Source organism: Euprymna scolopes, unplaced genomic scaffold (assembly GCF_053919585.1).
Source record: "Euprymna scolopes isolate OS-2025 unplaced genomic scaffold, ASM5391958v1 sca93, whole genome shotgun sequence".
NCBI lineage: Eukaryota > Metazoa > Mollusca > Cephalopoda > Sepiida > Sepiolidae > Euprymna > Euprymna scolopes.
The window spans coordinates 1-72089 of NW_027633974.1; the positions used below are offsets into that span (position 1 = coordinate 1).

The 72089-nt window shown below is 30.2% G+C and overlaps 1 protein-coding gene and 1 long non-coding RNA gene across 2 annotated transcripts; both read right to left on the reverse strand.

The window, feature by feature from the left end:
* Window positions 1-6197: 6197 nt before the first annotated feature.
* LOC145276380 (uncharacterized) lies at window positions 6198-29162 on the reverse strand. Its single transcript, XR_013867952.1, has 3 exons — window positions 28920-29162; window positions 21123-21199; window positions 6198-6250 (listed from the first exon to the last, which is right to left on the reverse strand). It is a non-coding gene; the product is annotated as an uncharacterized LOC145276380 (long non-coding RNA).
* Window positions 29163-31465: 2303 nt separating this feature from the next.
* Window positions 31466-32071, reverse strand: LOC145276381 (uncharacterized). Its single transcript, XM_080127736.1, has one exon. It carries the CDS (start codon window positions 32069-32071, stop codon window positions 31466-31468), a length of 606 nt encoding a protein of 201 aa, XP_079983862.1.
* Between the last annotated feature and the right edge of the window lie 40018 nt (window positions 32072-72089).

The window sequence follows — 72089 nt, forward strand, 5'->3', positions numbered from 1 at the left end:
TCTCTTAAATACAGCTTTATATTTAATTTAAGCTACTACTGGGTAAGCCAATTTTCAAATATTTTTTTTTTCTTTTTTTAAATTTACATTCTATTAAAATATTCAGCTCATGAAGCAATTAGATATTTGATTTGGAACTTCTTTGCAGATCCCCCCCCCCTCCGCAAAAAAAAATAAAATATTGGTTTTAATTTAGATTAGATAACATTTTCGGTATTATTTTACTTTAGGGCTCGTCTCACGTTCGTATAGAAAAATATATTTTTTAAAGTAGATTTAGGTGTGCTGAAAACGCCACCCAATTCTCGAGTAACTCTTCATAAAATAACTATTTCGAATTTTCTTTTTATCCTGAAAAAATAAAAAAAAATTATTCTAAAAAAGACATGGGGGCCTATGTTTTTTGTACCCCCCCCTAAAAAAAACACCATGAACTTTATAAACAAACAAAAACACGTGTTAGGTGCTTCCTTCCATATTTTAAAAACTATTTGCCGGCTCCAATTTTGAATGTAATATTTGTTTACAACACACCCGAAATTATATGAAAATTAAGATTTTAAAGGCAAGTCCTGTGGTAGTGTATTATCGACATTTACAAAAAAAACAAAAAAACAATTGCCTTTCCAAAATTATCCGCAATTTTTAAAAATTAATTTCCATCTAATTTTAAATTGTCTGCGAAAGATTACTACGCTTATGTCACTTTAATACGAGTGTGGGTGCACATATGGCACATGAATAGCCTTAGTGTGCACTCGAGCGTACCTTAACGAAAGCTGTAAAATGGGCGAAAATAGTCTGAGGGTTCAGGGGCTCATACCCACTAGCTTAGCTAGGAGGGGCGGTCAGCCCCGGGTGACAGCCATAGAGGGGTGACAATCCCCCCCAAATTTTTCAGCCAAGCTTAGGTGCGAAAATAGTTGGAAATAGAATTTATTTATTATATATTATGGAATTTTTAAGTTTTAATTTAAAATCTTTTTTTAGAATATTATAAACACTTAAAAAAATTAGTCATTGGAAAATCTTAACTTTTGTACTTTTGAAATCATTTGATGACATTTCATTTTTTTAACTGTGGAAAAATGAGAAAGAAACGATTATATATATATATATATATATATATAATCCTTCAGATATATATATATATATATATATAACATGCTACATTTCTCTCTTGCGGGTTTTTATAACATGCTACATTTCTCTCTTGCGGTTAGAAATAGCGGGGATTTTTTTTCTTTTTTTTCAACATCAGACTAAAAGAATCGTAATGAAGGAATCTATATATATATATATATATATATATATATATATATATATATATATATATATATATATATATATATATATATATATATCCGGAGTCACCTAGCCAGCATTGGCAAGCCAATGGTAACAAAGTGTGAAAAAATCTAACAATTTCAAAGTGTTAGCAGTGGACATTAAAGGGATTAGTGAATTCAAAAGTTTTCACACCTTTATGCAAAAACACGTATTGGCGTCATGTGTCTGTAGGCGCAATAAATATAAAGCCATGAATCCCAAACTACAAATAGAAATTATTTCTGCTAATTGGTATCTTTCATATGTTGGACAATTTAGTTTTCACGTTTCTCAGCTACTGACAAGACACACAAAAGACAGTGTAAATTTTCCAAGATAAAAATGTAAGTGTATACTTTTAAACTATTTTAAAGACAGTCAAAATGTGTTTCATGAGTTGAAAATTAATTTAATTTTAACTAGCCTGTGCTTGTAATGAATATGCTAATTATGAAAAGTAAATAACTAAGAAATTGTTTTTGTGGTTTCAACTATATTCTAGTTCTAATAATTTTTTAATTTTCAAATATAAAAATATATTTATTGAATAAATAAGATAGTTTCTTATAATAATTGCACAATACCTTCACGTTTCTTTTGAATAATCTTTGAGAATAATAATGCCAAAAAAATGGGTGAAACAATAAATAAACAAAAAAGCAAATGTTATTAAAGACAAACTAAGTTACTTTTTTATCCAATTAGATATATTTTTTGGAGTATACCCAAACGAGCATCATCCCGTCTATATTTTTTCTGTTTGTTTTTTTTTTGCAACTTTGAAAAACTGTAAGAAACCGAACAGAACAGTGGATTATTATTGATTGGACACTTAGCAGATTATCTCACAAAAAACAAGCAAAAGTATTTTGACATTTGAAAGGGGTGCTAGTTTTTAGTTACGTTATAGCAAACCGATCCCATATTGGAACCACTCGACGAGAATTGGGATTTTACTTTGGTGCTTGTGCAGTGTACGTACCGTGTTATATTTTAGATGGGATTTCCAAGTTGAATTAAATTTTTATGGTATGTTTTTTCATTAAATTGTTTGGTGAAAGTGCAGAACAGTTAAAGAATAGCTTTTTCAATAATAACATTATTTCAGCATGGTTCGTATTTCTCGCAGTATCAAAAATGTGGTGCTCGGTAAAAATGGCACGAGTGAATAAGTAGGTAAAAATGGCACCAAAAGGTCCTACTGAAGCGATGGGGTCCCAAATTCTAATCTCATTTTGGGTTTTGTAAAATAAAATAAAGTTGGGTTTTTTTTTTTTTTAACTTTTTTAGGCGGACGTTGGCTTTCACCATTTTTATATTTAATTAGTATATATTTTCTTTCTCTTCCGCTATATTTTTTTTATTTAATTCATTAAATATGTTAATTATGAGGAGCAAAATAATGAATCGTGTTAATTTATTCTCTAATTTTCTTGTTTTTGTTCTGTTATATAAATTCTATTTTATTTGTTTTTGCTCTGAAGGATAAATTCTATTTTCTTTGGGTTTTTTTCTGTATTCCAATTAAGTAAAATAAATTTTCTTTAACATAAATTTTGCTAATTTTTCCGTTTAGTTTACTATATAATAATTTTATTTAAACCAAAACACGACCGTGTAGACATAAAATATCTCTTCCAAAGTTAGGGAACATATTTGGGAACTACCAGACCATAAGTATAAAACTACCTGGTATATTTCAAAACAATAATTCCCTAGGAATCGGAATCGTACTTGGTATCGGAATCGTTAATCAATATTTTCCTGGAATCGGAATCATATAAAAATTAGGAATCGTCCCAACACTACTTTAAACCAAACAAGATGGTTAACTTTGGCCATCAGGCTCATGTGTTTATGAACTTGTGGTGCATATTCACAAAACACAATTTAATAAATTTTATTGTAAATGTGTGTGTCATTTGTTAATTTGAAATTAAAAGAAATAATAAATTCCACAATCAGTAAGTGTAAATTTTTTAATATGATCCAGAGGATTAAGGAGCAGCCTCATGAAATCCAACAGAATACATTAAGAAATATACAAGGTAAAATCTTTTGTTTACTACCAAAAACCTATATTCCATAGTCAAATCTGGGGAAGTTGAAGTTAGGGAAAAGGTTTTAAAAATAATTTTAGCCATTAGGTAAGTAAATATATATCACTGACTCAATTATTTATTCCAATGTATAAAATCATTTTTAAAGATTTTTATCTAATTTCACTATAATTATTATAGCAGTACAGATTAAAAGTTTTTAATAATTCAATTACTTAATTTTTATATTCATTTAGCCAACCAGAAAAAAAAAAGTTTAAAAAATACAACCTATTAATTTTAATTCCACACATTGGACACAATAGATTTTACATTATGTGGCATTTTTAAACCTCCAATGATGGAAGATTTTTCTGAATCTGAACTTCAAGAATCATTGATAAATGGAACCAAGTGTGACTTTCCCATACATTCTCAGGGTGTGGAATAGGTAGTTAACAACAGAAACTTCACAAAACTTGGTTTTGAAGCAAGACATCAACATGTTTTGAGTTAGAAATTGAGACCAGCATGTTGGTCCAATTTGACTTTATATATTAAGCTCTATTAAAATAGTGTTTGATTTTTCCTTATTTGTTTGTTATATTTTTAATTATAACAGTAAAAAAACAACAATTTTTAACGTATTCAAAGACATTAAAAAATAGTTTGCTGAAGCAGATACTAAAAATGTGTGTGAGGGGGGACAAATACTAAAAATTTGAAAGTTTCTTTAACTAATATCATTTTTATAAAATAAAAGGACATCCCTGATTTTAAATAATAAAATTATTTGCTTTCCTCACTTTCAAGCAAATCTCGCAAAAATGAGGAATTTTCTCTATATTTTTGTCTATGATCTTTGATGCCAAACGCTAAAAAAAAAAAACAAAAAAAACTGAAGTATTTGATCTAATTTTTTGCGTGAGTACATAATAGGTCTATACACAACTTTCGGTAAGTGCGATTTTTAAAAATTCAAGGAAAAGTGAAAAGTCGATCTATCCTAATATATATATATATGAATGGAAATGTATAAAAACGAAATACGAAATGTATAAAAGCTTATAACTTTTCTTTATTCGTTTTCAATTGGTGAAGTGCCGGAATAAAAAAATAATATTATGAAAAAAAATTATAATACTATTTTTACAGGTACATATTTTCGACCGATCCTTCAGTCTTCATCGGTGTAGTGAAAGTCTATATAATATAAAGCTGAACGTCTGTGTGTGTATCTGGTCATGAATAGGCTCCTATATGGTTGACTATTATAGAAAACTGATCACATATAATGATAGATGTATCGAGACACAGGAATGGGTATGTTTGATCTGGCATAATGATGATTCATTAAAATTGTGGGGTCTGCGTACGCGCCTGGTCTACAAAGTATGGAAATAAAAAATTTAAAAATTAAAAAAAAAAAACGTTTACAAGTGTTTTTGATATAGATGTACATAATAATACTTTGATAAGTATGTTTTAACTTAAATAGGGATGGTATAATAAAATTGTGGGGTCTGCGTTCGCACCTGGCCTCCATAGAATGGAAATAGGCACAAACTTTAATAAAGACTTTTCATATCTATCTGCGTAAGTATACTTTGATAATTATGTTTCAGTTTGAAGAAATATGGTATAATAAAATTATGAGATGTTCGTTCGCACCTGACCTCCATAGAATGGAAATATGTCACAAAGTTTAACAAGGTTTTTTAATATAAATCCACAGAATATTGTGATTCAGTGTGAACAGGTATGGTATAATAAATTATGGGGTTTATCTATTTTATTTTTACTTTCATCATATTTTGGTTTGGTTTTGATACCCCCAAATTCGAAGCTATCTCTTTACAACACTTCCTTTTCATAACCTATCATACTTTCATAAATCAGAGTCCATTTTCTGTAGGCTGTTTTTGAACCCAGTAAACGACAGGTACTTTTGATGGTCGTAGGGTGGTCTGGGAAGTTCATCTCTGGTGTGGCTAAGGACATAGGGATACATGGAGGGAGGAGGGAGATATGTAGGGGTAAGAAGAGGGGAGGTTACTTTAAATTTTGAGTTCTAAGGTTTAGGTTGTTGGCATCTCATTAGTGAGATGATTTCTTGATAAGTATGTCTTGACCTGTTGGGTGTTCGCTTAGGTATGGAGGCGGGGGGGGGGGGGGGGGGGCTACGATTCGGTTTATCTATTTGTTTTTATTTGTTGTTAAGTGCTTTGAGAATATATATATACTAGCATGGGTGCCCGGCGTTGCCCGGGTGTTTGGAGGTGTATGCTGAGCAAAAAAAAAGGGGGTAATTTTTTAAACTTTGACCCCTATTATGACCCCTGAAAATTTATTGTTTTGGGCTCAAATCAAGTTATTAAGTTAGATCCATGTCCACGGAAGCTATATCTAAAATTTCAAGTGTGTAGGCCCAAAATTGTCGGAGAAGTTTGGTAGAGTTCTCAAAGCTCAAATCGTTGAACTTTGACCCCTTAATCGCCAAATTTCTGGCTAAAAACCGATCACATAGATTTTTCCAAATCTCAGTACCCTGTATATCAAATTTCGAGTCTGTAGACTAAAAATTGACAGAGTTATTTCGTAGGGAAATGTACACAGACACACACACACACATACATACACTTTCACTTTTATAGATATATAGATTTAAAATTTGAGTCTGACAGAATGACAAAATTATATTGCAAACCGATATATTAAACAAACGAACTTCAAAGAGACAAATGAACACATAAGTAAAAACAATTTGTATTAGAAAACATTTATTATTCCACGTCTTTTTTTACAGACCTGACGACTGAGGTTCGCTCTTAATAAAAATTGTTTTTTATAGTCTTGATTTTGACTTCCTTTTTCATAAAAAACTAAAAAAAAATCAAGAAAGAAAAGAAATTTAATTTTATTTTTTCATTAATTTCTTTCTGTGCAAAGCAATTCTTTCAAACTTACTCTGTTTCCAAAATGTTTTTATTTTATTCCCCTCCCCCTTCATTCATTTTCCTCCACATCCTGGCAAGTATTAAAATAAACCATTTATAATATTTATTTATGGATTTATTTACTTATCATTTCTTTTGTATCGGTAAATGAATTCCATTTAAAAAAAAAACTGTAAAAGTCACGTTAAAGGTGATTAAGTTGGAAAGTAAGTAAAAATTTACCCTTTTTACTTTTATACGATTTCTGATCACTTTGAAAAATATGTGTGTGTGTTTTAAAAATGTTTTTTAACTGCTATAATCTCATTTATATATATATATATATATATATATATATATATATATATAACAACGTGAGTATTCATATCGTGGGTTTGTATTACTGTACACATAGATTCGAAAAAATAGTCAAAAACAAATATATAAATAAATGTTATCAAAGGCAAGATAAGTTACTTTTCTACCTAACTGGATATATTTTTTGTGTTTTTATTCAATGTAATATATTTATTCAGCTCGAAAAACATACAGTGTTTACCGATGTGTTGGAAAATTCAAGATGGCGTCTCACACCCTCTTTAACACCGTAAGTTTGGGAAAAGGTGTTATAAATAAAAAACTATACAAAATACTATTAAAAACCCACCGAATATATGTCAACCTATGTCACGGTAACATATATTGAGCTAGTTTTTAACAGTATTTTAACAGGGCACATCGTAAAAACTGACCCGTTAATTTTCCTGAAGTAAAAACTATATAGTTTTTAAACTTTTAAAACTGTACATTATAAAAAGAAAACTGTTCGAGTGATTTTTTTTTTTTTTTTACATGGGTGTCACCACTTATCAAGGCCCAGAGGCCACTCAAGGATAAGGGTTAATAGGTATACATTAGTCATTGTGATTTTAGCATAGTAAACAGTGGGAATTTTGTAACTTGGATTACTTGAAAAAGAAAACTGTTCGAATGATTGAAAATGAAAACAAAATAACAATGTAAATATATTGATAAGAAAAAAAAAAAAACAAACAAAGTTTCCGTTTCAGGAACCCGAGTTTAATTTTATGTCGTAATCATTCAACTCGTTAGCGGTTTTATTCAGCGATTAGGGATAACCATACGACATATCTAATTACCAAAGCGATTTAAAAAAAATTTTTTTTTTTTTATTAAAACTAAACCTGTTTAGTTTTAATGAACCAATTTTTTTAAAGCCAACACTTTAGTTATTTTGAGAGCGTGCAACTGCACCCGAAAGGTTGATTAGGAAACTCCAAATCCTTTTATGACTCGAAAAAAAAAAAAAGGGCTTTTTATCGGCTTAAATGATAAACTAATGTTAAATATTAGTATTTAATATAATGAGATATCAATCTACACAATTTGCCATCGATTCTGAAATAAAATGAAATCCTGACATTGTGATCATTTTTGCAGGTGTTATGTGCCAAATATTGAAATAAGAATGTTTAAATTCAATTATTGTAATTTAAGTCTTTAATTTTAAAGTCGATTTTATTTATAAAATATCTTTTTAGAAATCAATCTCAAAAACAATCTGGACAATAAATCTCTTTTGTTATGGCTAAGTTTTTGTCAAGGGTAGAAATTATAATAGACAAATATTCATCCATGATGACATTTTACCGATTTCCTGGTTTACAGGTATTCTTGCTAAATTTCTTCGAAAGAATTGACATAAACAATACTTCAACTAAATACGTATATTTCATGCAATAATGACTTTTGTTTCTTCTGACTTTTCCTAAACTAAACATAAAACATCGGTTAGGGTTAGTTTAACATTCTGTAAAAGTACCTTCCGTTTTTTTGTTTTTTTTTGTACACCTGCAGAGAAGGTAAAAAACCGATAAAAACTGGATATATTTTTCGTGTTTTTATTCAATTTAACATGTTTATTCAGCTCGAAAAGAATACAGTGTTTACCGATGTGTTGGAAAATTCAAGATGGCGTCTCACACATTCTTTAACACCGTAAGTTTGGGAAAAGGTGTTATAAATAAAAAACTATACAAAATACTATTAGAAACCCGCCGAATATATGTCAACCTATGTCACGGTAACATATATTGAGCGAGTTTTTAACAGTATTTTAACCGGTTTTTTATTTATTACACCTTTTTCCAAACTTACCGTGTTAAAGAGAGAATCGGCCGCCATCTTGAATTTTCCAATACATCGGTAAACACTGTATGCTTTTCGAGCTGAATAAACATGTTAAATTGAATAAAAACACGAAAAATATATCCAGTTTGGTAGAAAAGTAATTTATCTTGCCTTTGATAACATTTATTTGTTATATATTTGTTTTTTTGGCAACTTATTCGAATCTATGTGTACAGTAATACAAACCCGAAATGAATTTAAGACCACGAGTGAAATGAGAAAATGAAGAAAATCACATTTACTGTGTGTGTTTACTGTTTATGTAAGTCAGCGGGTTTGGTTGCTATAACAACGTGACGGTAGTGAACGTGTGTGTGTGCGTTTCATGTAGTTTAGTTTCGTATAATAGTTTCGTATTTTTTTAATTTGTAAATAACAAGTTATTAAAAAATTAAACCCTTCCAAGATGGACAATAAATAAAGCCATAATATTTTATGGTAAAGGTAAGAGCGTAGAAATGATTGTTTTTTAGGAGATGTGATTATTGGATTAACCAATCAGAAATCGTCTGTGGCACACACATCTCTGTTTTTATAGATATATAGGTCGAGGTAATTAGTTAAAGAGATTTAATATAATGTGATATATAGATAGATAGATTAAATGTTAAATAGATTTTGTAAATAGTACAGTTGAAATGATTAGAATATTTCCAATATGTAATAAGGTCGAGGTAATTAGTTAAAGAGATCTAATATAATGTGATATGCAAATGAGCATAAGTCATTCGATATGGGGGTGGTTTGTAGAATAGTATATAAAGAAATTAGGCAAAGATTCTTATGTCTCCTATAACAGAAACATCCTAAAATGGGTTCTAATGTTTCTCTACCAGGAGAGATCTACCCTCTTACCTCCTTTATATTTCGTTGATGATGGAGAGCTGTACACACAGACAGAAACACACGAACCCTATTACTTTATAAAAATATAGATATACACACACACACAGCAACACATACAAACATATCTCAGTCTATTCATAGTTTGGAGTAAAGTTCTATTTCTTTAATTTTGTTGAGTCTTTTCAAACTATTTGCATGCTAATCTATTATAATAGTATTGAGACCGTCTATCTAGTTTATAAGTTCTGGTTTCAAAAATTCTGTGCATGCATAAATAAATGAAAACAAGCCATAAAAGCAATTTACAGATCATTTTCTTTCTTTCTACACTTCTAACATAAATAAATATGTGAAAATAATTTTTTTTAAACTGGTTTGCATTACAAATAAATAAAATCATTCCGTTTGTGTTTTACTTTTTATTTTAATTTAAAATAATAAAATACACAAATTATTTTTTTAATTTGTCAGTAGATGTTGAAACTAAAACACTAAATAAATTTTATATTTATGTATTACAAAAATAGAACATATAAAAAAATCATATTTACTTGCATCCTGACAAGGGCAAAGGTCAGATTGTGTGATTAAAGGTTCTTTTTTTTGCATTTAAAATATGCAAATAAAAATGCCGTTTATTTTTTTTTTTTTACATGGGCATTTTACGAATTGTTTTTTTTTTTCATATTTCATTTTTTTTGTTTTTTTCCATATTTAATTTATATTCCTTACATATCTTACTTTTTAAGAATTCTAATATAAACAAAACGATATAAAACCAAAGATAATAAAAACAATGTACATTTTTAGCATCCAAAATTGTTTAACACTTGGGCTACGATGGTATTTTTACACTCATTGCCTACGATGGGTGTGAATTCTTTTACATAACATAAAATCAAGTCTAGGGTCTTTGAAAAATAATTTTTTTTATCAAAAAAATGATTTTTTTTATGTAAAAGAAAAAAAACAAGAAAAAAATTACTTGATTAATTTACATGAAATCGAAAATCTAGGACTGTTTAAAAATGAATATATTGCAATATTTCTTTGGTATTGTTGTAGATTAATACCTTTCATTAACCCCCCCCCCCACCTCATCTGACCACCTCTCCAAAATATGCGATTTTACTTTTGTAGGCAATTACGTGTGAATACCTTAAAAAAAACTTTAATGAAACATAAACAAGTATTATTTTCAAATTTCATGTAAAATGATTCCCCATTTTGAGCCATTCTAGCGTTTTAGGGCAGTTAACAATTTTTTTTCTATTGGAGATAAATCCTGTGCGCCTTTTTTCTAAAGACGATTATGTGTGGTTTTAAGAGGGTCTTTGTGGAATTATAAGAGGGTGGGGAGGTTGCCACTCTGACTTTGGGTTAATGATAGAGCTAAGGAAAATTAGGTGTGAACACCCTGAAGACTTGATAGAAACAAAAAAAACAATTTTAGAATTTAGAGTGGGAGTTAGTTTCACATAAATTTAATATAAAATAATTCACCATTTTCAGACCATTCTAGCGTTTTAGGACAGTTGACTAATTTATTTTTTTATGGGTGATAAATGGTTCACTTTAAGGAAGGATTTTATTTTTAGACACTTATATGTAGCTTACCAAGGAACTTTGTTTGGTGAGGGGCTTGCCACTTAGTGTTATTGTTTGAGCTAAAGAAGGTTTTAAGAGGAGGAGGCTTGCCACTCGTATCTAGGGTTAAAGGGATTTTTTTTTGTTTTTTTTTAAGAAGGCGTTTGACCCACATATTTACTGGCTTTTGAAAATATTATGCCTTAGATTTTGGACATCAAATTACTTTTAAATATGAAATTTATTTTTGTTTGCTTGTCGTAATTCTTAAGGGGTGTGAAACTTAAAAATTACGACAAATAAACAAAAATAAATTTCATTTAAAACAAGTGACATCACTAACAGAAAACGTGACATTTTGAAAACTTATTAAGTATTTTTGCCCACTTATTTAAATATCAAAAAAAATTTTCTGCTAAAGCTAACAAATTGTTCACAAATTTTGATGAATTTGGTTTTATTTTCAATTACATTTCTTGTCCGAGTGACACATTATTTTGTTAAACTTTCCAGTTTAAGACGTAATTTTTTTTATTTCTCTACCTGGACTTCGGGCCAAGATCTCAGTGTAGTATTTTGATGCTACACTCCACCTTTTCTGTCCTATGTCAGTGAAAGAAAATCCTTCATGACTGAGGCAATTTTTACGTTTGTTTCTATCCAGATTGACCCTTTTGGGGAAGCTGGATTTTCCTCACATTAACTGACTTTGTGTATGACTGTCCTTGTGGGGAGGCAAGTAAATAGGAACTTAACTAGAAACTGAACACCTCCTACAAATATTTAAATATTGATTTTGCATTTATATATATATATATATATATATATATATATATATATATATATATATATATATAATTGGGTAGATTAATGTCCATTCGATTATAATCCGCTGAAAAAAATTGTAAAAAGACAAAAAAATATATATAGATTGGGAAGGGGGTGAGGTACTGCTCGCACATGTGAAGCAAAAACATCATATTTCACATTTTCGTTTTTTTTTGTTTTTTTTTAAACAAAAACACTGTTTAATTCACCGTTAAAAACTAATGTAATGGATAGAAGTGCACACGTTACATATTTGTTTTTCAACTATATTTTTTAAATTTGACTAAAAATAACGCCGGATTGCTTTAAAATTATATATTCTTATAACTGAATAACTCTAGTTAAGCTAATTATGTTCTGATAATATGAGCTCCAACTAAATATGTAAGAAAATATTTTTTATATTAATATTTTCAGTTTTTTTAATTTTTAATTCATTCTAGAATAAAAAACAAAACAAAGAAAAGTTTGTTTACAGTAAAGTAATATCAGCGATAGTAGCTGCTACTGCTTCTACAGATCGTTTTTAGATACTTTTTAAAAATAGAACGATTTTTCCAGATATCATGACTTTAAATTGCTCGGTACCACAAGAGAAAGCCGGTTACATTTTTATTTTTAACAGATAAATGTAGTAAAAAGATTTATTTAACAGTGGGTGTCCAAAGAAATTTTTTTTCAAAATTTTCTAAACTAGTCATGTTGAAGTCTTTTTTTTTAACACAACAAAAAAATGAGCTGTCAAAAGAATTTCGGACAATCGAATTTATTAAAAGTGATATCTCCTAGTTAATTTACAAATTTCATGACAAAATTCTTAAGAGAAACGCGGTACGATCATTTATAAATCGGGGGAGATCATTACAAAATCTTACCAAATGTCATTTTATGATGTTCAACATTTTTAGCACTTTATTTTCTTAAAACTCTTAAAATATTAATTTATTTGAAAGTATATTCATTTTCGAACAAAACAGTGGTATATTGAGGACTTACAGTGCTTTGGTTTTTAAAATATGACAATTTAAGCAGAACCCACTTGAAATCCATATTTATCCAAAGCGTTTCATTGTCCGTGTGTACTGCTATTAAAATTACTCTGATCAGCTTGCCCAGTTGTTGAAACCGTGTTAATAAAAAACTATTTAACTATCAGCACATAACATCTAACCTTTTTTTTATAAATGGAATATAACAAAAAGATCATACAATAACTTGTCAAAGGTAATAAAATTAACATTTCATAGATAACCAGTTGGTTAAGAAAAAAAATGAAGAAATTAAACCATTTCACTGTTTAATCCTATTTCAGTTTCAAGATAATTCCAGCCCATATAATCCCCCCCCCCCGGATTTTTTTCTTATGAACACCTCATAAAATTTAGGTAAAAACTAAGAGAAATCTACATTTTCAGCTATATTTGAATAAAGGAACCAATTTTTCCAGAGGGTTGATTTTGGTCCAGAAATAAGAAATCTGTGCATTATGACACTATTTTGGAATCCGGATATTTTGAAAAATTTGCAATTTTGGAGCTAAAAATAATACTCTTGGGCCTAAATTTCATCCAAATATGTTTTCAAGGGTGAGGAATCCAAAAATCATAGTTAAAAAGGCACCAAATAAAAGGACCAATTTGACAAATTTTATTGCATTAGATTCCGTAATAAAGACATTAAATTACTTGCAAATATTTATTAATACTTTAAAGATTATGCAAACAATAGACGTTTTAGCCTGTTAAAACAGGTAAAAGTTATAGCCGTTGACTTATTGATAAGTGCTTTATGCCATGCTTAGTAATGTAGTATTGTGGTGACTAATCTGTATTAGTTCAGCATTACAAGCGTATGCTGTATTTTTGTGGACATTGGCAAAATTACATAACTAATGAGCTTCAACAAGTCATATCTTTTTTATTTCTTGGTCATTTTTTTTAAAAGAATTATATTGATGAAAAGAGAATAAAATAAGCATTCCAATGATGTTAATTTATTTTTCTTTTATGCGTTCAATGAATTTATGCTCCAAGTTTAAAATGAAAAAAGACGGCAGCAAAAAGAAAAACTATTTTTTTAATGTTTTCATTTTATACGTTACGTTTGGATACATATGCGCGGGGTTAAATTTGATTGGATATGGCTGAAATTTTACAAAGAAGTCCATCTCTACTGGTGCTTAATTTTTATTTTTACGACCACAGGAAGCAAAGTTATGACCGAGCAAAGTTGACTAAGAATATTTCAAAATTGATAAGATAAATCAGCATATATCATCCAATTTCATATAGATAATAGTTTCAGAATTATTTTCATGTATAATATGCAAATATTTGATAATTATTAATTGTGCACAATTTTCTTTAAAATGTTATCTTTTATAGAAATTAAATCCGCTTACAGAAAAACGGTCGCTAAGCGTGTCATGTGATCTGACTAAAGTATTCTCTTCAAAACAGAAAACTGTCTTACTAGACTAGTCATTTTTTATTCGGAGTTCGTCAATTTAAAAGAATTATTTTCAAGTTTTTTAAATTTGATTTCCAAACAATACTATTTTGTTGTTTTTAACTTGTCTAAAAGCGTTAAAAAACAACAAAATGTACTAAGTACATGCGTTTAACTTCTTATTTGTACTTAAGGTAGAATTGTGTTTTTTTAGTGGTCAAAAAAATACATAACAAATAAAAGGTACTTGTGCACTTATGCTACCATGCTAAAATAATAACATTATTTAGAAACTCATTCTTAACATGTGGAAGGAAGGGTGTTTTTCGTTAACTATTCTGTACACTTCATCTAACAATTAAATAAAAAAGATATTGTGAAACTTGAATTTATTTTTAACTCATTGTCAAGATCATTTTTTCGAATTTGTAAAACAAACCCCCCCTTTTTTTTTAACTGAGGATATCTAAATAATAATAATAATAATTAGGCAATTTGTGATGCATTTTGTAAATTTTTACCTTGTTTCCACCTTAACATTTTTCTTTAAAATGACTACCTTTATAGGTTTTCGAGTATGCTGAAAACAAATATTGCATTTAAATTTCCCGCAAATAAGTAGTTTTCCACATATTAAGCAATGTCATTTCTTATGCTATTTCTGGTGACCATCTTGGTATGTGCATTTGTGCATAGTTTTTCGGGGTTGCGCTTGCGCGTACCAAGATGGCCACCAGCGATAACATAAGAAATGACATTGCTTAATATCCAGAAAACTATTTGCAGAAAATTTAAATGCGATATTCGTTTTTAGCATACCCTAAAATCTATAGAAGCAATCATTTTAAATGTTAAGGTGGAAACAAGGTAAAAAATTACCATTTCTTTGTTTACATAAAGTAATTTTCAGTAAAACAGCAGAATAGAAATGACAAAAATTACCATCAACTGGTGAATATATAGTTGTTGCTTATCAGGATTCCTGGTACTGTGAAAGTTACATCGAGGATTCATGTAGAGTATGATTTAAAATAGGGATATATTTTGGGCCAGATAGAGAGGATTTACAAAATTGAAAATTGGACTGATCCCAAAATGCATAAGTTCTGGTTAACTATGGGAATTTCCATCTTTTACTAGCAATACACATGAAAAAATTGAAATAGCTTAAAATATTTCAATATTGATATACATAGAAAGAGCTTGATGAGCTAAGAAAAAATCTTTTTAAATTTTTTAAATCCAATTAAAATTAAGGAAGTTATGACTATTTTTGTGCCTCACTCATTTGGATATTTTTCCCTCTTTAAGACCATATGCATTTCGTCACATTTTTTACACTACTTTTTCAGTAAAAATGTCATATCTTTGTTAAAACACAAGATTAAACAATGAAATTTACCATATAAGTGTATTTTTGTACAAGGAATCAGAATATGCGATTGAAAATCTCCAAAATTTCATGGTTTCCAAATAATCTGCAGTAAATGCACATAAATATGCTGCAATTCCTTAAAAATGGCATGTATCCATAAACAGAAAAAAAGTTGGAAAACTCAAAGTTGAATTGTAATGTGCTTTATGTACAAAAAACTTAAATCTAAACATAAGACCATTTAAAAATGAATATATTGCAATATTTCTTTGGTATTATTGTAGATTAACACCTTTTGTTTAACCCCACCCAACCCCTTCTGACCACCCCTCCAAAATGTGATTCTACCTTTTTAGGCAATTATGTATGAGATGCCATGAAAAACTTTAATGAAAGATAAACAAATTATTTTAGAATTTAATGTAAAATAATTCCCCATTACAAGTCATTCTAGCGTTTTAGGGCAGTTAACTGTTTTTTTTCTATGGGAGATAAATCATGTATGCTTTATTCTTTTTTTTTTTTAAGATGATTATGTGTGGTTTTAAGACAGTTTCTATGCAATGAGAATATGGGGAGGGTTGTCATTCGGACTTTGAATAAATTGTAGGGCTAAGGAAAATTATGTGTGAGCATACTGAAGACTTGACAGAAACAGCAAAAACAATATTAGAGGGTAGGGTGCGGTTAGCTTCACAAAAATTTAATGTAAAATAATTCACCATTTCCAGGCCATTCTAACATTTTAGGACAGTTAACCAATTTATTTTTATGGGAAATAAATCATGTGCATTTTTCTTTAAGGAAGGATCTATTTTTTCTTTGTTTGTTTTAGAGGCTTGTATGTGGCTTAGAGAGGTATTTTGTTGAGGGGGGGCCTTGCCACTCGAACTTAGTGTTATTGTTAGGGTTAAAGAGTGTTTTAGGAGGAGACCTGCCACTCATAACTGGGGTTAGAGGTGAGGTTAAGAGAGCTTTTTTTCAAAGAGAGCGTTCATCACTCATATTTACTGTTAGTGGTTCATAATTATTGGCTTTTGAAAATGTTATGGATTAAATTTGGAATATCACATTACTATTAAATATGAAAACTTATGTCCAAAAAAAAAAAAGAAGATAAATATGTATATATAAACAAATAAATGTTATGCAAAGCAAGATAAGTTACTTTTCTACCTAACTGAATAAGTTTTTACTGTTTTTATTTAATGTAAAATATTTATTCAGTTCGAAAAGTAGGTAATATTCAGCGCTACTCGAAAAGAAAATATGGCCGCAATTTCTATTTACATTTTTCGAGTCTTGATAATCACTTCAAAATAAGAAATAAAGCAAAATGGTGAATGAAATCCACCCAATAAATGTCACGGTAACATTTATTGGGTGGGTTTCATTCACCATTTTGTTTCATTTCTTATTTTGAAATCTTTGTTGAGACTTCAAAAATGTTTATGGCCACTTTTCTTGTTCTATGGTAGGGCTCGCTCAACACTACTACTAGTACTACTACACTAAAAAAAAAAAAAAGTATCCAGTTAGGTAGAAAAGTAACTTATCTTGCCTTTGATAAAATTTGTTTTTGACAACTTTTTCGTACCCTGTGGATTGGAATACAAACTGTTACTTCATTTTTGTTTTGTTGTCTTAACTGCAAAATGCTGTTTCCATTTCAAATAAATATCTTACAGAAAGTTTATATATATATATATATATATGTATTCCGACAGGTAAATAAGTCAGCAAATGTTATATTTAGTTTTAATTTAATAAGAAGCTATGTTACGAAATTTTGAAGAAAATTCCATAAATTTGTTGATTTCTATTTTCGAGGTTGAAGGCCGTTTATACTACGCTGGAGCAGGTCGTAAAAATACCTTTCGCTTAGTAAGTAGAAAAAAATAACGAAATAAAAAGCTTCCTAATTGTTTGTTTGATGTGTTTTCTAACTGCTTTTAAAATTTCAAGAATATTGGTATAGATTTTCAAGGTTTGTTATTATTAAAATAAATTTTGAAGGTTTGTATTATTAAAATTTCAAGAATATTGATATAGATTTTGAAGGTTTGTATAGATTCGAAAAAGTTGTCAAAAAAACAAATATATAACAAATAAATGTCATCAAAAGCAAGATAAGTTACTTTTCTACCTAACTGGATAATTTTTTAGTGTTTTTATTTGATGTATCATGTTTATTCAGCTCGAAAAACAGTGTTTACCGATGTATTGAAAAATTTTAAATGGTGCCCGATTCTCTCTTGAAAGGTAAGTTTGGGGAAAAGAGTTAAAAATAAAAAACTAGACAAAATACTATTAGAAACTCGCTCAATATATGTTACCGTTATATAGGCTGACATATATTCGGTGGGTTTTTAACAGTATTTTGTATAGTTTTTATTTTTAACTCCTTTTCTCAAACTTACCGTGTCAAACAGAGAGTCGGGCCGGGCGCCATTTTTAATTTTCCAATACATCGGTAAACACTGTATGTTTTTTGAGCTGAATAAACATGTTACATTAAATAAAAACACTAAAAAATATCCAGTTAGGTAGAAAAGTAACTTATCTTACCTTTGATAACATTTATTTGGTTTATATTTATTTTTTGACAACTTTTTTGAATCTATGTGTATAGTAATACAAACGAGATTTTCATACATCTTTTGATTTTGGAAAAACATTTGTGGCTGTTCTCAGTAAAACATTGTTTTAATTCGCTGTTCAAAACTAATGCAATGAATAAAAGTGTATGCAAGCTATATATCTACAAAAGTTTTTGTTTTTTTAACCATGTTTTTAAATTTGACTAGAAATGTGAGAAATTGCAATGCTGAATTGGTTGGGATTGTTATTATACATTCTGAAAACTGAATAGTTCTAAACTAATGTTAATCTGATAACAAAATAGCTCTAATTAAACATATCAGCACATTTATATTCATATTTTCATGTTTTTCTTAATTCGTTTGTGAATAAAAATGAAAGAATGCGTGTTGTTACACTGTGCTATTGCTAATGCTAATACTTCATTTGTCCACTTGAGAAATAGAAACGTTTTTTTTCGGGTAGGTCCTTTTAAATTATCAATTACCGCGGTCTTACTCAACATACAATAATACTTTTAATTGATAAAGATAGTAAAAAGACTGATTTACTTACTAGTGGGTGTCCGAAGAAATTTTTTTTTTAAATGTTCGATACTCGTCATATTAAAGTCTTATTTTTAACATGACAAAAAAAAGAAGTGGTCAAAAATATTTCAGACACTTGACAGTATTAAGATTAACACCTCTTCTGCTTCCCAAATTTCATGACGCAATTCTTCATACAATCACGGTACGGGCCTTTAGAAGTCAGTGGGGTCTTTACAAAACCTTATCGAAAAACCCATTTTATAACGTTCACATTTTTATCACTTTATTTGCTTAAAAATCTTAAAATATATAATGTACATTAATTAATTCATTTGAAAGTATATTCATTTCCGAACAAGACAGTAGTAATTTGAAAACTTAAAGTGCATTGGTTTAAAAAATATGGCTATTTTAGTAGAACTAACTTGAAATCTGTGATTATCCAACGCGTTTTTTTCGTCCGTGCGTATTACTACTTTTACAGAAATTCAAAATCTATATGAAAAATAGGGTTTGTATAACTGTACACAGTAGCTATATATCTACAAATAACACAATGTTATCAAAAGCAAGATAAGTTACTTTTCTACCTAACTGGATAATTTTCTAGTGTTTTTATTTAATGTAACATGTTTATTCAGCTTGAAAAACACAGTGTTTACCGATGTATTGGAAAATTCAAAATGGCGCCCGACTCTCTCTTTAACACGGTAAGTTTAGGAAAAGGAGTTGAAAATAAAAAAATATACAAAATACCATTAAAAACCTGCCGGATATATGTCAGCCTATGTCACGGTAACATATATTGAGCAAGTTTCTAACAGTATTTTGTCTAGTTTTTTTTTTATTTATAACTCCTTTTCCCAAACTTACCGTGTCAAAGAGAAAGTCGAGCGCTATTTTGAATTTTCCAATACATCGGTAAACACTGTATGATTTCGAGCTGAATAAACAGGTTACATTAAATAAAAACACTAAAAACATATCCAGTTAGGTAGAAAAGTAACTTATCTTGCCTTTGATAACATTTATTTGTTATATATTTGTTTTTTGACAACTTTTTCAAATCTATGTGTACAGTAAAACAAACCTTAAAAATTTTCTTTGATTTATTTCTGAGATTAATTCATACCTACTCAATCCCACCATTTTTCCAGTGACCTTGGCAACAGATTTGATGTATGTGTTCCATTTCAGATCGGGAGTAAAGGTCAAGCACAGAAGCTTGTCAAAACATGGAGCTTCCCCAAGACGAGAGCTATTAATGATGGGGATTAGAGCGTTGATGATATAAAGATAGGAGCTTGGTTTTAGATGCATTAAAAATAACCAGCCACTTTTTCCCCATTGTACTATGTGCTCAAGATCAAAGGAGAGAGAATCAGAGAGAACTTGGTCATTTATTGCCTTTGATGTGTTGCCATAGACAGTAGTGTCGTCAGCATAAATGTCTACGAATGATCTAAGTATCTGTTTTGGGAGATCATTGATGTAGATCAAGAAGAGAGTTGGGCCAAGGATGGACCTCTGAGGGACTCCAGCATTAATACTGGGAGCTTCTGATTTCTGCCCATCAACCACAGCTCTTATTCTTGATCCATTTATGTAATTGTTAAAAATATTTTCTTTCTGTCACAAGACAAAGACATTTATACTCATTATTACATAACTAGGTCTAACACATACTGAGCCAACAGGTCACGGGTAGTCTAGTATCTTTATAAAGTTTGATAAAATTCTGACAATCCAACAATGTGTTTTGACATCTTATACATATACATCACCTTCCAATAAATATTTGTGGTTTGAATGTGGCTTATATGAAGACAGTTCAATATTACTTGTGTATTTTCATGATTTCAATCTGCCATTGTAGTTGCTATTTGTTTGTAATCAATTTCTTAATAGTGGTTCCATAATTTGTATACAGTATTTTGGAATTTGACAATTTTTTTTTGTTGTTTTTACTCCAGAGTTTTGTCATTATTAGAATGCCTGGTTCCACTTCTCATAGAAGTAGAGCAACAAAACTTGGCACAGTTAATCTTTCTCTACATAGGATCCACTCAGAGCCCTATCCGACAGAGCGATCATATAAAAAAAAATGAAATTAAAATTTACCATTTTTTAAAATCTTTATATATTGAACAAATATTGATCATAACAGATATAGAAAGAAAATCAGTATAACAAAACAATAATTTGCATTAAAAAATATTGTTTGTATCAGATTTCAGTTTTTCAGACTGTCTGTTTCTATATTATCTTATATACTTTCTAGTTATAATTTGTTGCTGAAAGCAAATATGAAGATAAAAGCACAAAGCATAAAAAAACCCAAACAAAACAAAATCTCAAACAAATTTCAAGTCAATATAAATATAATACTTACTCTGTTCACTTGGCATATTGGCATATGCCGATTGCTGAAGCGGCCATGCTCCCCATGGATTCGCCCACATGTTTTCACTAATGTGTAAAGAAAAACAAAGAGCATTAAGATATTTAAAATACATTTACAATGTGCAAATTAATATTACGATATTTTCTCTCCAATTTATTGATAAATACTTTACATATAAATTTAATCTTTTTCATTAATCCCAAGCTATGTTAGAGGTTATAATTAGATTCTTGTTTCCACTTGACACGATCATAGGCTGGGTCTGAGTAAAGGTTGGTTCTACAGAGATCTTTGTGCTCATCTCATCATTGGCTTCAGTTGTTTTCCAGTGACTTCTCCTGCAAAGATGAGTTTCATGACAGTGTCGTCGTTGGCACATACCCAAATCATCTGAGTCACCATTCCCACCTCTTGACCTCAATCAGTGCAATGCAGTAGCACTTTCGGATATCCTTGTGGCAGATGCAGTAAAAAAAATATAATTCCAGACATCCAACAGAACATTTTCGTTTCCATAATGATGAATATTCACTTTGCCTTCTTCATTGCGGCTAAGCAATAAGCAGTATAAAGCAATGCGTCTCAAAACATCCGATAGATCTTTGACTTTAGACTGTCACTAATCTTGATGAGAGAGGAAAAAAATTTATAGGAGTATAGATATAATATTTATAATATTATATCTATACTCCTATAAATTTTTTTTTTTTTTTGATATTCATATGAAAAACTCTTTCTATTTGTTTAAAAAGAAAATACAACTTTCTTATATATGGGTCATGGAATTGCATTCATCCGCAAAAAGATCTAGCTAATTTGCATATTCTTTTAACCATTCATTTTAATTAATTCCCTATTAGTTTTTTTGGTTTTCTTATGGGATGATCATCTTTAGTTAAGTATTACATGTAATTATTTAAATGCAGATATTCTACAGGATTTATATTTGCATAAAAAGGTTATAGTACACACAAACCTCTTTCTATATTTATGTATGCGTATATATATTTGTTTAAAAAATTTTGCCTACCAAACTCCTGTCAGTTTTTGGTCTACAGACATGAAACTTACTATATAGAGTATTTGAACCTATGCAAAACTTTATACTTGGGTTTTAGCCGGTAAAAATTGGTGCAAAAGTGTGAAAATTAAGAAAATGGAATTTGCCAGATGATAGTTGAATGATGGTATTATGAATATGAATGCATAGCATAATAGCTATTGGTTTATGTTTAATTTTTAGCCTTGCAGTAAACATGTCTTCATAGGTTAGGTATTAACATAAAAGGAAAAAGTAAATTGTAAGCTAAACGTTTTGGTTTTGATTCTTGATGGTGGGGCAGGAGTCATTTTTTTTTTTACTTTTTAAATCATTATTATAGTATTCAATATAATATTAATAATAACATCTGGGCAGGAGCTGCTAGAAAGGACTTGTCCTGCCTTGATAGAGTTCAAAATAGACTTCGTAGCCTCGTAGGAGATGTCCTTTTCTCTTCGCTGCAACCTCTATCTCACAGAAGAGATGTTGCGAGTTTGTCTCTGATGTATCGTTATTTTCATGGAAAGTGTTCGACTGAGCTTCAATCTATGGTCCCCCCTCGCCAAACTTTCACAAGAAACACTCGTCTAGCTGTAAACACTATCAATAATTTCACCCACTCTTTATCTGTGCCTAAACCTAAACGTAGATTCCATGAACAAAGCTTCTTTCTTAGAACTGCACGCCTGTGGAATTGTCTTCCGTTTTCCTGCTTTCCGGCTGACTACAATATGGTTGTGTTGAAGTCTAACGTAAATAAGTTCTTGATGAGCCGTTCCATATAAGTTATCAAATTTACCAAATTTTCATTACTAATGATTACTATATTGTCCAATTTCTACTGTACACTCTTTAACCCTTACCCTTGAGTGGCCTCTGGGCCTTGATAATGTGGTGATGCCTATGTAAAAAAAAAATAAATAAATAAAAAAAAAAAAATAAAAAAAATAATAATAAATACAAATTCTACATTAATCAAAATATCAAGTTTAAGCAGATTTTATGACCGGGCAATGCCGGGCGGCCTGCTAGTAAATAACTAAATCAGCCCCCCCCCCTCCCCACCTCTTTGCTAAAAATCTTTTAGACCTTAATTAACTAGTCCACCACCTCGCATAAGCAAATCTTCTCTCTAACAAACAGTATGGATTCAGGCAATGTCGTTCTACTGCAAATATTTTAACAGTCATCTCTGAACGAATATATCATGTACTGGATAAGGCGGGCGAAGCCAAGGCTGTACTCTTTGACAAAGTCTGGCATGAAGAGCTGCTAATGAAAATTAAATTCTACAGTATAACTGGATGTACACTAAATATAATTAGATCCTTCTTCGACAATAAGACCATCCAGGTTGTCATTGATGGACGTATATCCAACATAAGACTAATGTGGGAGTGCTTCAGGGGTTGACTCTTGGACCACTATTATTCCTGATATTCATAAACGACCTCCCTGATAATATTGTGTCCGAGATAGGTATATTTGCTGATGATACAACACTCTATAACATGCATGAGGGAAGAATCATTAGAAAATGACCTCCAGACTGTAGTGGAATGGTGACGCAAATGAATGGTGACATTTAATGCTAGTAAGACTAATAAGCTGCTCTCCTTTAACAATTACAAGACACCTCTCCAACCACCGATATCCATGACAAATAACTACTTGAGAATTCTTCCTTCAAACTCCTCAGCTTAACATTTGCAGAAAATATGAACTGGAACAAATACATTGAGGACATTGCGAAGGCTGCTGCAAAGAAGGTGAGTTCCCTCTATCGAGCTAGAAGACCACATCTGAGCTGGTGCATCTACCACTAGCCACTCCTTCTTGGTTTTCAGTCTAATAGGTCTGATTTTGTCAACTAAGCTTCAATCTCTGTCCTATCGCCGCAATGTTGCATCACTGTGCCTGTCTTACAAATATTTTAATGGAATGTGCTCTGATGAACTTGTTGCACTTGAATCCCCTTGACATACATTTCCCCTACAAACCTACTTAGCAACAAAACCTCACCCCTTCATTGTTGAAGTTCCTTAAACACCAGAAAACTTTCTATTTTAATAGTTTCTTCCCTCAACCAGCTAAACTTTGGAATTCCCTTCCTGCTACCTGCTTCCCTGGCCATACTGATATGCAGAAGTTTAAATGTAACATAAACCAACATCTTGTTAATCTTTCCCAGGCATGGTTTCAAATGGTAGCCCCATATGTCCAAGTGGTGATATACCTTGTTATGGGTGAATTTGAGTAAATAAAAAAATAAAAAAATAAATTCAAATTTGCTTACAAAGACTCATTTGATCAGATTTTCACTCTCCAAAGAATACTTGAACATTGCTGATGCTACCAGCAAAAGATCATTGTCTGCTTCATTAATTTTGCTGCTGTATATGACTGTTAATTATGGAGCCCTTTGGAAGATCATGCATGCCAATGGCATGCCCCCAAAACTGCTGGACTTCTTTGATATTTAATCTGGTGTCTGATATGCATTCTCTCGCCTATGCTCTTCAATTACGTCATCGACTGGATCAAATTGAATGCCTTAGCCAACTTATGGTGTAAATCAGGTTTACAAATATTGGATTTCGACTACACTGACGATGTCACCAAATTGGGTAAAAGCTTTGCTGAGATTCAATTGGCCACTGACAAGATGCAATCTTTCCTTTCAAAGATTGGCATGAAGATAAACACTGATAAGTCAAAGTTGCTGACGACAGGTCTCCTAAATAAAAAACAGCTTGTCATCCTAGACAGAGAAACCCTTGAAAAAGTTGATCAGTTCTAGTATCTTGGCGCCATCATACACCACAATTGGCCAAGAAAAGGAAGACATCTTCAACCACATCAACAATGCTCATACAGCCTTTGCTCGTGGCTCTGATCTCGAAAAGAAATAATGCTGAACACCAAAGTTAAGATTTACCAGGCCCTTGTCCACAACATTCTTCTTTATGGCTGCAAGACTTGGCCTACGTGGGTAAATGACCTATGCAAACTGGAGATATTTTACCATCACTGCCCATGCCGCATCCTCTATATCTGCTGGCAACAGTTTATCTCCAATAGTAAAGTTTGCACTCATTGCAAGATCCACTCCCTTCAAAAATCTCTAAGTTAGAAGAAACATTGCGGTAGCCAATTCAAAACCTAGTTCAGGACGCTGAACTGATTCCGAGCCCTCATCTTTACAGGGTCCGTCACTAGAACTGTAAATAGTTAGCACTCGTAATAGAAGCAGCCTTGGATTGCTGTGTCTGGTCAGCCAGTGTTCGGGGCATGGTAAACTTGTTGGAAAAAGCAAGCTTAGCACACCCAGGGTGAATGCTGGAACTATGACAATGACTCCCTATATATACACAATTTTAATTCCAACCTGCAAATTAAGGAACTCAATAAATTAAACCTATTATATAACTGGTTTATAATGCATTTCAGAAAGGAAGATTGGTGTAAACAATGTTAATGCATGTCTCAGAACATTTATACAAGGTTGAGGTAAAATCACCCAGTCCTTTTTTCATCATCCAGCCAAACATACATGCTTATCATCAGGAAGCTACAGAGAGAAATGAACACATGCAACTATAGGCAATATTTAATCAAGAAGAAACATTTGTCATAAGCATTTTCCAGGAGAAATTTCTAGTATAAATAAGATGTGTAATCAGTTTTAAAGGTAGGCTTCAATCTGATGAGCTCAGAGGAAGATTAAATCTGGACATTATAGAAAGATGCATACAGAAAAGGAAGCTTTAATGGTATGTTCATGTTTAAAGAATTAAAAGGTTAATAAATGTCTGAGGGTTTTTCCAAAAGTAAAGCTTCCATTTTTTTTTTTTTTTTACTCAAAAAGTGGAAAAGCTAGGAAAACAGAAATGGTACCATTAAAATGAGTGACCTTTTATGGTTCAGAATTGTTTCTGGACCATACTTTGTAATGCGAAGATCATTCCAAAAATAAAGCCTTCTATTTTTTTTACGGGAATGGTACCATTAAAACGATTGACCTTTTGTGCCCCAGAATTTATTTTTTTACATAATAACCATCATTCTCAATATTAGGAATTCAATGACACATTTCTGCTTCTAATGCACCTCCATAATAGGGATTGTTTTCTTAGAGTCTCTCACTGTCTATATCTGCAACAGAGATTAAACTTTCAGGTCATGATAACAATGCAATTTGCATTCATCATAACAATGCAATTTGCATTCCCTTCTAATCTAAAATTCTAAAAGGGTGGAATAAAAATAGGCGGGATTATCTTCAGAACACCTCTCATAGATCTATTGAAGTAGCAGGGTAGTCTATAAAGGAAGATTAAGGAAAACCAGGGAGGAATTAATAAGGAAGAACCTGGCCAGAGATCGGTTACTTCAAAAGTGATTTTTTTCAAAACTATATAATCATGTAAAATGTTAAACTGAATCTGATAATGGTGTTCAATTTTAAATAGAAATTTAAAGTAAACCTTTCAAGTTCTCGGGTTCACAGTTGCAATCAAAATGGTTTCTCTCAGTGATATTAAAGTTTTTTTTTATACAAGGTCATTATGCAGAGGAAAACAACTCCATCTTACTAAAAGATTCGTTCAATTTTCATCTCATAATTTTGGACGCTAAAACCAACAATATTTTTATTAAGTCAAAACATCAAAAACGAAAGCTTCAACGGTTATTTTTTAATGTAACAAAGTTAACATCAATGATACAAAACGTAGTCTTTACGCAACTATTAAAAGAATCGTTTTTGTTTTCATGTCACAATTTACGATGCTAAAAACCAACAATATTTCCATTAGATGAAAACATTTGAAAAAGAAAGTTGCGGAAACTTTTTTTTTCGACTACATTACAAAAAATGAAAATGCAACAATAGTTGTAGAGGAATTATTTTTCATCTCATAATTTAGGATGCTAAAACCAACGATCTTTTTATTAAGTCGAAACATTAAAAAAAAAAAAGCTGCAGCGTTTGTTGTTTTTTTTTTAATGTAACAAAGTTGATAAAATTAATAATACAAAACGTAGTTTTTATGCGACTATTAAAAGAATCGTTTCTGTTTTCATATCAAAATTTATGACGCTAAAACCAATAGTATTTTCATTAGATGAAAACATTTGAAAAAGAAAGTTGCAGCCACTTTTCTTTTTTCAACTACATTTTTAATAAAAAGTAAATAATATGGTGAGGTTCTAATAAAAAAAATTTTACGTCAAAGCTTTCTTATTTTGATGTTTTGATTTAATAAAAATATTGTTAATTTTAGCGTCCAAAATTATGAGATGAAAAAGATGAATGAATCTCTTAGTGAGATGGCGTTGTCTTCCTCTGCACAATGACCTTGTATAAAAAAAGCGCCGCCACAACACCACCCGCCCCTCCACCGCCCTCTAATGTAAACAGAATTTTTTGTGAAATATTAAACTGCAGAAGCACCTGTTAACAAGTTCTATAATGAAAACAACGAAAACAAAAGTATGTTTTTGTAAACTTACTGACAGCATAGTTAGCGTCCTAAATTATGAGATGAAAAAAAAAAATGAACGAATCTCTTAGTAAAACAAAACCAGCGCCAGTTTTCGGGGGTGCTGAACACAAATATCACAGTTAAATTTGTTTTAGGATATGAAGAAATTACTAGGTGGTCAGAAAGTGGGTGCTCATTTAATGTTAAATTTATATAGGAAAGTGATCCCCCACTTTTTGAAAAAGTAATTTCGGGTTTAAAAAGTTGTCACAAAACAAATATAGAAATTTTTTCATATCACGAAAACTATTTATCTCCTCCAAATTTAAATGTGATATTCGTTTTCAGCACCACCGAAGAAAACCTATAAAAGTCGTCATTTTAAAGTTTTTTGAGGAGTTGGAAAGAAACTTGACACTGGCTAATTTAGTCGTTTTTATTTAATGTAAGCTTGAAAAAACAACAAATCTGAGAATTAAAATGAACAAATTTCCAACCATAATCAGGATATAATGCTATAATGACAATTTAAGAGTTTAGTGAAATGAAATATTTTCAATTTATAGGAATGTTTGAACGTGAAAGTTACGCAGACAGTATTTCAACGAAGTTTAATCATGACCAGATTTAGTTGAAATAAAATAACTTTTAACATACACAATTAATTTGACTGAATATTTTTACATAATGGATACAATCATCGCCGCTTTTATCGCATTGAAGCAGTAATATTTGCATTGACATTTTTCTTACGCACACTTTTTAAGGATAAATAAACAAAAGCCGTTACTCGATTTAAGATCCACAACCGATAAAAATATTTAGACATTAAGTGAACGACTTTTTATTTTTGCTGCGATGGAGCAACAAAGACTGCAACTAACATTAAATAATATATTTATTATTTTACACATAACCTTTATTTTCATCAGAACTCATTTTTTTTATTTATATTGTGTTTATTTTTAGTATTTTAAAAGCTTTGCAATATTTGATCAAATATTAGTACAACTGAAAATATTGAAACATTAAAAGTATTTTAGTACTCACAGAAAAACTGCTACATTTATATACCATGAAAAATCAATATTAATCAAGAAAGTTTTACAAAAGTGCATGGAATAAAAATTATTTTTTTAATATTGTTTCCATTTATTATAATGCATAAAATAAAATAAAAAAACAACGATGCACTTTTTAATGTTGTTTATCAGCAACCATTTCGGTTTTCAAGTACAATTGCTCGAAAAATCTCACCTCGCCAATTTTAGTCAGGGAAGACTACCTGAAATATTTGATGGACGTCTCTTTCTTTTCAGGGTAAAATAGAGGATTTTTTTATGAAATTACCAAGAAATCTGATGTAAATACCAAAATAGTTATGAATAGTTTAAGAATAGTGTAGAAACATTTTCTCTTAATTGCTTATTGTAACATGTAATGGAGTTCAAACAGTATGCAGTCGGGTAAAAAGACGGTGTGATTTAAAGGAAGTGACGTTTTTTCCTGTCAGGCCCAGTAACAACTTCCGGTAGCATTTTTTTTTTTTTTTTTTAATTTTTTTAGTATCTCGGAGATATTTTGTAAATATTTAATATATTCTGAATTAAATATTTAATTTATTCTATATATTCTGAAATTCTGAATTAAATATTTGGGTTTGTTTTACTGTAAACATAGATTCGAAAAAGTTGTCACAAAACAAGTATATAACAAATAAATGTTATCAAAGGCAAGATGACTTACTTTTCTACCTAACTGGATATGTTTTTAGGGTATTTTTTTAGAGGTCCACCTCCACAATTTTCTTTTCAATGACAACTTAGATATTTTTTTGACGATGCTGACTACGAAAATTGCATTGAAATTTTGCAGAAATAATTAGTTATCGAGATATAAAAAGTTGTATTATGCATTTTATTTTTTGGCGGCCATCTTTTTTATGCGCGTGCAATGTCAGTCATAGATGAGTAGATTTGTTTATGGCTCGCGTGCAATAATCGTGCATACGTATGTGTGAATAAGTGTGTTTCGTCATGCTGGTGAAAGGAAGTAGCAATGAAGATGTTGACAAGAAAAAAGAAAATGAGAACCAGTTCACTCAGCGTTTATATATTTTTTTGAGAGGCTCCCAAGCAAGCTGGGAAAAAGGTTTGGAAATTAAGTCTTTGAGCGTTGATGTACGTTTTTGTCACGTGGTATGCTTCCGACTATGTCTGCTGAACAAAACACGTTTTAAGTTTTCTTCCCTGCAGATTTTGTGTGGGCATATTTTGTGAAATCTTTGCACCTCTGAAATTTATTAATTTCTTTTATTACGTGTAATTGGATTTTTATTTATTTATTTATTTATTTAAACAAGAAATGAATGCAATTTTAAATGTGTTTAACTGCACAAACACTCCCACCAGATTAGAAAAGATATAAATATTTTTCAATATTTAATGTATTCCTTCAAATGTTTCGGCCAGTGGGCTCTCCCACCGATTTTTGTTGTAGGTTTGGCGTTCGTATCTTTTTCTGCTGCACTCCCTTGTTTCATGGGAGTTTATTTTGATGAAGAAATGGTCTGAGGATATTCTTCAATATACGCTGGTTTAATTCAGTCAATTGCGATGTTATCTTTCCTTTCTTTTTGCAGGACAGTAAAATATTTTTTACACCTGTCCAAAAGTAATGGTCCTAAGTAATTTGGACAAAGTGGCTTGTTACTGCATCATTCCTGATAAATACATATTTGCGAATGTGAAGGTCGTTCAGAATATGTTTGTTTGTCAACCCTCTTGGTGGGTTTTTGCCATCTGATTACGAAATCATGAATCTGTGGGATAGGCTATCTATCCGGTCCGGTTTGCGCATTTAATCTCCTAAAATCGCTGCAAGGACGCCATGTTGTCACATCTGATTTTTGCACCATGTGTAAAAAAAAAGAAAACCAAGCGCTTTTGGACGGTCGGATAATTCCTTGCTGTAACATGCGTTGAAACTCGTCTTTCATGATCCTGTATTTATCTGGTTTCAAACGTCTGGGGGGTGGCGTAGATGGGTTGTCCATTCGTTTTGATATAATGCTTTGCATTATACTTAATAGTGTCCATGTCTTTGAATGGCTGAGAGGGTTGTGGATATTTTTGAAGTAGCTGATGAATGTAAATGTCTTCAGGTAAGACAGAACTGATTTTGGTCGACTGATATTTCATGATGATAATTTTTAAATCATGATATTTTTAATCATGGTATCTTTAATCATGATCTTCTTTTGATTGCCCGTTAGTGTGGGATTAGTCATGTCTACAGACAAATTGAATCTGGATAGAAAATCTGCTCCTAATATTGGCGTTGTCATGTTGGCTATGGTAAAAATCCATGAAAAATTCCGTCACATGCCGAGATTAATAATCAAGGATTTCTTTCTGTGAGTCGGTATTTTTGTGACATTAGCTGCTTGGAGGTGGTTAGACTGTGGCATAGTTTCTTGATTTTGCAATGGTGGTATCATGCTTATCTCCGCTCCAGTGTCTATTAAGAAGTTATATCCATGAGTGTTGTCACGAATATAAAATAGACAACTTTTTGTAGAAACTCCAGCAACAGTTGTCTCTACTGGTTGGAATGTCCATTTCTCTATTTCTTATTGTTAAAGTACAACATCTTGCTTCAGTACCAAGTTTTCCATGATATTAACAATATTCGCTCGTTCTCTTCCGTGTGTTGCTTCAACTTCTACTAAGGCTTCGTCTTCTATAGGTAGGTCATTTATTGAGTGAGTACCAATGGTCTGTCTGTAGCAAATCTTGTAACTGTCATAAAAGTTTTTCAATCATAGACTTGAGTTCATTAAATTCCTCGTCTTTTGTTTGTAGCGATTGTGATTGCACAGAGTTCATTTTGTGGTTCCGAATATTTTTTTGTATTTGGTCTGCCATGTCCGCTAGTTTTTCGGCTTTTGTTTCTTCTGCCGTGGGTGCAAGAATTTGTATTGTTGTATCGAGTAGTTTGTCCAACCATAGACTCTGCATAATGTTCTCGGACATTTTGTTGTCGCCCAATAATGTTCGCATATGCTGTAATGGTTGTGAGGAGGTACAATCTCCTAATTCAACCTGCGTGAAGAAATTGCCCAGCATTGCCTCATTGGATAAGCCAGCCTGTTTCAATATCACCTCCTTAAGCCAGCCGTATGGCTTGTCTTCTGGCATATTTTCCAGTAAATCCATCACCTTGTTGACGTTTGTTGGTAGCTTTTCAACTAAGCAACAATATTTGGTTCTCCACAACGTAATCTGTTTTGCATCGAAAAGTTCCTGGATTTGGACGAACCAGGACTTTATATTAGTGAGATTGAAGATATTCAGTGATAACATAGCCAGCGGTGTGGCAGTGCTGGCTGTGCATAGTAATTTCAACATCTGGTGCCGCTGGCAAGGGGTTACTGGCTGCTGACGGAGCGGACTTCACAGCTCGGCACACATGGGCCGATCTACCAGCTGTCGAAAAAGCTGACGCTTTTATAGTCATAAAGTGGGCGTAGTTGTGGGCAAAGAGAGTTTTAATCGCTGATTTGCGTTTTGCTTTTTAATTGTGTTTGTTTTTTGTGCTTTAACGCGTTGTAGGGAATCGTCCATTTGGTGCATGTATACATGCATTGTATCGATTTAGAGCTAAGAAAGTTGTGAATGTAATCTAGTCGGTGTTGTACTGGGCAGTGTTTTGTGAAATGATTATGTGTGTTTATATGGTGCCGGATTTGCGTTTGCTGTGATGTTTGTGTTTTGTATTTTGGTTTTTCTTTTGATGTACGGCTTTCTCTGGCGTTTTTTTTTTTTTGTTGAAGTGAGGTGCGAGTTATTCTATTGATGTTTGTGCATGAAAAAATGGGATTTGATGTTGTCGTGCATATTTAATGTGTTCATTTGCATTGTATTAATGAATGAGCTTTGTCTTAGCGTTGCCATTATTGTCGCCGTCACTACTTCTGCTGGCTTCTGGTTTATTCATGTAAATATTGAAGAATATGCAACACATTCCTATCATGAACCAATTTTAATTTAATTATTTAAAAAAATTTTTTTTTTACAGATTATATAAAAATTATATTATGTTGAAGGTTACTTTCACGCAAGGAAAATATTAGAATCTTACTTATAAAAATCAAGCTAAAAATGTAATATGAAAAAAAGAGGAAATAATTTTTTCAATTATATTTTTTTTTTGTGTTTAAATATTAAATAAACAATGCTTAATTAAATGATAATGTCGTTATTTTGATAGATTAATTTTTCCTTGAGTTATATCGACTTCATTAATACAGACTTTAGGGACTCTTTTGTAATGTTCCTGAAAACATTTTTTTTTTTTAATTGTTAAAATTGATGATACTTTATTTTCATAAAAAAGCAAAAATATATTCATTCATTTGAAAACCATAACTTTAGTAAAGGTGTTTTTTGTTTAAACAAAATAATACATTTCCACTAAGATTAAAATAAAAATAATTAGTGCATTATATTCCATGATCATTAAATTTAATTAAAATTGGTTAATTTTCTGATTTTTGGTGAATTTTTAAGTAAAGGGAGGGGTTTATACATTTTGAACATCAGCTATTCATTTTGCACATACCTAAAATATTGTTTTATTTTTTGTGTAAATAAGTAAAAACATTTTTTTTTTTTTGCATGATTAAAAATTAAGGTACTATTACACCTCACACACTGCTTATTTTATTTTTTATTTTTAGTGGAGGGGGATTACTGTTTTGTTTTTGAGTTAAGGTTAAGAATTAGGGTTTGTGCACCTCCAAGCAAAAAGCCAATGAAAAAGCAATACCAAACATGCTTAGCTAATGAAAATTTAAGCAGACGACTTTTAATAAATTGGAAGAAAAAAAATTATTTTTAATCACACATAAATGTAATCAATAAAAAAAATGCAAGACATAAAAATGAATTCATTGATGATAAAATGCTGCAGACACCAAAGCAAGCATTTGCAGACACCAAAGCAAGCATTAAACTTTTGCCAAGAAAATTAATAGCAACCAATTTGAGATGCAAGGCATATTGAAGAAAATGTATGCTGAAAAATGTATGTTACTCAGTTTCTTCCATTTCCTATAGCTCTTCTCATCTCTCTTTGCCATTGACGTGTAGTAGTAATGTCACAAATAGTCTCACTGCAAATAGACAAAAAGGTGCATTCTTTCTGCTTGCATATGTAAAGAAGAAGAAAAAAATGCAAGATGTGTACCTGGTTTTATGCAAGAAGACGTGAAGAATGTGAAGCCTGTGTGATTGGGTAAGATTTAAAGCAGATAAAAGAACCCGGCTTGGAGGGAAAGAGGGCAGTTCTTTGCAAGGGTCAAAACATTATGATTAAGCTAATTCCCTGTGCAACAAGCTAATTCCCTGTGCAATAATAATCAAACACAAATGGCAAGCAAAGCATTTGACATTCAGCTGTTTCCCAAATTTTATGGCATTTCACCAGATCACACAGTGTCCGAATGGTTGGAACAATTAGAGTTGACATGTGAAATGTGTGTTGTTGAAAACGCCAAGTGTGTTCTATCATTCAGACTGAGAGGTGTGGTTCTGTCAGTATACCAACGATTAACATGGGACCAAAGCAGGTGAAAGAAACCCTCCTTATGGCTTTTTGTTGCATTTGACAAGTTTGCACCCTGTGAAAACTGTGGGCAAATACTTGGGTATCCTACAAGACCTGGCACATTTGATCAAAGAAAACCCCTCTAACTGGTGGCTCAGTTGTGCTTTTGCATTAGGACTCTTCGCTACGGTTAGACAACAATTGCGTGGGTTCTCAAAGATGGAACACATGACCCTAGAACAGATCCTTGATAAGACTCAACCACTCATGACAGAAGAAGTAGAGGTGGGTGATCCTGTTGCTGCAGTGACTGTATGACATAGTTCTTCTTCATGTGTCTGTGGACCCACCTTTAAACCCTGATCAGTAGGGCACAGTTGCAGTGCAGTGCCACTAGTGTGGAGGTCCTAATCATTTTGCCAGAGATTGTCGGCAGCTTGGGGGAAAAGCAAGAAGAGCTCTCTCAGAGACACACTATTATTGGTGCTAGCAACAAGCACATGTCGTATCAAGGTGTCCAGGAAACAAGACAAGGGACAAGGGGCCAGCACTACTCCCTTCCCACATAGACTACAAAATGTGCTCTCTGTAATAAAGGTAAAAATCAATGAGGTAGATTAGTTGGTGGATTCTGAATGCTCCTCATCCATTGTGAGTGGGTTGTTATGTCAGCCAAAAGTATGTAAAAGTACCACAAGAAAATGCCTTTACGTCACAGTGTTAGCAGCATAACTAATAGTGACTAACAGAAATCCATGAAGAATGACGTACTACTGGTAAACAAAAAGCCATTGGGATTTGAACTCCTGCTGGAAATGGACATCATCAAGAAACTCGGTGGCGTGCATATTGACAAAGAAAGCAGCAAGGTACACTTTACTGAGGCAACTCTTGTTCTGGGTGCAACAATAGAAGTAGAGCAGCTTGATTTTTGTGCAGAGCTCGATCAACACACCAAATCCTGGATGGTGTCATGAAAGTGGTCAGGTAATTAGCCGCCAGAAAAATTATGCCACAGAATACCACATGATAACATCCCTGCAAAAGCTTATGCAGAATACAAAAAGGAGTTACAAACCTGGATTGATAATGGATGGTTGGTTTCTTACCCAGAAGAGGAATTGGGACCCCCAAAGAGCTTAATCCCACTAATGGCAGTCATCCAGCTGAACAAACAAAAAGTAAAACCAGTGCTCAACTATTGGAAATTAAAACATGTGGACCCATTTACGGCTCGCATAGACATACATACTGAAAAGTTGGGAGAATAGCGGCGAGCAGGATCAAATGTAGACCTTTGCAAGGCATATCTTCAGGTACATGTGCACCAATCAGTGTGGTCCTATCAAACTGTACCAATTTAGTATTAAAGGTATTGCCTGACCTGCATGGTGTTTGGACTCAATGTGGCACCATCTGTCTAGCAAACAATTGTTGATACTATTTTGATGAAGGATAAGCACAGACAGCAGGTAACATCTGCTTACATTGATGATGTGTATGTAAACAAAAGTGTTGTGCCTGTAGCACATGTGAGGAAGCATCTCTACAGCTTCAGCTTCCTCAGCAAAGAATCAAAGAGGTTACAGGATGATGCACAAGTACTTGGTTTACAGGCCTGAAGAAAGGATGATGCTCTGTATTGAAAAAGAGGAAACAAGATCCCAGACATGCCTTGTGTCATCACGCAACAGAAATATATTTTCATTATATGGCAAATTAGTTGGGCACCTTTCCATGGGTGCTTGGCTTCATGTTATCATGGCATTCATCAAGCAGAAAGCATCTGATGTTACCACTGGGTGGAATGACAAAATTTATGACGCCTCTCTTAACACCATGATTAAGGAGGTTCTCACCAGATGGCACAAATAAGACCCAGCACAGGTCAAATGGTCAAGATGGCCATGATGGGTTGATGCAAACTCTCTTGCTACCAGTGTATCATTGATGGGGTTGTAGTAGAGAATTCTTGCTTGTCACATTCAGAAAAGGATTCCCAACATATTAACCTTGTGGAACTTGATGCCATTATTAAAGGGATAAATTGAAAATCTTCTAGAATTGTTTGTGGATTCTGCTTGTGCCCATAAGTGGATGTCAAATACCTTTACCAACAGGACCAGGGCACGAATCAAAGACATAAGTGAGATGCTCATTCAACAGCGGCTTGATACTATAATAAAATTGGTGAAGGAATGGATGTGTATTTAGTCATATCTATCAAAAACTGTACGGCATAATCATGTTGACACATCGGTTCCCATTGGATCACCAAAGTTAAGCAACGTTGAACCTAGTCAGTACTAAATAGGTGACCATTTGGGACTTCCAGGTGCTGTACGTGCTCTCCGCTTATCTCGGCATTGTTTCCAGTCATCCTGGACTTTTCCTTGCAACTGGACTCAAACAGTGCTGATTCAGGAGAGGTGTGGTTGGAGATTGTGCAAGCCTTGCCTCACAATTACACGTGCAGCTGCCCCTCCAAGGGGTATCCTTTGTCTTTCAAGACTGAACGGAGGCATTGGATCCAAAACAAGGTGGATCAATTGATAAGAGTGCCATAGAGATGGCTTGATGCAATTAAGAGGTACACTAAGCCCATGCAAACTGTCTGCACTGTGCCGTGAACTCAGTTGGGCTTAACCAGATTAAGAGTGTTCACCAACAAAGCGGTCATCCTGGTGTAAGACGAATACTACTTTGTGAAACAGATTGACCCTGAGGTTTCTTGGCCTGCTGTGAAAACCGTTCTCAGAGAATGTAAAGAATGTCAGCCAATAGATCTGTCACCCATATAGAAGGTGCTTTGAATGGTAAACAAACATGGCAAAGATTAGCGATAGATATTACCCATTGTAATGGGCCTCAACTTTTGCCATTGATTGATTGTGGTCCCACTCGGTTTGCTATCTGGCGATGCCTTCCTTAGCAAGATGCAACAAGTGTAATCAACCAACTGAAGATGGTCTTCTATGAGTGGGGCCCACCGACAGAGATTCTGACAGTGCCTTTCAAAGCAGCTTGTTTAAAACTTTCCTTGATGAATGGAAAGTACGACTTTGATTCTGCTGTGCATCTTCTCTGGTAATTGCATTATCAAGCGATGTTACAGAACTGTTAAACTGATTGCCATCAGAAAACAGTGCACTCTACCAGAAGCATTATATCCTCTGCCACAGCACCTGCCAATCGGGCCTATTAATACTGCATATGGCTAAAAAAAAAAATCAATAGAACATAGGCACTGGCACACAATAAATAGCAGACTGTCTTCAAAACGGTAGACATAGATGATATACCACAAAATATAGAGTTACCAGTGCACAGAACATATCGGTTGATGGAATACCACACCATGTAAAAGATCTGTGACCCATAGTGGGACCAGGTCTGCCAATAGTCTTTTCTGACATGTCTTCAGATGATACAGGTGAAAGATTTGTGACAATTGAAGAGAGACCATGTGAACAGGCATCCAGCATAAATGAAGGTGATGCCTCTTCTGATAATAGTTCTAATGGTGACCCCGGTCCTGGATATGACCATAAACTATATCCAGTGGTCAGGCTCCAGCTTGCGGGCTTTGGGGAGTGTGGAGCCACCCTTTAATTGCCACTGCTCCCAGGTCCACTCTGACCCGGAGTGGTAGTACCTGTTAGGGTCCCAACTATGGGTTAAATAGAAACCAACTTGAAAACAACAAATATATTCTATCAAACTTTTTCTTCAAAATCTTTGGATTTAGCATTAAATAACCTGAAAAGGGTTGATATGTCGTAAAACAAAAACAAAAAACAAAGTAATGGTGACCCAGTAAAGGTACCACTGTGAAGAAGTAGATGGGACAAAAGACCACCTCTCGAATGTTTCATGTGTGATCATAGGATCAGGGGGGAGTGTTGTAGTAATGTCACAAATAGCGTTACCGCAAAGAGACAATGGGTGTGTTCTTTCTGCCACATGCGCATAAAAAGAAGAAGAAAAAGAGAAAAGGCAAAAAGTGTACCTGGTTTGATGCAAGAAGAAGACATGAAGAACTTGATATACCCACGTGACTGGGTGAGATTTGAGGTGGATAAAAAAACCCGGCTTTGTTACGTCTTGCGTGAGGGGAAACATTACGATCAGTCGCGACCTTGCAGAACATGATGGCTGCCCTTCAGTTGACTGAAAATATTCTTCTAACAGTTTCCTCTTCCACACAAAAAAATAACATAGAAACATTTTTACACAAAATATAATTCCCCTCCCAATAAAAAACTTACAAAAAAATAATAACAAAAATAAAGTTTCTATTTATTTTAAAGAAAAATAAAAAATGTTACCTATGAAACTTGCGGTTTTTGTTATATTTTAATTTATTGTTTTACCTTTTTTTCTATATATGTTATTTTTGTTTCCTAGTGTTTTTAACTTTGATCGCCACTTGGCATATTCCGGTGGTCTATGTCAACTGCCATGCGAGCCTAAGCTAACATCATGGAAATCCAGGTTGCTAACTACTTTTCCGGTAAAACAAATCCTGCTTCTGATGTTATATGATCGCTGGGCAGCGCCAGTTAGAAAATAATTACTCAGAATCAGGTTATCTATCTATCTGTTTAATATCTATTTTTCTCTAGCTGACAGAATGACAATAGTTGAATCATGGGAAACGATAGTTCATTGAGCACTGCTGGTGCAGAAGGGTTAAAGGGCCAATGTTGTTACATATATCAAACTGAATGACCAGTCAACTGCACCAAAGCTAGGTAGATGGGGGACCGGATTTGACGTTCCGGTTTTGAGTAGTAAATTTTAATTGACACAAAAGAGACAAGATGTGAGGATCAAGATTTCCTCAAAAAGGGGGTGACGGTTTGCTCGCATGCCAGGATCACCGATCCACTCTAGCCTACCTGTGGAATGGAATAAAATATATATAAAACAACAATCATAGTCTTGTGTTCGTTTGGCATGAGTTTGTTTTCAGTTGTCTGAATCAACTCCAAAAATGATCGACGAAGAGTCCTCCATGGCTAAGCAGAGCCAGGTATGTCTTTGTGTCATGTATTATGATACGTATTCATGTTATATTTAATTGCCACACACACATTAACTAGACGGTCACGACCCTGATTAATACAGCTTGATAAGTTGATAAGAGAAATTGCCTCAGTCGGGAAGGATTCTCCTTCATGAAATGAGGGAGTATGGGCTAAGCATAGCATTATACCGATCATTATCGATCGGTGAAGGGATTGGGAAAAATAATTGTAGAAATTTTAAATGAATGTCACTTATTGACGGAATGTTCGAAATTACATTGTTAAATGTGTTTTCATTCTTTTTTTTTTTTTTGATATTGTGAATTACTAAAACAAACCATGTGGGGGCAGAAAAAGAAAGAGAGAGACAGAGAAAGAGAGAGATAAAAAGAGAAAAGAAAGAAATATTTTGCTGTGCACAAGTGATGAGTAAGAGAGAGAAAGAAAGAGTGAGAGATCTTCGCAGTCAGGTACATTTTGTACATAAAAGTTAATCAAGTTGAAAGAGAGGTTGTTGAATTTTTTTTTTTTAAACGAATGTATTGAGTGATTTTTGTGCAGAGATTGTGATTATGTGTTATTGACAAATCTTACTAGAGTTGAGTGAACCGATGGTGGAATAATAATTGTTTTTTTTCTTTTTTTTACGCATTGTGATTGGACGATTATCCTATTTTTGTTGATTAGAAGTTCGTTGGGATTGAGTTATACTGATTGCTTTTTGAAATGTTGAAATGTGTTGTCCGAGTAAAACAATTGTTGTCGAATTGAGTTTTCATTGTGGTTTGATGTTCTGTTTTTTGAGAAAATTGTGTTTTCGATATAAGAAACTATGTAAGAAATTCTGCAGAAATAAGCAGGCTCCTCATTGGGCAGTTTGTCCGCCCACGATTTTGTTTGAACCTACCAGATTGCTTGTTATTACTAATTGCCAAGGGTACTCTTGGCGCCAAATTTATCTTTTCAGATCACCATTTTTGACATAGACTCAGATTGAAATGGACATTCGAAATTAACTTGAGGCTTGTAGCCTCAAAATCACTTTGTCTCATTGAGACGTTTTAATGCCCTTATGTGAGTCGAAATGTTATGATTATTTGCAAACACCAATATTGGGCGAATTATTATATTATCGCACATGTTTGTGCTCTGTGAATCAATTGACTTTCATCATTACAATGTCAGAAACGAAATTAAGGTCTACAGTTTGACCTGTCATTTGTCCACCTTTCGGACACCTTTCGGTTATCTACAGTAAACTCCATAAGGCTACTGGACTAGCAGTATTCATCTTGGAAGGCATCACTCAACTCTTTAACCTGTTGCAGCATTCTTCGTCAGCTGAATTTTGTATCCAGCATATTGCGAAGATGAACTATTACCCTTTTAGGGAGTTACCGGCCTACTATGGCAGATAGCTAAAGATGACACATCTTTTGCAACTTGAATCTTTTTTCTTTAATAAAATATATGTTAAAGTTTAAAAGGTGGGTCTGTTTTAATTTCTGATTGGTTTTCTTTCATTCTGCCAGGGAAAAGATCAATGTGAGAGAATTTCTCACAGTTAAAGAGAAGTGAATTTGGACTAGATTGGAAAAATGTGTTGATATTGTTGTAATGACTGAGTTGATCTTTTTAAGGTTGTAACTGTTGTTATTTTGAAGTCAACCGGACAGTGGACTGTTGTTCCGGAAGCTTACTTGTGTAATTTTGTATTGGGAATGCTGTGAAAGGAAATCGTTTTTTGTATGATTTTTTTTTTTTTTGTTTGTTTTATTTTGTTGCTGTTATTGTATCATTCTTCAGACTGGAAAAAGGCGAATAGTTTTGGCTTTCAGACAGATTTAGATTAATGATTAATTAGTAAAAATAAATAAATAAGTAAAAATAAATAAATAAAAGTAAAAAAGGAAGAAAAAAGAAATAATATGAAATAATTAAGCGGTTGCTAAGAAGGAAATAGATGAAAAAAGAAAACTACTACAGGGTTATGAGTAAGAGGTCAGTTAGTTTATGTAAAGTTTTGGACAGATCAAGTGCACGGGGTATATTCTAGTTTTCAAGATGGTTGTAAATCTTTTTTTTTTGTGGGATTTTTCTACGAATCCGTATATTCGGTGGGAGACATAGGAAAATGCTCTCGTAAGGCTATAAGAAAAATCATTTATCTTGCAGGGGTCATGGAAGTGCGTTATAGCTGTGACAGGGAGATTATCGTGATCTCTGCGTGATCCTAGGATGCGAAATGGCACCATGCTTTCAGTCTGCAGACGTTTGTAAACGCTCATTCTTGGGTATCAAGAGTGCCCAACGTTATGCATGGACAACCACAATAAGTTGAAAATAATTTTGGGTTCTAGAATCAGCGAAAATATTCTATGGCTTCAGAAATGGACTTAGTTACTGAGACAGCAACAAGTCGGCGAAATGTAAATATGTATGTAAGAGGGAAATGTAAGAAAAAAAGGATAAAATGCACATATTATTTTCTAGCTGTCGTTGATAATTGTATTCGTTGATGTGTTATGTTATTCATTTATTTTTTGGGTGTAATCCCGCCAACAGGGGCAGATGATTGATGGTGGTTGAGGTCCATCACGAGACAGTCACTCAGGTGTGATGAGTGGAGAAGAAGTGCATAGCATATAGAAAGGCCGTCATGAGTTTTGAGCAATTGGGATGCGCCCAGAAGGGGAGTGATAGCAAGATACCTGATTAGGACTTTAAAGTTGTATGAAAGGGGAGTTCCTTGATCTTAGGTTTCCTCAATGTTTTGGCAGAGGATGGAATTGCCACACGATTGCCGTATCCGCTAGTTAGGTGCTTGCTATGCACTAATCGCTTGTGTAAAATTTTAGGGTGTGGATAACATCCCTTTTCCATGAATCCATTCAGATTGTTGTGGTCCCCAGATCTTGTGAGGTCCGAGTGTAACTGATGTTTAATGGTATCTTGAGAACTTAGTGTGCTGACCACATATAGGATGCAGCGATGGGGGTTTCTGTTTTCCTTCCCCAGAACTAGTGTGCATTGGATGTTTGAAATGACAAGGAGTAAGGATGTTACAGATGGTTGAACTTAATTCTTGAAGAGAAGTCACAGGAAATGTTATTTTTTTGTTTTTGTTTTTGAGGACAGTTCTTTTAATACCGAGTAGGATCAACCTGAACATAGAATTGGTGCTTCACGAATGGATGTGCTGTTCCAGCGTGCTATGGGTTGAAAGGTCGGTTAATTTCAATTTCAAACTTGGTGAGATAAAAAAGGTGTTCTCTTCACATAGCAGCATGTTACTGTTGTGTGGAGAATCAGAGAATGATGTAAGGAATGTGGAAAAAAAATCATTGGCACATAACGATACAGGCTGATGGCCAAAGAATCGCAGTGGATTATGGTATGACAGCTCTCTTTGCCAGCAGGGTTGCTATATATTTGGTTCCTCTTAAATTAAACAGGAGAAGTAGAAAATGTATGCCATCGCCATACATTTTGATAACAAAGAGGGGAAGGAATGTTATGTGATCGCCGGGCAATGCCAGTTAGAAAATAATTATTCAGAATCAGGTTATCTATCTATCTATTTATCTATCTATCTATCTATCTATCTATCTGCTTAATATCTATTTTTCTTTAGCTGACAGAATGACAATAGTTGAATCGTGGAGAACGATAGTTCAGGTGGAGAAGGGTTAAAGGGCCAATGTTGTGACATATTGAGAAAAACTATTTTTTACTGCAATAAACTTATAGTCCGTTTATTGTTTCTCTATATTATAATTAAAAAATAATCACTTAAATAATTACATAATCCGTGCAAAAGTTGAACAAGAAATGTATTTTAAAAGAGAAAAAATAAATAAATAACACAAAAAATAAATAAATAACACAAAAAATAATTAAGACAATGCATACAAGTCCATATGCGACAAAAAAACCCTAAAAAAACAAACCCTTTTTAACATCAAAAAATGAAATTACTCACAGTTTGAGCTTTTTACAGAAAAAAAAAGTTCTGGATCAATACAGTGAACATATGTGTATTTTTTTTTGTTTGTTCTTTTCTCTTTTTGTTTTTAATAAGCAGACAACATTTTTTTAGCATAAAGATATTTTGTGCTTTAAATAAAACTTTACAATAAAGGATGCAAACAATTCCTTTATAAAAGAGTTCTTTATTTTTCTTTTCTTCTTGAAAATTGACGGAAAATAGTTCTTTAGGGTTTGGATGCTTTTAGGGCACAACCTAATAAAATAAATAATTCCATATAAGCTTCTGAAATGAAGAACACAACAACTTCATAAAAGGTTACACAGAAAAGGTTTATTAAGGAGAATGTGATATGTTCCTTGTCAAAAGCTGGACTTCAGCTACCTGGATGCTGTGTGAAAGTAGGGGGAATGTGTGGCTCGTGTGTTTTTGTGTCAAGAAAGGCTTTTTTTACTCTATCAATAGAAACAGTTTCTCTTTTACCACTGATATCTAAAGTAAAAAGTTTATCGGTACATGAAAGCACGCGATAAGGGCCAGTATAAGGTGAAGTTAGGAGAGCTTTCATGGCGTCCTTTCTAAGAAAAACATGAGTCCAAGACGAAATGTCCTTTAGGACCGAAGATCTAATGGTCTGTTTCCTAGTGTGCATCGGTGGTAGCTTACTAAAATAAGCTCGCAGTCTGTTGACATACAGAGCTGAATCGTTTGTTGTTAACTCTATCAGGTTCAACATTTGGCCTGGCAACGATAGAGGTACTCCATATACAAGTTCGGCTGAAGAGTATCCCAGGTCCTCTTTGATAGCAGCATGACAGCCAAGAAGGACAACCGGTACATATTTGCTCCATCGCTGTTGGTCAGGGTAAGCACGTAATGCTACTTTCAATTGGCGATGGAAGCATTCAATCATCCCGTTAGAAGAAAGGTTATAGCTTGTGATGCGAATATGTTGGATCCCTAGAATCCTGGAGAGTTCCTGGAAGAGGTGGGATTCAAACTGTATGATCAGTGATGGTGGTGGGAACTCCATAATGCAATATCCAGCCTGATATAAGGGCTCACGCTACAGACTCAGCTGAAATGTCTGTGAGGAGAATGACTTCAGGCCACCGTGTGAAACAGTCTATACAGGTCAGGAGATAAGTAAATCCCTGACTGACTGGCCATGGTCCAACCAAGTCTATGTGAACATGGCTAAACCGAACATCTGGGACGGTGAATGTTCCAAGGGGTGCACGGATATGCTTGTGCACCTTTGACTTTTGGCAGGATACACAGGAACGTATCCAGGCAGTGATATCACGCCTCATATTTGGCCAGAAAAATCTAGCTGTAATCAGCTTTACTGTGTTTCTGCATCCGGGGTATGCTAAATTGTGTAGGGTGTCAAAAACAACTCTACAATGAATCATTGGAATGAATGGTCGAGGTGAATCCGTTGAGGTGTCACAAATGATCTACGTGTTTGAGGTAGGCACGAGCAGGTATGCAAATTTGCAAGTTGCAAATTCAGGTGACAATGGATTCAACATTTCCAGACTTGGCTGGTCTAAGGCCATCTGCTGCAAGTCGATATCCAATGGTCAGGACAGAGAATTAATGGGAAGGCGGGACAAAGCGTCTGTTGCAGCATTCTGCTCACCTGAGATATGTTGGATATCCCTGGTGAATTGCAAAACAAAATCCAAGTGGCGCATTTCGCGGGGAGAATATTTGTCCAGCTTAGAACACAGTGCATATGTCAGCAGACGGTGATCAGTGTAGATCACAAATTGATGGCCCTCGAGTGAATGTTGGAAATGTTTCACTGCGAGGTACATTGCCAGGAGTTCATGGCCAAACATGCTGTAATGTTGTTCCGCCGGTTTCAGCTGTCTTGAAAAGTATGCGAGAGGTTGTAACTGTTGTTGGTGCTGCTGTTGCAACACTGCACCTACAGCTGTGCCTGATGCGTCAACGACCAGAGAAAACTAGGCATCAGGTACAGGATGTGCAAGTAGAGATGTTGTCACCAGTTTTGTTTTCACGTCATTAAAAGCCTTAAGCTGGATCTCATTAAGTGAGATTTGCTCATTTTTCTTCTTCCTGTTACGTAACAGGTTGGAAAGAGGAGCTAGGAGATACGCGCAGTGTGGGATAAAGTGTCTGTAATAGTTTAACAAACCGAGGAAGTGCCTTAGTTGGCGAAGTGAAATGGGTAGTTAAAGGTCTTGTAGAGCCTTCACCTTTTCTGGTAATGGAGATATACCGTCTGGGCTGATAATATGGCCAAGGAAAACTAGTGACGACGCACCAAAAACACATTTACCAGGGTTAATCCTAACCTGGTATTGCTAAAACCATTTGAATAGTAGGCGGAGGTGAGTGACATGTTCCTCAGCCACGAGAATGTCGTCTATATAGTTATAGACGAAGTCCAAGTCACACACTACTTCATCCATGAAGCGCTGAAATGTGCTAGCCACATTTCGTAATCCAAAGGGCATAGTTAAGAATTCAAACGCCCCGAATGGAGTTGTTATCGCAGTCTTAGGTATGTTGGCCGGATTCACTGGAATCTGATGGTAAGCCTTAACTAGGTCTAGTTTGAAGAAGGTCTTACAACCATGCAGAGAGGATGAGAGGAAGCAAAGTCTTGTATATGTGGGATTGGGTAACGATCAGGTATCGTCATGGCATTGAGTCGTCGGTAGTCCCCAGTTGGACGCCAATCTCCGTCTCATTTCGGGACTATATGCAAAGGGGAAGCCCATGGACTGATGAGAGGCGTATTATTCGTAGCTGCAGCATATGGTTGAATTCTGCCTTCGCTGCCTTAAGTTTATCAGCAGGGCGGTGGCGAGGGTGTGAGAAAACAGGAGCACCTGTGGTCTCGATGTGGTGTTTTGTGGCGTGCGTGGGTTTGCTTACCACAAAATTTAAATTTGTTAACTCTGGATAGGAGTGTAAGGCGGTCTGATACGGATTATCTGAAACAGCAATGAAGAATACTGGGCTGATAGAAGGGGTGTTTGTTTTTACACCAGAGACAGAAAGTTCTGTATTTGCGTCTATCAGCCGGCGTCTGCGCATATCCACTATCAGGTTGAAGTAGTGCAGGAAGTCCGCGCATAGTATGGGGTAAGGTAAATCTGCTATAGTGAAGACCCATGTAAAGTCTCCGTAATTCCAAGTCCAGAGAATGAGAAATTTGACCATACGTGGGGATGGGGGAGTGATTTACCGCCTTCTGTGTGATGGACGACACTGGAGGCTTCTCTGTGAGAAGTTTCAGTCACTAGATACTGCAGGCCACTCCAGTATCAACCAAGCAACATGCTTGGGATAGGGAGTCTGTGATAAAATAAGCACGGTTATTGTAAATATCTTGTGGAGAGCCTGCCGTGCTCAGCTCCCCAGACCTTAGTTTCCCTGGTTCATGTACGAACAGGGGTTTTTGCATTTCCGCGCCTCCATACCAAAACGACTGTGATAAAAGCACAGTTTCAGCTTGTTTGAGTGGCAACAGTAGTGGTGTGAATGTAAGGGGTTAGCCTGGAATCGGTGCCTGCGCATCTGAGGCTCCAGCTTGCCAAATTTTTTTACCTCGTGAGGCTTTTAAAATAGCAATATCCCCAGTGTCGTTAGGTTGTGACATCATTGGGAAGGCTTGCGACAACTATTTTATATACTCGTATATATAAAGAAAGTGACAACAGACCAAAAAAAAAAATTAACCATCCGAAATATAGATAAAACATTGTCGAAGGACCACGTGAGGAAAAACGGGGAAATATTTAACACAAGACAAAAAATACGAGAGAAAATACTTAAAAGACGAAAAAAAAAGAGGATTCCACAAAAAAAAATAAAATAGAAAAATATACTCTTGAAAGGAAAAGGCAGTGGTAAAAGAGTTAATATATGCATGTGTGTTTTTCTTTTTTTTTTTGTAAGTGTGTGTGTCTCTCTCTCTCTCTCTCTCTCTCTCTCTCTCTATATATATATATATATATATATATATATATATATATATATATATATATATATATAGAGAGAGAGAGAGAGAGAGAGAGAGAGAGATTTTATGTATATACGTAAAGCCTGAAGTTAAATCTTTTTAAAAGGGTATTTACGTTTTCTTTGGCCGAGAGAAGAAAAGAAATATTATATATATATATATATATATATATATATATATATATATATATATATATTCTTTTTTTTTTTTGGAAAAGTTCTCTTCTGTATCGGTTGTCTCTTGCTTGAGTGTGTATATGTACGCAAGTGTGTACGTGCATGCTTGCGTCCTTCTTAGCCAAAACAAAAAAGAAATTTTTAGCCATTTTTTTTTGTTTTGTTTTTTTAAATGTTTTGGGCAATTGACTTTTCGTCCTGTTTTTGTTGTTGGTGTGGTTGTCTCAAAAACGGAGTGTGTTAATAAACAAAAGGTATTTACTTATGCGTGGAAAAGGCGTTTACTCTTTTTTTTGAGGGCTGACATTTTTTTTTATGTGTAGCCGTTGTGAAAGAAAATGTGGTTTTTTTTTTCGTTTTGTTTTGTTTCAAGGAAATGTATCCGGTTGGAACGTTTTATTGTTCTCCGTGAAACTGTGAGAAATGCGTTTCCGTTAACATGTTTTCAGCTTTTTTATGTAACACGTGTCTTTGACTATATTTCGGCTTTTTAGTTTATCTTGTTCGATGAGAATGTTTTGTCTTTCTTTTCGGCGAAAAGAATGTCCAGAGTTAGAACAGTGTTCTAGAAAATTCTCAAGTGATAAGCGGCATTTAAAGGAATGTTTCGCTCGTCAGTGTAAAACGCTGGTTTTGGGGGGAGGGGGAGGTCGCTGACTTTTCTGTGCTGCGTTGGGTTTTACAAAAAATGAAGAAAAAGGCTCACCATTCAGAATTGCTTGTATATCACGAGGGGGGTCACCATTTTAGGGTTTAGAAGCTTTTAGGGCACAACCTAATAAAATAAATAATTCCATACAAGATTCTGAAATGACGAACGCAGCAACTTCATAAAAGGAAACACAGAAAAGGTTTATTAAGGAGAATGTGATATGTTCCTTGTCAAAAGCTGGACTCCAGCTACCTGGTTCTATCACGGTAATTATTCCCCATGGAATCGTCGATAACGTTAGAAATCACTGAGGTGGAGAGAGAGAAGAAAAGGGAGGACCGTTCTGTTTGGTGTCTCTCTCAGTAAGGATGAGTTATCCTTCTTCAAAACGGATGCTGGCCGATTTCCTTTGGGGATAGGAAGGATCAATGAGACGTACCCCTGATTGGTCAGTATGTGGCCAAATAGCACAGAGAAGAGGCATTGATTCGAGGAAGAAAAAAGTTCCCTTTGTTTCTGCTACAGTTCTTTTGGGTCCTTTTTTCTTCTTTTCAGAAATCTTGCCAGACGGATGAAATTTTATGAAAACACAATTCAGGGGCACCCTTTTCTCGGGAAAATTGTTTAGGAATCTGAAAGGGAAAAAAGCTGGAAAACAAAGCCTAAATAGCTAAATATAGCTTTTAATATTCTTTTTCTTTGAATTTATATTATGAATTAAAATTTATGTTATACATTAAAATTTATATAATGAATTAAAATTTATTTCATGAATTAAAAATTATTTGAGCTCAAGAAACCTTTAGTTAACTTTCTTTTTAGAGAATACTCTGAAATAATCTTCTTGTTTCATTCTCTTATATTAATTTTTGTTGTTATTTATCATTACGATAAAAAATTAATATTCTTTTTTCTTATTATTTATCATTACAATAAAAAAATTAATATTCCTTTTTATTATTATTTATCAATACGGTAAAAAATTAATATTCTGTTTTGTTATTAATTATCATTACGATAAAATAATCAATATTCTTTTTTGTTTTATTCATCATTACGATAAAAAATTAATATTCTTTTTGGTTATTGTTTATCATTACGATATAAAATTAATATTTTTTTGTCATTATTTATCATTACGATGAAAAATTAATATTCTTTTTTGTTATTATTTATCATTACGATAAAAATAAGTATTCTTTTTTGTTATAATTTATCAACATGATAAAAATTAATATTCTTTTTTGTTATCATTTATCATTACGATAAAAAATTAATATTCTTTTTTGTTATTGTTTATCATTAGGATATAAAATTAATATTTTTTTGTTATCATTTATCATTACGATGAAAAATTAATATTCTTTTTTGGTATTATTTATCATTACGATAAAAATAAATATTCTTTTTTGTTATAATTTATCAATATGATAAAAATTAATATATTTTTTGTTATTATTTATCATTACAATAAAAATTAATAATTTTTTGTTATTACTTATAATTACAATAAAAATTGACATTCCTTTTTGTTATTATTTATCAATACAATAAAAAATTTAAATACTTTTTTGTCATTATTTATCATCAGGATAAAAAAATTAATAATATTTTGTTATTATTTATCATTACGATACAAAATTAGTATTACTTTTTGTCCTTATTTGTCAATGCGATAAAAAATTTATTTTTTTTGTTATTATTTATCAATACGATAAAAAATTAATATTTTTTTTTGTTATTATTTATCATTACGATAAAAAGTAATACGTTTTCTTTTATTATTAATCAATACGATAAAAATTAATATTCCTTTTTGTTATTATTGATCAATACGATAAAAACTTTATATATTTTTTGTTAATGTTTATCATTACAATAAAAATAATTATATTTTATCATTTATCAATATGATAAAAAATTATTATTCTTTTTTGTAATTATTAATCATTACGATAAAAAAATTGATATCCCTTTTTTATTATTTATCAATACAATAAAAAATTAATTTTCTTTTGTGTTATTATTTATCATCAGAATAAAAAATTAATATCTTTTTTATTATTATTTTAATTACGATGAAAAATTAACATTACATTTTGTCCTCATTTATTATTGCGATAAAAAATTATTTTTCTTTTTTGTTATTATTTATCAATACAAAAAACATTAATATTTTTTGTTATTATTTATAATTACGATAAAAAATTAATATTTTGAGTGTCAATGTTTATGATTACGGTAAGAAATTTATATTTTTTTGTTATTATTTATCATTACGATTAAGAATTAATATTATTTTTGTTATATATCATTACGATAAAAAATGAATATTATTTTTGTTATTATTTATGAATACGATAAAAAATTAATATTTCTTTTTGTTATTATTTATAATTACGATTAAAAATTAATATTCGTTTTTGTTATGATTTATCATTACGATAAAAATTAATATTCTCTTTTGTTATAATCTCTCAATACGATAAAAAAATTAATATTCTTTTTTGTTATTATTTATCATTACAATAGAAAAATTAATATTCTTTTTTGTCATTATTTATACTTACGAGAAAAAAATTAATTTTCTTTTTTGTTATTATTTATGATAAAAAAATTGATATTCAGTTCGTTATTATTAATCAATACAATAAAAAAGTGATAATCTTTTTGGTTATTACTTATCAATACGATAAAAAAATTAATATTATTTTTTGCTATAATTTATCATTAGGATGAAAAATTAATATTTTTTTGTTATTATTTATCATTACGATAAAAGATTCCTTTTTGTTATTATTTATCAATTCTATAACAAAAATTAATATTCTTTTTTGTTCATAATTTTTTTATTCATAATTTTTTTTATTCATAATTACGATGAAATAATTATTCCGTTTTGTTATTATTTATCAATACAATAAAATATTAATATTCGTTTTTGTTATTCATCATGACCTTAAAAAATCAATATTCTTCTTTTGGTGTTATTTATCAATACAACAAAAAATGAATATTCTTTTTTGTTATTATTTTCAATAGGATAAAAAATTAATATTCTTTTTTGTCATGTTTTATCAATACGATAAAAAATTACTATTCTATTTTGTTATTATTTATCAATACGATAAAAAATTTGGTAAATATCCAGATTCGCTACTACAGAACACCGACCACTCTAATTTGTTTTTTTTAAAGGTAATTGAGGTCGCTGACAACGAATCTGATAGTCAAACTTGGGGCAAATTTACCGTTTGCATGGTATTAACCCCCGAACCCACGAATAACTTTCCACCATTTTGCAGCTTCCATTTACGCTACGCGCATGCGCTGCAGCATGAACGACGGCTTGCTTCACCTAGCAAACTGCCTTCTCACATGGCGTACCAATCAAAAAATTATGGACTGACATTTTTTTAATGACTTACAGTTTAAAAAAGTACAACAAATTCGGGGAACTTTTTTTTTTTTTTGTCTCGCGTAGTTTTTAATGTGGTTTACAAAAACATAAGCACCAAACATCTTTATGTTTTTCATTCTTTTTTTGCGGGAGGGGGATTCAATTTTAGAACTTATGTGGCTTAATAGGTGCTTTTGCAGTTTAGTTAAACGCTTTTCCATGAGTAACGCACCGACATTTACCAATTAGAACACCATTTAACATTTTCCGAAGATTTTTCTGTTTACATTGGAGGCGCGAGCGGGGGGGGGGCAGATATGATGTTGGGGCGCCCCCAATGTAAACAGTAAAATCTTTGGAAAATGTTAAATGGTGTTCTAATTGGTAAATGTCGGTGCGTTACTTTTTGAAAATTTGAAAATTCTATGTTCCAGGTAAAAAAAAAAACAGATAAATTACCCCCCCCCCTTACTCCAACTTGGAGTGCTTTCCTTTTCTTGTTTTATTTCTTTTTCAGCTAATTTTAAATTTTCCACCCAAAAAGTGCTATAATGTATTTTTGAAAATTAGAAAATTCTATGTCCTGAAAAAAAGAATCCCCTCCCCCAACGTAGTTTGCTTGGTGGAGCCGTCGTTTATGCTACAGCGTGCATGCGTGTAGCGTAAACGGAAGCTGCAAAATGGTGGAAATTAGTGCGTGGGTTCAGGGGTAAATACCATGCAAACGGTAAATTTGCCCCAAGTTTGACTATCAGATTCGTTGTCAGCGACCTCAATAACCTATATTAAAAACAAATTAGAGTGGTCGGTGTTCTGTAGTAGCGGATCTGGATATTTACCAAAAATTTATAGTCCTTTTTGTTATTATTTATCATTACGATAAAAAAAATCAATATTCTTTTTTGTTATTATTTTTCAATACAATAAAAAATTATTATTAATTTTTGTTATTATTTATCATTACGATAAAAAATTAATATTATTTTTTGTTATTATATATCAATAAAATAAAAAATTAATATTCCTTTTTGTTATTAATTATCATTACGAAAAAAAATTTACTATCTTTTTTGTTATTATTTATCAATACGATAAAATAGTAATATGCTTTGTTGTTATTATTTTATAACTAACCAAAAATTAATATTAATTTTTTATCGTATTAACAGAAAGGAATATAAATTCTTTATCGTAATAATAAATAATCGTATTGATAAAACATAAAAAAAAACAATATTAATTTATTATCGTAATGATAAATAATACAAAAAAAGAATATTAATTTTTCATCGTAATGATAAATAATAGCAACAAAGAATATTACTTTTTATCGTAATTATATATAATAACAAAAAAGAATATAATTTTTAATTTTTTTCGTATTGATAAATAATAAAAAACAATATTATTTTGTATCGCAATGATAAATAATAACAAAAAAATATTATTTTTGATCATAATGATAAATCATGAAAAACAATTAATTTATATCGTAATTATAAACATTAAACCAAAATAATATTAATTTTTATCGTACTGATAAATAATAACAAAAAGGAATATTAATTTTTTTTATCGTAATGATGAATACGACCAAAAAGAATATTCATTTTTAATCGTATTGATAATAATGAAAAGGAATATTAATTTTTTATGGTAATGAACAATAATAACAAAAAATAACATCAATGTTTTATACTAATGAGAAATAATAACAAAAAATAATATTAATTTTTTATCGTATTGATCAATAATAACAGAAAGAATATTTATATTTTATCGTGCTGATAAAAAATAAAAATAAAATATTAATTTTTATCGTAATGATAAATAATAAAAAAGAATATAAATTTTTATCGTAATGATAAATAATAACAAAAAAGGATACTAATTTTTTCGTATTGATAAAAAATAAAAAAAATATTAATTTTTTTATCGTAATGAAAATTAATAACAAAATATAAATATTACCAAAGAGGAACATTAATTATTTATCGTAATGATAAATAATAACAAAAAGGAATATTAATTTTTATAGTAATGAAAACAATAACAGAAAGAAATATTTAAAAAATTGATATGCCTTTTCATTATTATTAATGAATACGATAAAATATTAATATTCTTTTTTGTTATTATTTATAAATACGATAATAAATTAATATTTTGTTAGTTATTATTTATCATTACGATGAAAAATTTATATTCTTTTTTGTTATTATTTATCATTACGATAAAAAATTATTATCTCTTTGTAATTATTTATCAATACGATGAAAAATAAAGTCTTTTTTGTTGTTATTTATCAATACGACAAAAAATTAATATTCTTTTTTTGTATTATTTATCAATACGACAAAAAAATTAATATTCTTTCTTGATTATTTATCATTACGAAAACAATTAATATTCGTTTTTGATATTATTTATCATTATGAGAAATATTATATTCCTTTTTGTTTTTATTTATCATTACAATAAAAATTCATATTCTTTTTTGTTATTAGTTATCATAACGATAAAACATTTATATATTTTTTGTTATTATTTATCATTACGGTAAAAATTAATATTCTTTTTGTTATTGTTTATCAATACGATAAAAATTAATATTCTTTTTTGTTATTGTTTATCAATACGATAAAAATTAATATTCTTTTTTGTTATTAATTATCATTACGATAAAAAATTAATATTCTTTTTTATTATTTATCATTACGATAAAAATTAATATTTTTTAATTATTGTTTATCATTATGATATAAATTAATATTCCTTGTTATTATTTATAATAACGATAAAAATTTAATATTTTTATAATTGTTTATCATTACGATATAAATTAATATTCATTTTGTTATTATTTATCATGACGCTAAAAATTAATATTCTTTTTTGTTATTATTTATCATTACGATAAAAAATTAATACTCTTTTTATTATTTATCATTACGATAAAAATTTAATATTTTTTATTGTTTATCATTACGATATAAATTAATATTCTTTTTTGTTATTATTTATCAATACGATAAAAAATTAATATTATTTTTTGTAATTATTTATTATTAGGATAAAAAATTAATATTCGTTTTTATTTGAGTATTATTCATCATTACGATGAAAAGTAAATATATTTTGTTATTATTCATAATTACGATAAAAAGTGAATAGTCTTTGCTGTTATTATTTATCATTAGGATATAAAATTAATATTTTTTGTTAATGTTTATCATTACTATAAAAAAATTAATATTTTTTTTATTATTTATCATGACGATAAAAAATTAATATTCTTATTTTGGTATTATGTATCAATATGATTAAGAATTAACATTGTTTTTTGTTTATTACGAAAAATTAATAGTATGTTTGTTATTATTTATCATTACGATGAAAAATTAATAATCTTTTTTGTTATTATTATACAGACATTAAAAAATTAATATTCCTTTTTGTTATTATTTATAATTACGATAAAAAATTAATATACTTTTTTTTTATTATTTATCATGACGATAAAACATTTATATATTTTTTTGTTATTATTTACAATTACGATAAAAAAATGAATATTCTTTTTTGTTATTAATTATCATTAGGATAAAAAATTAATATTCTTTTTTATTATTTATCATTACGATAAAAAATTAATATTTTTTATTATTGTTTATCATTACGATATGAATTAATATTATTTTTGTTATTATTTATCGATACGATAAAAAAATGAATATTATTTTTTGTTACTATTTATCAATACGATAAAAAATTAATATTATTTTTTGTTATTATTTATCATTATGATAAAAAATAATATTCTTTTTAGTTATTATTTATCATTACGATGAAAAATTAATAATCTTTTTTGTTATTATTATACAGACATTAAAAAATTAATATTCCTTTTTGTTATTATTTATAATTACGATAAAAAATTAATATTCTTTTTTGTTATTTTTTATCATGACGATAAAACATTTATATATTTTTTTGTTATTATTTACAATTACGATAAAAATTAATATTCTTTTTTGTTATTATTTAAAATTACAATAAAAAATAATTATTCCTAAAATTAATTTTAATCGTAATGATAAATAAAAAAAAAAATTTTTTTTATCGTAATGATAAATAATAAAAAAGAATATTAATTTTTATCGTAATGATAAATAATAACAAAAAGAATATTAATTTTTTATCGTAATGATAATTAATAAAAAAAGAATATTAATTTTTATCATATTGATAAACAATAACAAAAAAGAATATTAATTTTTTATCGTATTGATAAATATTAATAGAAACAAATATAAATTTTTTATCGTAATGATAAATAATAACAAAAAAGAATATGAATTTTTTATCGTAATGATAAATAATAACAAAAAAGAATATGAATTTTTTATCGTAATGATAAATAATTACAAAAAAGAATAGAAATTTTTATCATATGGGAAAATAATAACAAAAAGGAATATTAATTTTTTATTGTAATGATAAATAATAATAAAAAAGAATATTAATGTTTTATCGTATTGATTAATAATAACAAAAACGAATATTGATTTTTTATCGTAATGATAAATAATAGCACAAAAAATATTAATTTTTTATCGTAATGATAAATAATAACAAAAAAAAACAATATTAATTTCTTATCGTAATTATAAATAATAATAAAAGACTATTAATTTTTGTTATAGAATTGATAAATAATAACAAAAAGGAATATTAATTTTTTTATCGTAATGATAAATAATAACAAAAAAAAAATTTTTTTCATCGTAATGATAAATTATACCAAATATAATATTAATTGTTTTATCGTATTGATAAGTAATAACGAAAAAGAATACTACTTTTTTATCGTATTGATTAATAATAAAGAACTGAATATTAATTTTTTTATCGTAATAATAAATAATAACAAAAAATAATATTAAATTTTAATCGTATGTATAAATAATAACAAAAGAGAATATTAAGTGATAAAAAATAATAGCAAAATAGAATATTAATTTTTTTTATTGTATTGATAAATAAAAACAAAAGGAATATTAATTTTTTATCGTAATGCCAAATAATAACAAAAACGACTATTAATTCTTTATAGGCATGAAAAATAATAACAAAAAAGAAAATGAATTTTTTATCGTAATGATTAATAATAACAAAAAAGAATATTATTTTTTTTATCGTAATGATAAATATTAACAAAAGGGAATATTAATTTTTTTATCGAATTGATAAATAATAACAGAAAAGAATATAAATTTTTTATCGTCTTGATAAATAATAACAATAAAAAATTAATTTTTGAGGTGCAAGTCTATAAATTGACCACAACAAATCTTTTATACAATAAAAATCTGAAAAAAAACTTAATAATGTACGTGCTCGTAACTGCATGAAGATGTCATATTCCAAAAATTACGTAAATCGATGAAGTAGTTTTTTTTTAATTTAAGAAAATCAAATATTATCGGAGGTTTAATCGAGAGATTTGGCACGCGCCATCTTGTTTGAGAGATAATGCCACTAACGACCTCTGGCGGAAATATGGGTCAACAAGGGCAGTACATGCAGACCATCGAATATTTTATCAATTAAGTACTTTTTTTTTCTTTTTTGAAGAAAATCAAATTTTGCGATTTCTAGGGATAATAAATAAATAAATTGACTTCTTTTAATATAGAGAATGTGGAAAACACTAGTTTTTTTTTTGTTCGTCTGAAAAAAGACTTTAATTACGAGAAAATTTGAATATTCTTTGTTTTTATCATTTATCAATACGAAAAAAGTTAATATTCTTTTTCGTATTATTTATCAATACGACAAAAAATGAATATTCTTTTTTTATTATTTATCATTGCGAAAAAAAATTAATATTCCTTTTTGATATTTTTTATCATTACGATAAAAAAATTAATATTCCTTTTTGATATTGTTTATCATTACGATAAAAATTAATATTCCTTTTTGTTATTTTTTATCATTACGATAAAAAAATTAATATTCCTTTCTGTTATTATTTATCAATAGGATCAAGATTTATAATGTTTTTGTTATTATTTATCATTACAATAAATAATTAATATTCTTTTCTGTTATTATTTGTCATTACGATAAAAAATTAATATTCTTTTTCGTTATTATTTAGGAATAACGATAAAAAATTAATATTCCTTTTTGTTATTATTTATCAATATGATAATTAATATTCGTTTTTGTTATTATTTATCATTACGATAAAAAATTAATATTCTTTTTGTTACAATAAAAAAATTAATACATTTTTGTTATTATTTATCGATAAAAAATTAGTATTCTTTTTTGTTATTATTTATCATTACGAAAAAAAAATAATATTCTTTTTTATTATATATCATTATGATAAAAAATTAATATTCCTTTTTGTTATTATTTATCAATACGATAAAAAAATAATATTTTTTTGTTATTATTGTTCATTGCGATAAAGTTAATATTATTTTTTGTTATTTTTTCTCAATACGAGAATAAATTAAAATTCTTTTTTGTTATTATGTATGAATAATATAAAAAATTAATATTCTTTTTTGTTATTATTTATCATTATTATAAAAAGTTAATAATCTTTTTTGTTATTATTTATCAATATATTAAAAAATTAATATTGTTTTTGTTATTAATTATCAGTACGATAAAAATATATTTTATTGTTGATGTTAATCATTACGATAACAAATTTTTATCATTAAGTTAAAAAAATAATATTTTTTGTTATTATTTATCATTACGATAAAAAATTAATATTGATATTTGTTATTATTTATCAATACGAAAAAAATTTATATTCATTTTTGTTATTATATATAAGTACGATGAAAAATTAATATTATTTTTTGTTATTAGGTATGATTACTATAGAAAATTAATATTCTTTTTTTATTATTTATCAATACGATAAAAATTAATATTATTTTTGGTGTTAGTTATCATTACAATAAAAAATTAATATTCCTTTTTTTATTATTTATTAATATTTTTTGTTATTATTTATAATTACGATAAAAAAGTTAATAGTCTTTGTTTTTATTATTGATCATTACGATAAAAAATTAATATTTTTTTGTCAATGTTTATCATGACGATAAAAAAAGGAATATTTTTTGTTATTATTTATCATGACGATAAGAAATTAATATTCTTTTTTTGTTTTTATGTATCAATATGATTAACAATTAACATTGTTTTTGTTTATATTCATCATTACGATAAAATATTAATATTGCTTTCTATTATTATTTATCAATAAGATAAAAATTAATATTATATTTGTTATTAGTTATCATTACGATAAAAATTAATATTATGTTTGTTATTATTTATCATTACGATAAAAATTAATATATTTTTGTCATTATTTATCATTGCGATATAAAATTAATAGTCTTTTTTGTTATTATTTATCATTACGATAAAAAATGTACGTATTTTTTGTTATAATTTAATCATTACGATAAAAAATTAATATTCTTTTTTGTTATTGTTTATCAATACGATAAAAAATAATATTCGTTTTTGTTATTAATTATCATGACGATAAAAAATTAATATTCTTTTTTTATTATTCATTATTAGGGAAAAATTCATATTGTTTTTTGTTATTATTTATCATTACGATAAAAAATTTATATATTTTTTATTATTTAGCATTACGATAAAAATTAATTTTCTTTATTTTATTATTTATCATTACGATAAAAAATTAATGTTTTTTGTTATTATTTATAATTACTGTTATGGCGAGATGAGCAATTCACCGCCGGAACTTTTTATTGAAAGAACGTTATCACCGGTCACCGGTTGTCAGAGCTTTCCCTGGCGGGAACACTTAAAAACGTAACATGCTGTCTCTGTAAATATTCTCAATAAACTTCTCTATTTCTTTATTACTTCAGAACCTCTTTATCCATTTATTTTCCTTGTGGAATACCTTTCTTGAATATCCTTTTATTACGGCCACCCACCGCAGGATCAACTGGCGACGAAGATGAGATACAAACTGTGAATTCATCTAAAAAAAAAAAAAAATAAAAAAATAAACACGTGGTAACCGAGAACATTCTGAAAATCGTTGTTCACAAAGTTCACTTTTAATTGAAGAAAAAGCTTCTGAGAAAGCGAAAGACTGATGTCTGCCACAAATTTACGCAAGTAAAAAAATTATTTTTATATTATTGATGAGTTAAACTCCGTTTTTCTCTTTTTAAACTCCCAAAGAGTTGACGTTATATAACGTGTGTGTGTGTGTGTGTGTGTGTGTGTAAATTGTGACTTTCTTCATGATTAACGGACATGTTTTTTGTATTTGGTTAATACGATAAAAACCAAAAAATGAACAATACTGAGGAATCTGTGTTTATTTAATAAAGAAAATTTTTAAAAGAAGTTTACGTGTGTCTGCTGAAGAAGACGAAAAAAGAGTCTCGCGAAATTTTGTCAAGTGTTATTTTAACGGTAATTTTTTTTTCGGAACTTTCCTATGTGTTGACAATTTTCTGTGAAAATAAACATCTTGTTTTTGAACAATATTTTTTTTTTCTTCTCTGCTGTATACGTTAACTTGCTATTGATACATTTAAAAAGAAAATGACATCAGAACAAATAGCGACGTTGACGAAAACGTTAACTGAGAGTTTAATCGCTCAACAAAAAGCCCAAATGCATTTTCAAAAACAAATACTAATTCAACATGAACGTTTCGAAACTCTTGTGATACAACAAACGACGGATAATTGCTTATTTTGTGAAACGATTTTGTCAGAAAAATCTAAGGAGGGTGCATCTAGATTTTTTTCGGCTGAGGGTATAGCGAACTCGCTTTCAGAGTTTAAATATGAAAAAGGTGACACTTTTCCAGCCTATTATCGTAGGTTTGAAACGATATTTACAAAACGATGCGAGAAGTGGTCGGATGAGGAAAAAATAACACTATTACTACAAAAAATGGGCACAGAAGAAAATAATAAATTCACGAATTTGATATCACCTAAAAAACCGGAAGAGATCTCTTTTTCTGAAACGGTGAAAATTTTGTGTGTTATATTCGGTGAAAGAGATAGTCTTTTTCATATGCGGTATAGGTGTTTAAATATGTCAAAAGACAAAACTGATGACATGTTACATATGCGGGCAAAGTCAACGCCCAGTGTGAATTGTTTAAATTAAAGGATTTATCAGTGGACATGTTTAAGTGCTACATATTTGTCCAGGGACTGACAACACCGAAGAACAAGGATTTAAGGTCAAGGATATTATCAATCATGGAGCAAGACCCGGAAATGAACTTGCAAAAAGTGACAGAAGAATGTAAAAAATTGATAAATGTAAAAAGGGACACTACGAGGATAGAGGGAAAAGTCACATCCCAAGTCCAGGTAGTAAAACAGAAGACATTTCCAAAAGACAAAGGGAAAAGTTTTGAATGTTGGAGTTGTGCGGGTCAGCACTTAAGAAAAAACTGCCCTAAAGACCAACGTTGTACCAAATGTGGCCTAGTGGGACACCGGGCATCCCACTGCCGAACTAAGCAAGACAAAAGACGGAAATGGAAGCCAAAAGTAAATGTGGTCTTGTCTAAAGAAGAAATAAAACAAGGAGGGAAACGGAAATTCGTTCACACACAAATAAATGGTCACTCAGTGAAGCTACTTTTAGACACAGGTAGCGACATATCAATTATCGATGAAGTGACCTGGAAGAGAATTGGTGGTCCAAAACTGAGAAAAACACAAAAAATTGCAAAAGGTGTTTCCGGAGAGCGATTAAAATTCATGGGAGAATTTAATTGCAGTGTTTCTCTTGGATCGAAAACTTTTTCCTCAAACCTTTCAGTTGTTCCAGGAATAAATTCTTGCCTTTTTGGAATTGATTGGATTGTTTTGTTTGATTTATGGGAGCTACCCATAAATTCATTTTGCAATAATGTAAGCGCGTTAGAAAAGAAAAATTCCAAACAAAATGACCATTTTCTGGCAGTGTTAAAAAGTGAATTCCCCAAAGTTTTTTCAGAGGGATTAGGAGTGTGCACCAAAACTGAAGTAAATTTTGAATTAAAACAGAATGTGAAACCTGTTTTTAGACCAAAAAGAAATGTGCCTTTTTCTTTAAAAGAAGATATTGAAATTGAACTAAAAAGACTACAGAAGAATGGTGTAGTCTAAAAAGTTGACTATTCTGAGTAGGCGAGCCCCACTGTGTATGTTAAAAAGAAAAATAAGAAGATTCGGGTATGTGCCGATTTTTCTACAGGCCTTAATGACTGTCTGATGGATCATAGTTATCCACTTCCATCTCCTGAAGACATTTTTACAAAGCTGAATGGAGGTAGAATTTTCTCCAAAATCAACTTATCGGAAGCTTACCTTCAGGTAAAAGTCAGTGAAGAATGTTCCAAGTATTTGTGTATCAATACACATCTAGGACTTTTCCGACTAAAATGACTTCCTTTTGGATTAAAAGTGGCCCCAGCACTATTTCAGCAAATAATGGATACGATGCTTGCTGATTTAGATGTTGCAATCACATATTTGGATGACATCCTTGTCAAAAGTAAAAATGTACAGGAACATAAGGGACACATCAGAGCAGTTTTCCAAAGAATTGAGGAATTTGGTTTCAAGTTAAGTGCCGAAAAATGTGAATTCTTTTTAAAACAGATAAAATATCTTGGTCAAATTATCGACAGCCAAGGCAGAAGACCAGATCCTCAGAGAACAGAAGCAATCGAGAGGATGCCAGCACCCAATAATGTTGCCCAGTTACAATCTTTTTTGGGTTTGGCTCAATATTATGCTATTTATATTCCAAACATGCATAAGTTGAGAGCACCATTGAATGATTTGTTAAAAAAAGGACAAAAGTGGATTTGGTCAAAAGAATGCCAAAATGTGTTTGAAGATATTAAGAAATGCCTGCTATCAGATTTAGCTCTAGCACATTTTGATCCACAGAAAGAATTGATTGTTGCATCAGATGCAAGTGACTACGGAGTAGGAGCAGTTCTTCTCCATAAACTTGAAGACGGATCAACAAAGCCAATAGCCCATACATCCATATCACTTTTGCCGGCTGAAAGAAACTATTCTCAAATTGAAAAAGAAAGCTTGGCGATTATTTATGCCATTAAAAAATTCCATAGATTTATTCATGGAAGGATGTTTACTTTGCAAACCGACCACAAACCCTTATTGACTATTTTTGGTTCTAAAAAAGGCATACCTACACACATTGCGAACAGACTCCAACGATGGAGACTAAATTCTACTAAATTATAACTTTAAAATGGAGTACATTTCATCCAAAAATGTCGGACATGCAGATGGATTGTCCAGGCTCATCCAAAAGTGTGCTGAACCTTTGGAAGACACAGTAATAACTGCATTGACAGAGGAAAAAGAACTCTCCGGATTACTGTGCAACACAATCAGAGAGTTACCAGTGACTCTAGATGAAATAAATATGGCAGCAGAAAAGGATGATTATATTGTGAAAATGAAAAAGTTGGTGCAACTAAATGGAAAATCAAAGAAAGACCCTAAAATTTTACCATTTTGCATTTGTGCTCAAACCTTGATGTACGCAGACAGAGTCGTCATACCGACTACGCTTCAGAGAAGAATTTTAAAAGAATTTCATAGTGGTCATCCAGGCATGTCGAGAATGAAAGCTTTAATGCGTGGATATACGTATTGGCCTAGGATGGACCAGGACATTGAAAAACTCGTAAGAGAGTGTCAAGGGTGTCAGCTAGCAGCAAAGGCACCACCTGTGCAGATACAACTGTGGCCAAAGACTGATACACCGTGGACTCGGTTACATATCGATTATGCAGGTCCTTTTAATGGACATTATTTCTTAGTGGTCGTCGACATATTCACAAAATGGCCAGAAGTGTTTAAATACAAACACCCTACTTCGATGTGTACAATAGATGCACTAAGAGTTCTCTTCAGTCGTTTTGGAGTGCCTAAAACTATTGTCAGCGACAACGGCACCCAATTTACCAGCAAAGAATTTGAAAAATTCTGCAAGGCTCTAGCCATTGAACATTTAACAACGGCAATCTACCACCCAAGGTCAAATGGCCTAGCAGAGAGGTTCGTCGATACATTCAAAAGAGCCTTGAAGAAAAACCAAGGCATGGGCACTGACGAGAAGAGGAACAATTTTTATCGGTGTACAGGATAACTCCGAACCCAAACACTGATACCGGTTCGTCACCAGTCAAACTGATGTTTGCACGGAAAATCAAATCTGTATTTGACAGAATTTTACCAAGTGCAACCAGAGTAACAACAACAAAAGAAAATTTTCCAACAAAGTTTTACAAAGCTGGTGACAGAATATTCTTCCTGAATTACAGGAGTGGAAAAATTTTTGGGAGAAGGGGATTATCATGAAAAGAATCGGACACATGCTATATTCTGTAAGAAGTAATAAATTCGACTGTTGCAGGCATACAAATCAGCTAAGACCTCGACACACTGATGACTACAAACAGGCAGAAGAAAATGACCTGCCCCTAAAGGTTTTGTATGATTCTTTTAATATTCCCCAACCCTTAACAGAACTTACTCCAGATTTGAGAGTTCCAGCTTCTCCACCAACTCCACCCACTCAAACGATATTGAGGAGGAAAAGTACAAGGGTGAAAAGAAAAGTTAACTGGCTGAGCCCCAAGCTAAAAAGCAAACGATATTAAGCCAAATTCTCTTGGGAGAAATTCTCTTAGGGGAAGGTGTTATGGCGAGATGAGCAATTCAATTCACCGCCGGAACTTTTTATCGAAAGAACGTTATCACCGGTCACCGGTTGTGAGAGCCTTCCCTGGGCGGGAAGAACACTTAAAGCGTAACATGCTGTCTCTGTAAATATTCTCAATAAACTTCTCTATTTCTTTATTACTTCAGAACCTCTTTATCCATTTATTTTCCTTGTGGAATACCTTTCTTGAATATCCTTTTATTACGGCCACCAACCGCAGGGGCGCAGGATATATCAATTACGATAAAAAATTAATATTCTATTTTGCTATTATTTATCATTACTATAAAAAATTGGGTACTTGTGCATTTAACGAACCAGACGTAACTCAGCATTTGCTCGGCTTTGTTCGGCGCATGACGTCAACAGCCGGATAAAACCGAGCGTTGGCGATAAAATAAAAACAACGCTACAACAAAATAACTGTACAATGAAATTGTAAAATGTAGAAACATAAAAAAATTAAATAAGTAAAAAGCAAAAACCTACCGTTCATTTATGTTTTTTTATTATTATTGTTTGAAATTGTTTTGTTTTCAAAATAAATACATATAAAACAAGTTTTTTTTTTTTTGTTAAATAATAGGAAACTTTTTTTTGTCTGAACTGTTTTTTTTTTTTCATTTTTTAACGTAAAGAAACATTGTCTATGTCTTAAACAAGTAAAAGTTAATTTTTTTTTTTTTTGCAACTCTTTATGTCAAATAAATTGAAAAAGCCTAAAAAAAGGGCAATAAAAAGCATGGGGGGGGAAACAATGATTATTTGTACATTTTTTTCGCCAGAAACAAGAATTTATTTATTTATTTATTTATTTATTTATTTATTAGTGGAAGGAGGGTTTCGGCGTTCCTATTTGGTACAATGACCAAGAACCCCTCCTTTTCGGCGGGGTCGTATCCACCGAAGACCCAGACCACCGGTGTCAAAAGTTTGCCGACGTTGTGTTTTCTGCGGTTAAAAACAAACTCGTCGATTTCTACTGTATGGCCTGGGCCTCCAATCTGCCGGGGATTCCTAAGAAAATAGTCCCTGCACCCTGCATATATCACGCAGGAAAATTTTCCAATCCACAATTGTGTGGCGAGAACGTAACCCACATTCGCGATGGAGATTTTTTGTAGATGCCATCTCGAACGTCCATAAGTATATTATTTTTATTATACATGCGATGGTTAGTCGGGATTTTGAGAAGAAGGTCCCAATTCTAATGGAGATCCATCGACGACATGTTACACTTCTACACCTCCGTAACCGTCGGAAAGGCTTGTTCTCTTTGCAAGTACACAATCCTGGCCAAAATGTAAACACCTTTTCTCTTCTGCCAACAATTTCCGTTGCTGGCAAAAGTTTAGTGCAGCCTCTGGGGTCTGGAGCTGGTCCGCAAGGTTTGTAATATTCATTATTATTTCGTCGGTTATCTTTTTAAAACATTTTTTTTTTTTTAACTCTCTTCAAATAAGCGTTTCTTGAGTTGTGACACTCTTCCAATTGATAGCGAAATTCTCGTCTGCTTAATCGGCAACGCTCGGTTATATTCGGCTGTTGACGTAATGCGTCGGACAAAGCCGAGCAAATGCTGAGTTACGTCTGGTTCGTTAAATGCACAAGTACCAAAAATTGATATTACATTTTTTTTAATTATTTTTCATTACGATAAAAAATTAATATTCCTTTTCATTATTATTTATCAATATGATAAAAAATTAATATTCTTTTTTGTTATTGTTTATCAGTACTATAAAAAAATGATATTATTTTTTTGTTATTATTGTTCATTACGATAAAAAATTAATATTCCTGACCTTTTCATTGTTATTTATCAGTACCATAAAAAATAATATTCTATTTTGTTATTGTTTATCAGTACGATAAATGTTAATATTCTTTTTTGTTATTATTTATCAATACGATAAAAAATTAATATTCTTTTTTGTCATCATTTTTCAATATGATAAAAATTTATTATGGTTTTTGTTATTTTTTATCAATACGGTAAAAAATTATTTTTTTTGTTATTATTTATCATTACGATAAAAATTTATATTCTTTTTTATTATTATTTTTCATTAAGATAAAAAATTAATATTTTTTTTATTACTCATCATTAAGATAAAAATTTATATTTGTTTTTGTTATTATTTATCATTACGATAAAAAATTAATATGTTTGTTTGTTATTGGTTCATCATTACGATAAAAATTAATATTCCTTTCTGTTATTATTGAGCAATACGATAAAAAATTTATATTATTGTTTGTTATTGTTTATCATTACGATAAAATTAATATTCTTTTTTGCTCTTATTTACCATTACGATAAAAAAATTATATTATTTTTGGTTGTTATTTATCATTGCGATAAAAAATTAATATACCTTTTCATTATTATTTATCATTACGATAAATGATTAATATTTTTTGTCAATGTTTATTGATACTATAAAATTTTTCGTTATTATTTATCATTACCATAAAAAATTAATATTCTTTTTATTATTTGCTAATACAATGAAAAATTAATATTCCGTTTTGTTTTTTTATCATTACGATAAAAACTTAATATTCCTTTTTGTTAATATTTTCAATACAATAAAAAATTAATATTCCTTTTTGTTAATATTTTCAATACAATAAAAAATTAATATTCCTTTTTGTTATTATTTATCATTACCATAAAAAATTAATATTCCTTTTTGTTATTATTCATCATTACCATAAAAAATTAATATTCTTTATTGTTATTATTTATCATTACCATAAAAAATTAATATTCTTTTTTGTTATTATTTATCATTACCATAAAAAATTAATATTCCTTTTTGTTATTATTTATCATTACCATAAAAAATTAATATTCCTTTTTGTTATTATTCATCATTACCATAAAAAATTAATATTCTTTTTTGTTATTATTTATCATTACCATAAAAAATTAATATTCTTTTTTGTTATTATTTATCATTACCATAAAAAATTAATATTCCTTTTTGTTATTATTTATCATTACCATAAAAAATTAATATTCCTTTTTGTTATTATTCATCATTACCATAAAAAATTAATATTCTTTTTTGTTATTATTTATCATTACCATAAAAAATTAATATTCTTTTTTGTTATTATTTATCATTACCATAAAAAATTAATATTCCTTTTTGTTATTATTTATCATTACCATAAAAAATTAATATTCTTTATTGTTATTATTTATCATTACCATAAAAAATTAATATTCTTTTTTGTTATTATTCATCATTACCATAAAAAATTAATATTCCTTTTTGTTATTATTCATCACTACCATAAAAAAATAATATTCCTTTTTGTTATTATTTATCATTACCATAAAAAATTAATATTCCTTTTTGTTATTATTTATCAATACGATAAAAAATTAATATTCTTTTTTGTTATTATTTATCAATACCATAAAAAATTAATATTCTTTTTTGTTATTTTTTATCATTACAATAAAAAATTAATATTCCTTTTTGTTATTATTTATCATTACCATAAAAAATTAATATTCCTTTTTGTTATTATTTATCATTACCATAAAAAATTAATATTCCTTTTTGTTATTATTTATCAATACGATAAAAAATCAATATTCTTTTTTGTTATTATTTATCAATACGATAAAAAATTAATATTCCTTTTTGTTATTATTTATCAATACGATAAAAAATTAATATTCTTTTTTGTTATTATTTATCAATACGATAAAAAATTAATATTCCTTTTTGTTATTATTCATCATTACCATAAAAAATTAATATTCTTTTTTTTTTATTATTTTCATTACCATAAAAAATTAATATTCCTTTTTGTTATTATTAATCATTACCATAAAAAAATTAATATTCCTTTTTGTTATTATTTATCATTACCATAAAAAATTAATATTCCTTTTTGTTATTATTCATCATTACCATAAAAAATTAATATTCCTTTTTGTTATTATTTATCATTACCATAAAAAAATTAATATTCCTTTTTGTTATTATTTTTCATTACCATAAAAAATTAATATTCCTTTTTGTTATTATTCATCATTACCATAAAAAAATTAATATTCCTTTTTGTTATTATTCATCATTACCATAAAAAATTAATATTCCTTTTTGTTATTATTCATCATTACCATAAAAAATTAATATTCTTTTTTGTTATTATTTATCATTACCATAAAAAATTAATATTCCTTTTTGTTATTATTCATCATTACCATAAAAAAATTAATATTCCTTTTTGTTATTATTTATCATTACCATAAAAAATTAATATTCCTTTTTGTTATTATTTATCAATACGATAAAAAATTAATATTCCTTTTTGTTATTATTCATCATTACCATAAAAAATTAATATTCTTTTTTTTTTATTATTTTCATTACCATAAAAAATTAATATTCCTTTTTGTTATTATTAATCATTACCATAAAAAAATTAATATTCCTTTTTGTTATTATTTATCATTACCATAAAAAATTAATATTCCTTTTTGTTATTATTCATCATTACCATAAAAAATTAATATTCCTTTTTGTTATTATTTATCATTACCATAAAAAAATTAATATTCTTTTTTGTTATTATTTATCATTACCATAAAAAATTAATATTCCTTTTTGTTATTATTCATCATTACCATAAAAAAATTAATATTCCTTTTTGTTATTATTCATCATTACCATAAAAAATTAATATTCCTTTTTGTTATTATTCATCATTACCATAAAAAATTAATATTCTTTTTTGTTATTATTTATCATTACCATAAAAAATTAATATTCCTTTTTGTTATTATTCATCATTACCATAAAAAATTAATATTCTTTTTTGTTATTATTCATCATTACCATAAAAAATTAATATTCCTTTTTGTTATTATTTATCATTACCACAAAAAAAATTAATATTCCTTTTTGTTATTATTAATCATTACCATAAAAAATTAATATTCCTTTTTTGTTATTATTTATCATTACCATAAAAAATTAATATTCCTTTTTGTTATTATTTATCATTACCATAAAAAAATTAATGTTCCTTTTTGTTATTATTTATCGTTAAGATAAAAAGTTAATATTCCTTTTTGTTATTATTTATCCATACGATAAAAAATTAATACGCTTTTTTGTTATTATTCATCATTACAATAAATAATTAATCTTCTTTTTTGTTATTATTTATCATTATGATAAAAAATTTCTTGTCATATACATACGCGCACAAACATATGCGCTCACACATATGCGCACATGTACACACAAGTAGATATATTCATGTTCGTGTACATACACTCACATTCACGTGTATACACGCACACGCTAACGTACAGACATATACGCACACACGGACAACGTCACTTCCCCTTTCAAAGGAAATCCACACATGCGCAAAAGACCACCGGAAACAATTATAAAAGCAAGAGACAAGCTATTTCCAGCCCTTTTTCGGACCAGTTCTCGAGCTGAGAGGTTCGATGAACCAGCCGACTCCCTTTCGCGTGCGTCATGTCCGCTGCTACTATGTATGGGGCACGAGCTAACAGATAGTATGTACACTTTATAGATTTTCTATGTTCATGGCCTGGACTGACATTTTCTCTCTCTCTCTATACTACAATAGACTTTCCTCCTCACCAACTGACAGCAAGAGACGCACACCAAACTGGATTAACTTTCTCTCTTTCTCTCTCTACGACAATAGACTTTCCTTCTCACCAGTAAACAGCGAGGGACGCACGCCAAGCTAAACACATATAGTACCCTTTTCTTTCACTTGTTTCTTCACAAAATAAATCCTAGTTCGTTTAATTCAGGTAAGCGCGTTGGTCGTTCCTTCATTTTTCCTTTCTCAATGTAATTCATTTTCCCTATTTTACACCACCACCACAAGTTAATATTCTTTTTTATTATTATTTATCAATACGATAAAAAATTAATATTCCTTTTTGTTATTATTTATCAATACGATAAAAAATTAATATTCCTTTTTGTTATTATTTATCATTACGATAAAAAATTAATATTCCTTTTTGTTATTATTTATCATTACGATAAAAAATTAATATTCTTTTTTGTTATTATTTATCAATACGATAAAAAATTAATATTCTGTTTTGTTATTATTTATCAATACGATAAAAAATTAATATTCTTTTTTGTTATTATTTATCAATACGATAAAAAATTTATATTCCTTTTTGTTATTATTTATCATTACGATAAATAAATAATATTCTTTTTTGTTAATGTTTATCATTACGATAAAAAATTAATACTCTTTTTTGTTATTATTTATCAATATGATAAAAAATTTATAGTCTTTGTTATTTTTTATCATTACGATAAAAAATTTATAATCCTTTTTGTTATTATTTATCATTATGATAAAAAAATGAATATTCTGCTGTGTTATTATCTATCATTACGATAAAAAATTAATATTCCTTTTTGTTATGATTTATCATTACGATAAAAAATTAATATTCCTTTTTGTTATGATTTATCATTACGATAAAAAATTAATATTCCTTTTTGTTATGATTTATCATTACGATAAAAAATTAATATTCCTTTTTGTTATGATTTATCATTACGATAAAAAATTAATATTCCTTTTTGTTATGATTTATCATTACGATAAAAAATTAATATTTTTTGTTATTATTTTTCATTACGATAAAAAAATTAATATTCTTTTTTGTTATTATTTATAAATACGATAAAAAATTAATATTCTTTTTCGTTATTATTTATAAATACGATAAAAATTCATATTCTTTTTTGTTATTATTTATCATTACGATAAAAAAATTTATATGCCTTTTGTTTATTATTTATCATTACGATAAAAATTTAATATTCTTTTTAACAATTTAGTCACTTAGACTACACATTTCCGGATATCTATCTGAAGATAGTTCCCTCTGTGAACCTCAATTCAAAGTTTACTGAAAATATTTTTAATGTTTTGGGTCTCTTCGAAAATATTTCATAACAATTATTGCAATATTGCAATTCTTCTTAATATTTTGTCCTTTGTCCAGATCAGCTTCCCGGTAGAAAGTTATTTTCTTTTCAAAAGGATATCAGTGCTCAAAAGAATCAATTTTGAGATCAATCGTTTCGATTTGTTACAACATTTTTATAAAGATTTTAATGAAGAAATATTTTTATAAGGGATAGAAATGTTTCTATGGACACTAGAAAATGTTCCAATTTGATTATATTTGTTAATTTTACTAAACAAAAAAAACTGGTTTTCTTTGTTTTCGTCTCGTGACCCAAAACAGCTAATGAGAAGATCCAACAAAGATCGTCTGCCATATTCAAATAAACCACCCAAAATTCACACATCTCAAAAAATTTTAAATCGGTTTAAAGATAAATTTTACAAACTTCTCTTTTTCGCTTCTGTTTTAAATTAGATAATCTATTTCAAATAAATTCTGAAGATATCAAAATAATCAAATATTACCAAAAAACCAGCAAAGTTCGCTCACAATATAAAACAAACTGCAAACATTAATCAAAGTGACCCTTCGTCGGTATTCTAAATGTAATAAGCTATTATTTATTTTTATTTAAAATAAATTTTGAAACTATTGTTACAAGAACAAGTCCCCTTTTCTTGTAGGTAAGAAAAAATGAGATAGGATAGACCGAGAATTCGAACCTGGGAAGCTAGGTTTGAAATTAAGATTCAGGAGAATTCCCATTGTTTAGTTTTAATATAAAATAGC

Bases quoted from the DNA above. Each gene is read 5' to 3' on its own strand.
- LOC145276381 (XM_080127736.1), bottom strand. From the start codon at position 32,071: ATGTTGAAATTACTATGCACAGCCAGCACTGCCACACCGCTGGCTATG.